This window comes from Daucus carota, chromosome 6 (genome assembly GCF_001625215.2).
Source record: "Daucus carota subsp. sativus chromosome 6, DH1 v3.0, whole genome shotgun sequence".
NCBI classification, from domain to species: Eukaryota; Viridiplantae; Streptophyta; class Magnoliopsida; order Apiales; family Apiaceae; genus Daucus; species Daucus carota.
In genome coordinates this window covers 23681541-23750642 of record NC_030386.2, presented here as the reverse complement: position 1 = coordinate 23750642, position 69102 = coordinate 23681541, and the positions used below count along the sequence as shown (strand labels likewise).

Here is a 69102-nt window from a genome sequence, read left to right as displayed (position 1 = left end):
GCTGACACATGCGGTAACAACTAACACTTGTAACCCTTTTTGCACTCCTGTCATAGCCCAAACGGTACGTGCAAAATCGCAAGTAAATAATACATAAGTGTTAGATTATACAGCTCAGCAACGTCTCAAGAAAATAAGTGTGAAGACACGTCAGTCGACGCATCAGCCATCAAGCCAGCTCAGCAAAGACAACAGTCATAATTATTAGTTTGTTAAATGTTTGTTACACGTGGGGTACATAGAGTAGTGCGTAACATATCTTGCACAATAAGTTTTTCATTCTCCTCATATATGTAGATATTCTCTGTAGCTCAAACATGAAGTTTATCAATGGAGTTTTACATTTTCTCTAGCTAAATATACACATACTTTTTGCATCTTGACTTGTGACATGGTATCAGAGCGAGGTTTGCGGGAGGTCTCGGGTTCGAGCCCCTGCCACCCCCCAATATTCTCACAATTTATAATGGACACGAAGGCAATTTATACCCCAAAGATGGACGCCCGTGATCCACTCCTCAACCCAGAAAATGGGATTTCGAGTGAGGGGGAGTGTTGAAATATAAGTATAAGATCCATAAAGGGCCTCCTCTAACACCTTAAGCTTTTAGAGGGAATGGTTCTCTACAATAAGTATCCGTTGCTATAGCACTTCAACACCATGGACATTGCGCATTTTGAACAACTTTTTTACTTGATAAAGCACATGCAGGTGGTAAGCATCCAGTACATACGCGTCAAAGAAAATGAGTAACTTTACCTGGAGGTTTCAATGACCAGAATTTGTTCCAAAAACTCTTATGAGATCACATTCCCCTTGCAAGTTTATGTACTTATACTTCTCTTTCTTCTTTTACTTCTCTTTCTTCTTTTTCTCTTATCTAAACGGGTGTACAAGTTTATATAGTGATTATGCTGAACAACCGGATTTTTTAATGCCTAGGGAACACTTAGGACTAGTATAATAAGGCCAACTCATTTGAGATGTACAACATGATTGCTGCATTGAATTATTGCCTCTCTAGTTTTCACGTGTATTTAACATAGTATAATGTATGATAAACATGCATAAATGGTAGTGTAAATGTAATAGTGTTTATGGCGCAAGAACATGCAAAAATCCGGTTGAGATTAGTGTGTGTCATGAGTTGCTGAATGAATGCATACCTGTACAGCTCTACTTTCATTGTGTTTTCCTGGTATGTTATCTGTGAACGTTACATATCATCTCCAACATAAATCTTGCGCATCAAAAGACCAATGAGTTGTTATCTAAATGCAGGCATGTATGTTTTCACAGACGTCTATGATATCTAATTTTGTCATGTTACAAATCTTTCCGCCCCACAGGCTCAAATGGTATTTGGTCCTTTGCTCTTATATTCTTTCCTCATATGGTACTTGCCTCGCATACTGGAGCTTGGGCGCGGCTGGTCTTTTCATCATTGCTTCCTTGGTTGGACGCGATGGAGGAGTCGTAACTGGCCTGCAGGCTTCTTGTGGAGTTTTAATGTCTATCCTTTCAACTGCATCTGATCTAATACAACATTTTAACACATTTCAACATTTCAACTAATTGGAACCCCCCTCACATTTTGGTTGTTTTGGAAACCGCCTGAGACTCTTAATATATTTATTCAGCTTCATATATTTATTCAGTGTGTGCATTATGAGTGACACTGAAATCAATTATGAAAAAATCAACAAGTGAGCTTGCTAATCTAATAAGCCGATCATTAATTTCTGCCTCAAACAAATCATATCCAACTCGTGCATGGACTCCCCAACTCGAACAAACTCTCCACCAACTCGGTTGCCGTGACTCACTCACCTCATCACTCGTCGCCCGAGTCATTGACCCGTTGCTCCTCCCCCACCATTCTCTTGCTTATGGCTTCTTCAACTGGGCTTCTCAACAACCCGGCTTTTCTCATTCCTCTATGTCCTATCAATCTATTTTCAAATCACTATATATTTCCCGTCAATTTAATGATGTGGATAAAGTTTTCAGTCAGGTGAAATCGAGAAATGTCGAGCTCGAACCGGGTGTTTATGTCTCGATTATGCACTCGTATATCGTATCGAAGAAGACCCAGAAGGCGTTTTTTATTTTCAAGGAGTTGGGGTGTCAATTTGGGGCGGAGATATGTAATCTGCTGCTGGCTGCATTGTCGTCTGAGGGGAATTTGAGGGATGCGCGGAAGGTGTTTGATGAAATGCTTGTGAGAAGTGTGGAGTTTAGTACCCTTGGGGTTGGCTTGTTTTTGTGGAGGTTTTGTAGGAATGGGGAGTTGAGGGAGATGTTGAGGTTGTTGGATGAGGTTAGGAAGATTGGTTCGGGTTTTAATGGGTCAGTTTTGGCGGTTTTAGTTGTTCATGGTTTGTGTTCGGAGTGTAGGGTGAAAGAGGCGGTTTGTGTGCTTGATGAGTTGAGGGCAAGAAATTGTAAGCCCGATTTTATGGCGTATAGAGTTGTTGCTGAAACGCTAAAAAAGGTGACGGGAGATGTGGTTGATGTGGAGAAGGTGTTGAAGAGGAAGAGAAAATTCGGGGTGGCACCGAGGGCTAATGATTATAAAGAGTTTATATATGCTTTGATTTCAGAGAGAATGATATGTGAAGCAAAGGATTTGGGTGAAATTATTGTTGGTGGTAATTTCTCTGTCGAGGAAGAGGTTCTTAATGCTTTGATCGGATCAGTGTCAAGTATTGATCCTAGTTCTGCAATATACTTTTTAAATTTTATGCTTGAGAAGCAAAGATTACCAGCTATTTCTGCAATGAGCAACTTGAGCAGGAGCTTGTGCAAACATGGGAAAATTGAGGAGTTGCTGGAAGCTTTTGAGATTTTGTCCGCCAGAGAGTACTTCGTTGATTCTGAAACCTACAACTTGAAAGTATCATTCCTGTGCCACGCTGGAAGAGTTAAAGAAGCTTATCAGGCTCTCCAAGAGATGAAAAAGAAAGGTCTGCCTCCTGATATATCACTATATAATTCACTGATGGAAGCATGTTGCCGAGAAGATCTTATTCGTCCTGCAAAACGACTGTGGGATGAGATGTTTGCTAATGGCTGTGAAGGAAACTTAAGAACATACAACACTCTCATCGGAAAGTTTTCAAAGATAGGCCAGGCAGAAGAAGCTCACCGGATTTTTTACAAAATGCTGGATAAAGGGGTAAAGCCTGATAATACCACATACATATCACTCCTTGAAGGACTCTGTGCAGAGAAAGAGATAAAGAAGGCTCTTGAAGTCTTTATAGAGTCCATTAATCGTGATGAGACACTTGCATGGAACGTATTGAATTCATTCGTATTATTCCTATGTAAAGAAGGTACGATTATATACTTTAAGAATAATGTGTTGTTACATGACTTGCAACTAGATACTTATATATTCTCATTGCAGGTTATTTTTCGGATGCTTGTGAATTGCTTCGTGGTCGTTACAATGATGTAAAACATGCCAACACCCATGCAATGATGCTGAAGTGCATGGCTGATGCTGGGGAGCTTGCACCGGCCATTGAACACATGCAGTGGTTTTCTGATAACTCGCCTTCAGTCCTCCATGCAATAGCAGCCGAACTTTTGGCTTCACTTTCAGCTTCAGCAAAACCAGACCTCATCGAACAGATTCTTCGGTCGGTGCAGAGATAAAAGTCGTGAGATGGTGCGTTTCAGCGTATGATACGTGCGAAGCAGAATTTTATATGGCTCCTAGAGGCAATTGTTATGATGCATGCCTTTTCCTTAAAAAGTGAAACAGGAATTTGATGCAGTTTATTTCTGTTTCATATTCTCCGGTTCTCTTTGATTATATTGAAGAAAAACAAGAGCAATATACATATCTAAACGTAACTGTCTATTCTTCAGAAAGCTTTTCTATGTGGAGAGTAACCTAAGCTGTTCTAGTTTAAGTTTAAGGTTCCCAGCAGATATTGCGAGGTATACCACCAAAAGATTGTTCACAGAGATAGGGTGGCAAAACATCTATGGATGTCCGTCATTGTTCTGCTCTCTAAACTTCAAATTGTACTACTATGCATATGTGTACATTCAAAGAATTAAGAACTCTTGGCACTTGTTACTGCAAAATTTTCACATCGAGCAGCATGTAAATTTTGTGGTGGCCAAGAGCATATTAATCCTAAATCATTACAACAATCTGGTCAATGTTACGAAGCATCCATGTCCCTTTAAACAGTTTGAACACCGTTTTTAAGTTGCTCTATTATTCTCATGGTTGAAGCATGAAGTCTAGACTGATAAAAAACAGTTGCCCAAAGTTGTTTCACAAGTTTAACCAACAAGCTATTCTAAACCGAAAAATGACTAATTTTGGGCAAAGACCAATCATCCATTCAAGTCTAAAACAAAAAGGTAACAAACATATCTCGACTCTGCCTTTGAAAAATATTATGTCTTACAGAAAATCTAGATGAAAATTTAAACAATCCAACAGATTGAGGGGAACCATAAAATATAGAAGCATCTTAATTCATCCTCTGAGCAGCTTCCTTAGCAAGGATCCTCTCCTTGGCCCTTGTTTTGGCTTGTGATTTCGAACCCATGATACCACCTCCCCACTTCTTGCGGTACTCCTCGTATTTATCATTGAAATTTGCCTGCAGTCACATAAAAAATATTATTTACTTGTGTCAACATAATCAAACGTTAGATAATAAATCATAAAAAATATTATTTACTTGTGTCAACATAATCAAACGTTAGATAATAAATCAGTCGTCTGTTCAGTGAGAGCTATATTCATTATATATGCACCTTAATAGCTTCCAAGATTTTGCTGAACTCCATCTTGTCCTCATTCTTCACAGTTGTGAGGCACAATACAGATGCAGTTTTCTTGTGAACAATCTAGTAACAATGAGCATATTTAGATCCAAAACAGTTTTGCAATCAACCTTTCTAATACATGTTACGGAAATTGCCACATTGAACTTACTGTTCCCAGTCGTGCTTTGCCCTTCACAATGCAGTAAGGAATTTCCATCTTCCTGCATAGTGCAGGAAGCCAGACAACCAATTCAATTGGATCCACATCATGAGCGATAACTACTAGCTGCGCTTTATTCTGCAAAATCATATAAACAAATGTCAAAGTGAAAATAATTCAATGCAGACTTTAGATGGGAGGCAAGCAAGAGAATTAAGGAAGGAACCTGCTCAATTAGGTAGGTGACATGGTTAAGACCATACTTCACCACAATTGGCTTCTTGGACTCAATAGTTTTGCCTTCGGTCTCAGCCTGCGCTTTTTTCAAAAGTCGCTCTTTCTTTGCTGCCTTGTCTTCAGGGCGATACTTAAGCAGCATCTTGAACAGGTTTGTTGCTGCATTTTAACAGGTCATAAAGCTATAAATTAAGCATCAACACCAAAACTCGCTACTGTCAGGTTTCTCACTACTGAAATATCCATCAACAGACCATCAAAACAACATAATGATAAGCTCTTAGTGCCCAAAATTGACACTTACAGAGGCATGCCTGCACCTATGTTCTACTTTCCTCAAACATGGTTCCATTCAAATCCTCTTCAATAATACTTTCTTCTTCTCTTAAATCTTTAATATAAACACAAATATTTTGCACATACAGATAGCAACAATAACTTGATTCCATCAAGAGCTACTACCCTATTCCCCAATTAACTAAGCAACATCTAGCATAATCTTAGTCATAAACCGCACATAGCATCATACAAACAATACATTCCACTCATCAAGTATATAACTGTAATTAAACAATACAACACGAATTAAAACACAATTATAAGCTTCACTGACCGAGATTCTTGTCCAGGGTCTTAGTAAACTGATTCAAAGCAGGAGGGACCTTCAAGCGCTGCTTGAGGATCATTCTCTTCCTCTGAATCTGAACAACCTTTGGCCATCTAACAAATCTGTGCATATCCCTCTTCGGAGGGATAGCACCTCCAATGCCAAATTGCTTCGGGCGCTTCTCGAATAGCGGATTCATCACCTTATCCTAAAATCACAATTCCAATACATTTAAACATCCCCCTCTATACTTAAACAAATTCACACTAAACACAAATCTACACACATATACTAAAACAACACGCGAAGAGAAAATTCATACCGCCTTCTTCTTCGCTGCAACAGGGGCCTTCACACCTTTCTTTGGAGCCTACATATCAAACAACAAGTAAATTACATACAGTATTAACATATATACACACGTAGATTTGTAAGTGTAGGATACATGTATGTAATTACAAAAATGAAGAATCAACGAGAAATTAAAACTTATTGAAAGATTATTACAACCATTTCTAGGTTACGATTTCCAATTGATCGAGAATAAAGCGAAATGTAAGTGAAGATGATAATAGATGCAGATAGAGATAGATGATAAGAGAAGAGGCTCACCATTGGAGAAGAAGAAGAGTGCTTGAGCTATGTGAAATTAGGGTTTTGCAGCGGCGGGACTCTGAAAGATATATATAACCCTAAAGGATGGACAATACATATGCACGATATTTATAGCGGGCCTGGCATGATGTAGCCCAGCTTAACTACTTGCGAAATTCTTGTTAGGCTAATGAGTCCAGCCCAGTACCATTTTGGTTTGCAAGATGGCCCATTTTGAGGCTTATGAATTTATCATCCCTTTTGACTTGGTTTTATTCTGTTTCAAAAAAAAAAAGGGAGAATTTATTCATAAATGAAAGTAATTTTTTAGATTTTAGATTTAAAGTTCTTTTATTGTTTACAATTTATTAATTATAAAAATTATTAATATAATAATAAAATAAAAATAGAATTTTTAACTTCAGTGAGAAGTTGGACTTATAAATTATATACATAAATGATATGGAAAAACTATTGCTGATTTATAAAATGAGAAATTGGATTTTCAAACTCAAGTCAAATAACGGGCCAGATCAAAATTAAATAATTCAATTTTTGTTTTAGAGGATGTTATTTGTATCCCAACTATACCTGGCGAAAATCTTGTTAGGCTAATGAGTCCAGCCCAGTATCGTTTTGTTTTATAAAATAGCCCATTTTGGGCTTAAGAATTTCTTTTATAACTTTTGTAGAAATATAACAAAACTTAATGTTAATATTATAATTATTATAATATATAATATTTATAATATAATACTCGAGGTAATTAAACCTTGCAAAATATCCTGAAAACTATAAAATAATAGTAAACAATACTCACTATGTTGCATCATTAGTTGTTATCAAATGCGAAGGGACGTTAACTCTGGCAACCCGGGTCAAATCCCGAGCCTTTTGTAAAAAAAACAAATCAAGTTCCGAATTCTGAATCCGAAAATAAGTTGAAATACATTGGTCTAATTGCAACAATTTGGATAATTCACAAGTTCACCACAGGGCCCCAAAATATAATGATTTGTTGGTGCAATTAATAGTAGTACTTATGCTTATAAATTGAACTAAATTTTCCACGCTCGTCAAACTCTTCCTCGTGTCCCTAGCTCCAGACTCTTGTCATTATGAGATAATACCACCAGTCCGTCCCAATTATAACAATTTGGGTAATCCACAAATCCACCTCAGGTTCCAAAACATCATGATTTGTTAGTGGGATTAGTATTAGTACTTATGCAAAGAAGGAAAGTAAAATGAAAGGAAAGGTGAAAATGAAGAATTCTTTGAACATGTTCTCAAACTTTTTGAAAGGATAATTGGAAAGGATTAATTATCAAATTGAGCACTCACTTCACACCGATATATCATTTGGGGCACTTTTGAATTTTCGGTCTCATTTGAAACATCGTTTTCAGAAATTATATTAACTTTAAAAATAAAACGTTGAATTTGAAAATTAATCGACAGTTTAAGTAACTCATAGTGCTTTAACATAGTAGGCTATAGAGATTCTGTAGGTACCAGTATTTAAATTTCCGTGTCCAAAAAATGGGTAAAATGGATGGTGGAAGAGATGTGTTATGAAGAACCCTAATAAATCCATATATAGTCATTTTTTAAACGCCGAATTTCAATTAATCGTACCTACATAATTTCTGTTGTGTTAAAACTCTATGGATAAAATTTGAAACTGTCGATTTGTTTTCAAATTTAACGTTTTATTTTTAAGACTGATACAATTTCTGAAAATAGTGTTTAAATGAGATCAAAAATTTGAGAATGACTCGGATGATATATTACTGTGAAGTGAGTGCTCAATCAGATAACTAACCCTAACTAGAAAATATTGCAATCAGGACCGGGGAAACGCGTACAAATTTTTGAAGTTTCTCTCGTGGTCTTTTCTTTCTCTTCGGATTTCAACTCAAACATACAAGACAGCGCAGAGCATGTGATTACTTTTCATTTTTTTTCCACGTTTGTAGAGATTGATTCAGTGTATGTCTTAGGTGTCATTTGGCAAATCTGAATATAAATATCTGAATGATTAATATTTCTGAATGATTAATAATCTGAATGAGTAATGAATAATATTATTTGATAAAAGAAACTTGTAATATTTTCTGAACATAATATATATTTATTATATAATTTATATTAAAAATATATGTTTAAGTTCTATCATAACTATCACATATATAACAATTAAAATAAATAAATTTTAAATTTTAAATATTTTATATTAAATAACGATCTTTACTTATTTGTTATTATATTTGTTTTCAACTATGAGAATATATAATTTTATATAACAAATATATAAAATAAAGAAATATGTCCAGAAAATAAAAGGAGAAGAAATATTACTACAAAACACGGTAGCACTCCACTGGAATGCACGCAATTAATATGCAGGGGAATGGTTAAGCCAGAATTTTCCACCCGAATCGCTCAGAAGAAAATGAAGCGCTCAGAAGCCAAATTTGCCTCGTTAAGCCCATTAAGCTATAAACAAATGACCCCTTAGAACTGCCGTTTATGGCTTTCCTAATAAAAGTCCAGCTTCTACTTTTCTTAATTTGTTTATATAAAAAATCAAAAATATTTATAAAAAGTTGAGAATGTTAATTTTGTTTTAGGACTTTTACTTCTTTTATAAGTCATAATTATTTTTCAATTTTAGTCTACTCCTTTAATTTAAACAAAAAACATTTATTTTTTTTAAGTTTACCTAAACCGTCCCTTAATGTCCATCAATTGTGACTACTTTCAACGTAAGTTACTGAATTTCTTTATTAAAAAAAAATACTTTCTGAGAAGACATAATTTTTGTAAAAGTTCTAATAACAATTATTTTTTAGATAAGTTCAAATTTTTATTGTTGAAGATTTTATGCATACACTAAGATAATCATAATGAAATTATAGTCGATAGAGATCGACCACCTCTTTTTTATTTTTGAAAGGAAAAATGATTGTTCTTTGAAAGGAAAAACAGTCATTTTTTGATTGTTAATATGTTTTCACGAGCATATATCAAAAAAATCCATATTAAAATATAACCAGAAATTTATGTATATAGACTATTTTGGACGGTTGATAACGAAAATGTTAGAATTAATGTGCTACTGTTTTATGAGTTTCAGCATCGTTTAAGTAGATAAAATGAATTCTAATAAATTATTCTAAATAAATTTACTGCTCATCTGAGAATTATTTTCCAACATGTTATTTCTCCATCTCACTGTAGTAATTTAGGCCACCGACTAGAAACTTGAGACCATTCCATACTGCAAAGTTTGAAGTACATTCCAAAAGTTAGAGTTACATAAAGACTCTCAACTCTTTCGTCGAAGTTGGCAAAGTTGAATATATTCGCCAAAATCCAAATGCGTAACCTCGCATCTGAATTCTCCTCTGTGGAAAATTGCCTACTCGTCACTGTAAGAGAACCCGAAAGTTACGGTTTAGAAAGCACTGCCGTTAAAATTGATTTTTCAGACTTTTCTGTGATTAAATTAAACCAAATTTAGCTAAACAAAAGTTGTTTTTTTTATCGAACTAAACAAAAGTTGTTCTTATATATTTAGAAATTGTGAAAAAATATATTACACAAAAAGTATGCATGACATGCGATAATAAAATTATTTTATTATATATATGTGTGTGTAATTTCATTGAAATTGGGAGTCAGATTGTGGAACTATACAACAATCCAAACACAGATAATAACGTGTGTAGATTGAGGGTAGCAACTGTGTTAATGAGATTTTATTCACCTAGATGTAAGGGAACGAGGACACAATAGAATAAGAAATATAAAAAAAAATTCTAAAGGAAGATAATGTATAAGAAATTAGATGAGAGAAGCTATACTGTATAAGTCTATAAGATATGAAGATTTAAAAAAAAAACATGATGAAAAGAATGAAATATACATTTCTATCAAAACATGTGATTAGACGTTTACAAATAATTTGAAATGGAATGATGGGATATATGAAAATTTTATACATTTTTTCAATCAGTCCCATTTGATGTTGTGTTTGGCTCGGATGAATGAAAATGAAGTGAATGAAATGTGAAATATAATTTAGTTTATTATTTAATAACTTCCTTCCACCATTCTATTCTTGTGAATCTTAGTTAGAGTTCAGACCCTCTACTTTAAATAGAAATGCTTCATTTCTTATAATATCTATTTTCTCACTTATTTTTTCGAGTCCTCATCCTGTTATTTATTTCTTTTTTATTTTCACTCATTCCACTATATTCCCCAACCGAACAATAAATTTCATTTCATTCCATTACATCCATATGGAAATTTTTTCATTCTCAGTTCATTCCTTTACATTGAATGCAAACACAGCCTCAATTATTTTGAAAGAAGCCAAGTTTCTATAAAACATTTTGTCAAGTCTGTGCAGCAAATTCTAGTTTCAAGTATGCGGGGCAATCAATTTTGAGTAATGCTAGGTGCACATAATTGTGTACAGAATTTTTGTATATAATGATGTGACAAGTGATGTGGTGAATTTTAATTGGGGTGGTTGGTGTAAATGCAGGAGGGCCATCCAATTAAAATACACCACATGTCATTATATACATGTTTTTGTACACAATTATATGCACCAAGCATTTTCCATCAATTTTTGACATACGCCAAACAATATCGATCGGTTAATAATTCAGATAAGTCGATTGATTAGAATCGAAATAGTTCTGTACTGTGTAAGATAATAAAATTAAACTGTGACTATTCGTGACTTATTCGAATGTGTCTGAGAGCGTCGCAATTGGCGGCTGGTGGAAATTAAAAACGCGGTGGTTGCACTCATTCGCCATACTATTTGCATTTGCATGGAGCTCACTTAAACTGTATAAATAGCCTATCCTTTCATGCATTTCAATTCATCCAATCTACATACAAAAAATTTTCACTCCATTCAAACAATCAAAAGCACTTGATATTTGATATCCAACACTACTCAATGGCTCCCTCCTTCTCAGATGACTACACACATTTTGCTGTAAAGAAGGGGCATGGTGTTAAGGGCATCTCCGAGCTCGGCCTCAAAGCGTTACCAAAGCAATATATTCAACCTCTCGAGGAGCGAATAGACATGACGAAAGTGTTGGATAAAGAATCCATACCCGTGATCGATATGTCGAATCTGGATGATCCGAATGTGGCTGATCAGATTGCGAATGCTGCGGAGAAGTGGGGATTCTTTCAGATTGTTAATCATGGAGTCCCCATTGAGGTTCTTGAGGATGTGAAGGAAGCCACCCGGAGCTTCTTTCAGTTGCCTGCTGACGAGAAGATCAAGTTTTCGCAAGAAAATTCTCCCACAAAACATGTTCGGTTTGGAACAAGTTTTATTCCGAAAGCAGAAAAAGCCCTTGAGTGGAAAGACTACCTCAGTCTCTTCTATGTTTCTGACGAAGAGTCTTCCACATTTTGGCCAGCCGCATGCAAGTATGTAATTACATTTAAAATTTGGTTGGTCGTTAGTGAAAATATAGCACTCCTCTGTCACTGCAAGTTTTTTACGTTACTACAGTGAACGTAAACAACTTGCTGGAACAGAGGGGCTAGGTCTATGATTTACAAATATACATGCAAATCTGCATGCTGATATGCACACATTATTCTTACTGTATAATTCAATTATTTCAGGAACGAAGCGATAGAATTCATGAAGAAGTCCGAGTTTGTGATCAAGTGGCTGCTACAAGCCCTGATGCAGAAGCTAAATGCGGAGAACATGGACTCAAAAGCACCACTCCTAATGGGTTCCAAGAGAATCAACCTCAACTACTATCCCATCTGCCCAAACCCCGAGCTCACAGTGGGAGTTGGGCGTCACTCCGATGTCTCCACACTCACATTTCTCCTTCAAGACAATATCGGAGGACTCTACGTCCGCAAAATGGAGACCGACGCCTGGATCCACGTGCCTCCGATAAGCGGATCGATAGTAATCAACGTTGGTGATGCTCTTCAAATCATGAGTAATGGAAAATACAAGAGTGTTGAGCATCGTGTCGCTGCTAATGGGAGCAACAACAGAGTTTCGGTGCCTATTTTTGTGAATCCCAGACCAGAAGATATCATTGGGCCGCTACCTGAGGTGCTAAGGAACGGAGAGAAAGCGATGTACAAGCAGGTTTTGTATTCGGATTATGTGAAACATTTCTTCAGGAAAGGGCATGACGGAAAGGAGACCATTGACTTTGCTAAGATATGATCGTGCTGATATTGGAAAAATATCTGTTTCATTTGTCAATTCATATAAGTCACTTGGACATCATTGCAATGGAATTATTTATTGATATTAATATATATTTTTTGATCATTTTCTGTATTCTTTTGACTTGCTTGTTTTATTACCAATTGTTTGACAATGATAAGATAAAACGAGGGAATGAAATCATGTAAGGCGAAAATTTACACCTGCAAATTTCATCTCTTTCATACTAGAAAGGTAACTCATACCACTAGATCGAAACTACAATTTTGAGTTGATTTGCATCTGCTAATAATTACCATTGTTTATTCTTCTCGTCATCTTAATCGTTGGGTGAGTTATTTTATTTTTATAAGTTTCGTCTTAATATAGCTAATTTCATCATTTCCTTATTCAATTGAGGTCACGTTATTGAGCATTGCAGAAGAATTTTGCTAAGATATGATTGTTTCCTGAAACACGCTGGGAATGTTTATACACAAACCAATCAATCATAAGCTTTTGTTCGAAGTGTTACGTATTGGTATTTTGTTAATTTTGGATGTCAGTGTCGAATAATGAAGTGTTCTCTACTTGTACAAGTGATATGATTAATATATTATAATAACAATTTTAATTCAATTATGATTTAAATAGATCGAAGCAAATTCGCAGCGGATGTAGTAGTATGATCTCTTATAATAGTAATAGTAATGCTGCTTAAAATTTTATACAAAATTTTGAAGGAATGACATGATAATGAAGATTGCATGCTTTAATTTGTGCTATTTATATGAATACATCAAATTGTTAGAATTGAAATTTAATACATATCATTTTTGTGAATGATTTTATATTTAATTTTGTGCGTATGAAGTTATAACAAACTATCACTTTTCTATCACTTTTACGAGAAAAGTTAGAGACATAAGAAAAATGCTAATTTTATTTTTATGAAAAATGCTGGAGTTATTTGTTTTCCTATAAGCCGGGGGTAATACAGTTCTAAACTGAAAAGTATTTGTTTGTGTAATAATGTATAAACTTATTTAAAGTAAAATAGCAAGTCAAAAATTGATTTAAAACCAAATAGTTTGAGATATTTTTTTTAATAACTTGATTTTTCAAATATTTTGGATAAAAATTATTTGTAAGTCATAATTTACCTCTATCACTTATTTTTATCATTAAATTTTTAAAAACTCATAAGTTTAATAAATCAAAATTATTTAAATAGGTATGTTAAAATTTTAATTTATCTTATAAAATCATGTTACTATATTATAAATCATAATTTTAAATTTAATTAATCGGACTGATAGACCTTATTTCAAAAAAAAAATCGGACTGATAGACCAACTTTTTCGTCGAGCACCAAATGCATGGACAACCTCACATCTGAATTCTCGCGTGGGGAAATTTGCCTCCTCGCCATAGGAGAACCCGAAAGTTACGGTTCAGAAGGCACTGCCGTGTCAAATTGATTTTTAGACTTTTCTATAATGAAGTTAACTCACATTTAACCGAATATATAAACGTTGTTCTTATGTCATTCAAAAATTATGGAAAAGAATATATTACAATAGAATTATGTATGACTGTAATAATTAAAATTTACTTTTTATTATATAATATAATGGGTTGCACTCAACAAAGAACACCTTAAAAAAAAGAATAACAAAAAAAAATACTATTATGAAACTTTATCTTTCAAAGAAAATGATCGTAATCATACAGTTCTACACCAATTAAACTTAATATATAAAATCTAGCATCTAAATTCATTAAATTTATTAATATGATTTAAATAGAATCTAGAAAAAAAATACATAATGGAACCATATATACATAAAGCCTTACTACAATAGATTCCTCTTTATTCTACAAACTAAAAACTAAACTGGAATATCACTAAATCTAAAAACAAATACCACTAAATTCTTAAACAACCTCATCTCCACCTTCATTTTCACCAACCCCACCTCCAAATCCGCCCCAGCCAACATCTTCGTCGTCGCCTCCTCCATAACCACCGCCATCTCTATGCTGCTCACCCCCTCCATAACCATCACCTCCATCTCCACCTCCATTATTTTTCTAACAACACAATCTTCACCTCCATCTTCACCAACCTCATCTTGGTCGCTGCTTCAACCTCCTTCAATCCCGTTCCTACTTCTTTCTCCACCTCGGCTCAACTTCAAAATATGGCGGAGCTGACACTATTCCGATGACGCTCCAATCCCCTACTTCAAGCCGCCCAGACCTCCGCTACAATCGTCATTCCTCCATCTCCACCTTCACCTCTACCATCATCACCATCATCTGAATTGAAAATGTGAACATATCTGAAGATTCTAAGCAGTTTCAGCAAGTTTTCACTAATTCCTGCAACACAGATCACTAAATCCTGAAGAGAATATCACTAAATTGTACTGAGAATATCACTAAGTTGTATTGGTTTCTATTTTTATTTTAAGAGCCTATGTAAACAATTATTCATATACAGACCAAGAGAAATTGTATTTAAATGACATCACCCAATTTTAAAGGTACATCATCACCCAACTAGGACCCACACTCGCCCCACTGAATCCACCCCATGACCTTACTAGGCCCCACTTATACCCGTCTAGGCCGGGTCCATCCCATCCTAAAACTCTTACTATATATTCCCTCCGTCCCATCAGGTTCTTTACGTTACTTTTTGACACGCATTTTAAGCCTCCTATAAAGTATACTTACATTATATATATTTTTTAAAAAAATTTCTGAAAAATAATTTGACATTTAAACTTTTATTCAGAAAAAGAAAAAATTAAAAATACATCATCAAACTATACTTTACGAGTTACGTAAACAATCGGCAAAATGGATGGAGTATGTTTTACTTAATCGGTAATGTTGAGATAATTAATCCAATCCGAGTCGATGGCAGAAACGGTACGGCAACAGACAAAAATCAATCAACTTCTTGCAGAAGCCAAGTTTGTATACAATTTGTCATCTGTACAACAAATTTTAATTTCAAGTATGCGAGGCAATCAATTCTTATTTGACATAACGCAAACAATACCGATAGGTTATCAATTCAGATAAGGCGATTAATTAGAATAGAAATAGTTCTGGGTAAGACAATAAACTTAAACAGTGAGTGTTCGTTCCTATTTGTATGTGTTTGAGAGCGTTGCACTTGACGGCCGTGGAAATTAATTGTGTGGTTGTTGCACTCATTTGCCATTCGATTTGCATATGCATGGAACTCAAATAAAGTGTATAAATAGCCTCTCCTTCCATGCATTACAATTCATCGTTCATCCTATCTACATACAAATAAATTCACTTACATACAAACAATCAAAGCACTTGTTATTTGATATCCAGCACTACTACAGAATGGCTGCATCCTTCTCAGATGACTACACACATTTTGCAGTGAAAAAGGGGCATGGTGTTAAGGGCATCTCCGAGCTCGGCCAGCGTTACCAAAGCAATATATTCAACCTCTCGAGGAGCGAATAGACATGACGAAAGTTTTGGATAAAGAATCTATACCCGTGATCGACATGTCGAATTTGGATGATCCGAATGTAGCTGATCAGATTGCGAATGCTGCGGAGAAGTGGGGATTCTTTCAGATTGTTAATCATGGAGTCCCCATTGAAGTTCTTGAGGATGTGAGGGAAGCCGCCCGGAGATTCTTTCAGTTGCCTGCTGAGGAGAAAATCAAGTTTTCGCAAGAAAATTCTCCGACAAAAAATGTTCGGTTCGGAACAAGTTTTATCCCGAAAGCAGAAAAAGCCCTTGAGTGGAAAGACTACCTCAGTCTCTTCTATGTCTCTGATGAAGAGTCTTCCGCATTTTGGCCAGCCGCATGCAAGTATGTAATTACACCTCAAATTTTGTTTGCCACTAGTGAAAATATAGTAGCTAGGTCGATCTGCATGCTATATGCACACATTATTCTAGGTACTGCAGGTCGGTGACACATGTATGTCAGGGATTTGTTAACCTAACTTACAGATTCTTGACCGTTGGATGAATAAGCAGCCAGGATAAAAATAAAAGTTAAATACATACAACAGTTGGGGTTAAATACCCTCGTATAACGGTTAAAAAGCGTTAGTACAGACCTTGCACAACGCTTAAAAAGCGTTGAACGTATGTTATAATTTTGACGGCTGGATATTCATCCAGAACATTTTATGTTACTTAACTGGTCCCTATGCCAGGAACTTGGACCCATTCTAACTATATAATTTAATTATTTCAGAAATGAGGCGATCCAATTCATGAAGAAGTCTGAGTTTGTGGTCAAGTGGCTGCTACAAGCCCTGATGCAGAAGCTAAATGTGGACGACATGGACTCAAAACAATCACTTCTCATGGGTTCCAAAAGAATCAACCTCAACTACTATCCTATCTGCCCAAACCCCGAGCTCACAGTTGGAGTTGGGCGTCACTCTGATGTCTCCACACTCACATTTCTCCTTCAGGACAATATCGGAGGACTATTCGTCGGCAAAATGGAGACGGATGCGTGGATCCACGTGCCTCCGATAAGCGGATCGATAGTAATCAACGTGGGTGATGCTCTTCAGATCATGAGTAATGGTAAATACAAGAGTGTTGAGCATCGTGTTGCTGCTAATGGAAGCAACAACAGAGTTTCCGTGCCTATTTTTGTGAATCCCAGACCAGGAGATATCATTGGCCCGCTAGCTGAGGTGCTGAAGAACGGAGAGAAAGCGATATACAAGCAGGTTTTGTATTCGGATTATGTGAAACATTTCTTCAGGAAAGGGCATGATGGGAAGGAGACCATTGACTTTGCTAAGATATGATCATTCTGATATTGGAAATATATATGTTTAATTTGTCAATTCACAGAAGTCACTTGGACATCATTACGATGGAGAAAGTGTAATATCTTTATTACTATTAATTTATATTATTAATTTATATTAGTATTGATATAATATATTTATTGATCTATCATTTTCTGTATACTTTTTGACTTGCTTCGTTTTTATCAATTGTTTAAAGGCTGGAAGTGGAAACCCTTGCACCGGTTCCTTTGCTCAGCTCGATGGTCAGTGTTGATATTTGAACCCATAACTCATAAGAGAATGTTTGACAATAACAATAAAAAGAGGGAATGAGATATTCATGTCAGTTGAATTTTTACACCTGCAATTTACATCTCTTTCATACTAGAAAGATAGTTTGAACTTTGAAGAATAGGCAACTCATGCCACTAGATCCAAACTACAAATTTGAGTTTTTTACTTTTTTCTTTTTTACAAATGCAGGCTGATATTTCTTACAACAAACAAATTGGTATCTATTCTAATAATTCTCGAGATGAGCCGGAGTCGAATTCGAGTGTCTCGAGACAACACACCACTTAGGCTGTCTAATCATGCTAATTTGCTAATTGCCTTTATTTGTTTTTCCTCTCGCGGCAAAAATATTGGGCACTCCATGTAATTTCGAATTAAGGATCCTAATTTTCATATTAATATAAAATTAAATAATCACTTGAAAAAATAAATTTTATATATTATAAATAAAAAACATATTCAGAAAAATAATATTTATATAAGATATCTTCGTCTTAAATATCTGGTCCAAAAATCATTAATTCTTTCAATGTATACGACTAAAATTTTTTTGATGATTTTATCATCGGTTTTTCTATGGTGTGCCCATGGGCACACATTAAGCACCAAAATTTATGAAATTGGAGGGTTTCTATTGGCTTACCTTCTTTAATAATGGTGGACCCCCCCTGCAGTTACAACAACCACACCAATCAAAACCCTCCATTTTTATTAATGTTAGTGCTTAGCATGTGCCCATGGGCACACACTAGCCAAACCGTTTTATCAATATACATGAATTTTCAATTTTAAATTTAAATTTGGAAACCCTTTATTTCCGGGAACATTTAAGATCCCTCGCCCGCGCTCCCTTTTCTCATCATCATCTATCACTAGAGTCGTAAACGAACCGAACTGTTCGGTAAGTTCGTTCCGTTCGGTTCGTGTTCGAGTTCGGTAAGCTCGTCCGGTAAGCTTATCGAACACAAGTTCGAACAGCACTTTCCGTTCGATAAGCTTAACGAACCGAACCGAATTTTTAGGATGATCGGTTCGTGTTCGGTTCGTTAAGCTCGTGTTCGGTTCGAGTTAGAGAAGCTCGTGTTCGTTCGACAATAAATAAAATATTTATAATATTATATATAAATATAATATATAATATTATTAAAAATATACATTGTTCGCGAACATTTCGTGTTCGGTTCATGTTCGGTTCGGTTCGACATGTTCGCGAACAGTTCGTGTTCGGTTCGGTTCGTTACCGAACCGAGTTCGGACAGAAAATTTTGTCCGATAAAATTATCGAACATTGTTCGGTTCGTTAAGATTTTGTTCGAGTTCGATAAGAGTTCGTCCGAGTTCGGTTCGCTTACAGCTCTATTTATCACATTGGATCGCTATTTTATTTTTGCAAGTTTTGACATGATAAAGCTAATTACATCATTCTCATGTTCCATTTTTTATTACTTGTATATTTTATATTAATTTATAAATCACATGTAACGGTAAAATTATCTTAATAAACAATGTTTTACGCTTCATTTTACTTCTCACTTTATATACTCACTCTGTCCCCCTCATTTGTTTACAGTTTTTCACACTACTCGACACGTATTTTAAGGCGTATATAAACATAGTTCTATAGCTTATTTTTAAATTTTTTCTTTTTTTATAAAAATTTAATACATCAAATTTTTATTCAGAAGAAAAAAAGTTCAAAATAATTTATCCAAATACATTTTACGAAAGCATTAGAATGCATACCAGCCCCCGTCCCCCAATGTAAACAAATGAGGGGGACGGGGGAGTATTTAGTTACTCGTCTTAGGCCGTTTGAGTAATTTTAAAAAAAGTGTTTTTTTATTTAACATAAATAAGTGGACTAGAAGTGAGATGTAAATTAAGACTCATAAGTGATTAAATTGTTGGGTAAAAAAGTAAAAGTTCCGAAACAAATTAAAATCACTATTCTCAGTAGGGGTGAGCAAAAATTCTCCAAACCGACCGAAACCGGCCGATCCAATCCGTTCAAACCGAATTTAACGGTTTAATAACGGTTTGGTTTGGTTATGGTTTCAAATTATAAAAACCGAAATAATTCGGTTTGGTTTCGGTTTTTACCTCCAAACCAACCGATAAATCCGAACCGAACCGAATGTGTAAATTTAAACATTAATATACATGTACTAATAATGTATTATTAAAAGTAAAATTATAATCTACAAAAAAAATGTAAAATCTTAAACATATAAAAGGTATTCTAGTAAAGATTTTTTTCACAAATATTATTTATTATATTTTATTATATTAATTTTGATGTATGTATTATGTTTCGATCCATTCTTTTTATTTATATTTTCATAAAAGTATGCGAATCACATTTTTTTTATTTTCTTCCATCTCTTTTTATTTATCAAGCTAATATATTCTTGTATCCTCTTTAAATATGATTAAATAGAATATATAAATTGAATTTTTCATTCCTTATTTTTCAAGTCAAAATTTAATTTTGTTGCTAACTTTGTTTTACATATAAAAAACGGTTTAAACCGAGACCAAACCGAACCAAACCGTTTTAAACGGATTGGTTTGGTTTGGATTTTAAACATAATGGTTTGGTTTTGTATTGAAATTTTGAAAAACCGATTTTTTCGGTTTGGTTTGGTTTAGACCCTCCAAACCACCCAAACCGCCCGATGCTCACCCCTAATTCTCAGTTTCAGTCGGGGGGGGGGGGGGGGGGGCGCTTACTATTTTTGACACTATAGTTAGCTTATTAAATATTGAAGGGAAAAAAAAACATAAGTAGGATATCCTTATTTAGCGGATAATGACATACTCTACAAGAAGGGACCGGCTCAGGAAAAACAGGACACATCACATAGTCTACACTAACACTTTCCTGGAAGAACCGCGCCGTAAGTACAACGTTGAAACTTAGCAATATGCTTGATTTGCACATGTTATTTCTGCAGACCTATCGTCGTCAATCCTAATCTTGTACGTACTATTGTAGAGCGCCTGAAATTCACAACCAGTACTTTCTTACTCAGAATGTATGTACGTTCGATAGTTTCTTTTGGGTGCGTGCGTCTACATAGTCGGCTGCCTCACACATTAGGTATAGCAGGAAAGAAAAAACCGGGCCGCTTGTTGCCAAGGATTTTGTTGATAGAAATACAAAGCTTATAAGTAGCCTCTATTGTTATATCATTTCTAAATAATTAAACACCAAATTATTTGATATTAAATTTTCAGGTGCATTACTTTTCGAATTCGATGGCTCCATATCTTATTCCGATGATTACACACATTTTGCAGTTAAGAAAGGTCATGGAGTGAAGGGAATCTCTGAGGCTTTGCCAAAGCAAGAAAAATTTCTCACGAAAATGTGAGGTTCAGGACAAGTTTTGTTCCGAAAGCTGAGAATTGAAGGCTCTTGAGTGGAAAGATTGTCTCAGTCTCTTCTATGTTTCTGATGACGAGTCTTCGTAATGGCCATCTGCATGCAAAGTTTACTAATATTAATAACTTTGAAAAGAACGACATATTTATAAAACACCTCCTTAATATTTATATCTAAAATATTATAAAAAATGTATATTTTTCAAAAATTAAAATTTTAAATTATAAAAAAGAGTTGCCCCAAACAGGACCGAATATATATTCAATTAAAGTATCATTTTCTGTTTACTTCAGCCTATGAATTGTTTTAGAGTAAAACACCACGAAGCCTCGTCAGTCGTCACTGGTTCTTGCGAAATATATGTCAGTAATCAGAGGAAACGAAAATGGGATCATGATGCAAATATTTATACTTTTTGTTGGTCAAATAAAATATTTCATCTCTGGGTATAAAAGAAAGCTTGTTAGAAGAATAGGTATCGCTCACACCACTGGATCGAAACAAGGATGTGACTTGGAACTTTTTATGGCTGATGTGTATTTATATCTGTTAATAGTCACACGCTTTCATGTTTATTTTAGTGGCTAAGAGAAATATTTCTATAATTCTATATATTTTTCATGTTAGTTTTTAATAAATTACTCCAAATCAAACATATTTGGTATATCTCATTTAAAGTAGGATTTGACAATAGTAAAATGTACGTACACATGTCTCTATCCTTAAATAGAGACGTTGTTTTGGTGAAACCCCCAACTTAGTGCACAATAAATAAAATATCATGTAAAATAATGTTAATATAATATCTTAACTATGACATTCTTCACATGAGACTTATCTAAGACCATCTTAAGATGATGAGAATTGACATAGTGAATTCCGGTGAAGAAACGAATGACAAAATCAAAAACCATCATTTCCACATATTGGAAGATTGAAAGAATGAGAGAAAAGAAATTGATGCAAACTAAATTAGAACATAAAATCTCGAAATATTATTACATTGTGAAATTGAGATATCACTGAATAATAACCGTCACACACTCTCTTAATTTACTTGGTCCGTATAATGCATGATCCATCCATGTTGGCTCACTAAATCTTCTATTCCCCAACTCCGAGAGCATTATCAAACATCGCATAATAGAATCGCCGCACAATCAATCGGTTAAACAACAAGACTCGGTTATTCCTGAGTGATCTTCTTTCCTTTTAGATTCTTTACAATTTCCTTTTTAGATGTCCCCTCATTTCTTACATTACAAAATTTTACTAAAATAGTTAATAGGTCCCATAACTTTCCCACTTTTTCTTCCTTTTCACACTACTTTTATTCCACTATCTTCTTTTTATATATTAAAAATCAATAAGTCTCACCACTTCACCCACTTTTCTTTCTCTTTTCCACTACTTTATACATATTTCTTAACCTCCGTGCCCAAACTCAATGTAAACTATTGAGGGGATGGAAGGAGTAATAATAATTTTAACTTACTTAAAAAATAATAATTAAATTAAGTAGTTCAGCATTTTTTTCATTTTTTTTAATAATAGATTTATATACTTTACAAATAAGTATATGTACAGTCAAACCCAAATTGATCCGATCCAAAATGTTAATTGATTATAAATTTAAACCGGATTGAAGCTAACTTGCACCAGATAAGATAATGTAAATGTAGTATGATCTCTAAAAATAATAAACTATTTCTCCCCAATGAGAGGAAATGGAACAAAAGGCTGATTACAGATCAATTTCTCAAGAATGATGCAGATGCAATTCTGGCATTAAACACCCCACAACGAAGTGGAAGGGACAAGGTTGCATGGATAGGAGCACATAACGGGATTTACAATGCGAAATCCGGCTATCATTATTGGTTTGGGTTGAACTACAGTAATAATACAGTCCATCAGAGTGTTGGGTGGAAAAAAGTCTGGCACTTAAAACTCCCCCACAAGGTAAAGGTATTTATATGGCGGTTCTGTCGCAATGTTATTCCAGTTAGATGGAGGTTGTGTTCTAGAGGTGTTCAAGTTGGAGAAATCAGAAAGTCTGGGAAGGAAAGGTAGTCACCCCCGCGTTTGCTATGGACAGCAGTTTTAGTATGTACAGGGAGTGGTCGGACGCAAAGAAACGGTATGAAACTAAACCCTTACATCCGATTAATTCAGAGAAGAAATTGCAGTGTAAATGGCAACGTCCAGAAGCAGGTTCATTCAAAATTAACGTGGACGCTTCGGTATTCCCAGGTGCGAAAACTTTTTCTGTAGGCATGGTTTTGAGGGACCACTCGGGTTCATTTTTAGCTGCCAAGAACATTTGCTTTCCTGCGGCAGATTCCGTGTTTGAGGCGGAGGTTGTAGGGATTCGAGAGGCGTTGTCTTGGGTTAAAGATCTTCAGCTGCATGAAGATAAAGTCTTGGTGGAATCAGATTCTCTTCTTTCTGTTAAGGCCATCATGGGTGAAGGCCAGAATTTTTTAGAAGTTGGTGACATGATAAATGATTGCAAGCTTCTGCGTAGTAGTATGAATGCATTTGAGGTTTGTTTTGTTCGGAGAAATGCTAACAGGGTAGCTCATGAAGTCGCTAGAATCCCTTGCTTAGCTAATTCCAGTAATTTTTTCACGTCTCCTCCTACGTGTTTGTTGGAGGCTATCTCTTTTGATCTTGCTAAGTGAATACATCTTCCTGTTTCAAAAAAAAAAATAAAATAAAATAAACTATCACTTGTTTCTACGAAAAATGCTAGAGATATAAATGTGTACAAGTTGGATACAAAATAATATGTCATATTTTCTTCATTATTGTTTAAATAAAAGTAATAAAACTCTATTTTAACATCAATGATCTCTCCGCTTAAATTATTTGAAGTTGTCAAATTATCAATATCATATTATTTTATAATAAATTTTGATACCGAATTGATACGTATCATATAATTCGGTATTCGAATTAAATACTCAATATTTTTTAAGATTCAAAATAAATTATTAGAACAACCTCCGAATATACTATCAAAAAGATAGATTCTAAATTTAATGAATTCATGCTAAAAGTAAATAGTTATATTATTGGATTTTAAAGATACTACAACATGCTGTGAATTTAGCTTGTGTATATATATATTAATATGTATTTTTGTATAATCAAATTTCATTTTGATGATATCTTTTATAAATAAGTAGTGTCAATATATAATGTTTGTATGAAGTACTCCCTCCATTTCATAATACATTTCCACTTTTGAACAAATTACGTATATTAAGAAAAGCTAACTTTTGTAGAAAACTTTCATTTATTATTATATTTATTGCATTGACCAAGTATAATATGTGAGAGATATTTGATTTAGCAAATATAATTTAGTGAGATGTGGTATAAACCTCGTCTTGAAAATACAAATATTATTGAGAGTTGAAATGAACAAGTAATTTGAAACGTTTTTTTATTCTCAATAGTGGATATGTAATATGAAACAGAGGGAGTAGTTTTTGTTCCATAAATTTACCTCACAGATATCTTAAAAATATTAATAAAGAAATTTAATATCGGAAAAACATACTTATAAATATGAAATTAGATACCTTCTTTAGTAGATCGATGGATAATAATAATACATTAATACCTACAAGTATTCTAGGAGTTCTCGATTTACTTTTTAAAAATTACCGATTATAGATTTAATTAAGATTTCACGATTTTTCACAAAATATCCAAAAACTTTATGATAAATTATGAATAAGTAAATCAATCAATTAATTTCAATTAAATCTGATTACCGTCCAATAATCTATAATCATACTCCAAATGAAAGATTACTTCCTACCGAATTGAATTGTTCGCAGCCCAATATCATAATACATGCGAAATCTTGTCGAGCCATTAATCCCGCCAACGTCCTTCTTCTTCCCTGCTCAAAATGCTTATGAAAAACCTGTGATTCACACGATCAAAATATAATACGTTTAAGAAAAATATTTAAATAAAAGTTTTGCTACTTATCTGTCTAATTAAGAAGTTTAACGCAAAAAAGTAATTTTACTATCTAATATTCAGATGCACGTCTAATACCGCGCTGGTATAGAGTAGAGTACTCCCTCCGTCCCACCAGGTTCTTTACAGTTACCTCTTTTGGACGTCCCATCCATTTCTTTACATTACAAAACTTTCCCAAAATAGTTAATGGGTCCCACCACTTTATCACTTTTCCTTCCTTTTCACACTACTTTTACTCCACTATCTCTCTTTTATATATTAAAAATCGATGGGTCCCACCACTTCACCCACTTTTCTTCCTCTTTTTCACTACTTTATACATATTTCTTAACCTCCGTGCCCAAACCCAATGTAAACAATTGGGTGGGACGGAGGGAGTATCATTTACAAGTGACTACAGTTTACCCTGGTGGAACAGAATTTTTGCCTTCAAATACTGCTCAAGCACAGACAGCTAAATATATTTTTGTTCAAAGTTTCACAACCTAAATTGCATTTTTTTTCTGTTTAAAGCTTCACAGTAAATCCCATCGCAGATTTTGATCAAATATTCAAATCCTTGTGCGCTAAAATAAAGATTGAATGGTAAAATTACCTCTACCAGCAAAATATTTCATTTCTATTTTTTTAGCTAGGTTATTAGTTATAACGAGAACGGAGAACCTAATGTCCTACAACATGTTTGGAAATGAATGATCTAAATTTAATGCAACAAGCAAGTAAAAACACCCTAGCACAAATTCATCTAATTCTTTTTTATCCAAATCTAATTCATCTATTGTTGTATGCCTGCATCCTACAGGCACAGAAATTTTATATAGTCAAGACTCAATAGCACAGATATATACTTTGAACAACTCTATAAAATTTGATTCTATGTATCCGGGGACATAAATATATAATTTACAAACCCCTATACAACATAATCAATCGATAGTCTGAAGCAGTATATAAGAACGGAGAACAACTAATTTCTTTCCTCGTTTTTGAGCTGTCTAAAAGTACCAGGACATCACCTTCTTACAGTTGCCGAGACACTGGTGTTGCCGGGAAGGACTGTTGGCCATAGAATCTACCAGCATTCTGATAAGGCATCGGTGGAGGAGCTGGAAAGTTTGAACTTCCATTATATTCAGACCCCACAGCAGGGTAGGGAAAGGGTGGCGGCGGCAGCTGTTGGATTAAGCCATAGCTATATGGTGCAGGTGCAGTAGCCATCGACCCTACATTCGGCATGAACTGAGGTACTTGAAATGGATTTGAAGGTGGTAGTGGTGGCATAGGTGGAGGAGATAATGGAAGTGGTGGTTGAACTTGTGGAGCCAACTCGTTGGAGGTGATTGCAACATGATGCTGCAATGAGTCTGGATGCGGATAGGGTGGAACAGGTGGCTGAGGAATCTCAGATTGTAGGTAAACAGAGTGACCACTCTCAAGCTTCAGCTTTTTTTCAAGTGGATAATCATCTGAAGGTCCCTTCACTGTGTTGACAATGACCCCATCTGATGCAACAGCAGGTAGGACATAAGGTAGCACCTGAGCTGCGGATGTGGTTGCAGTCACAGGGGCTGCTGGTCCAGCTACAGCAGATTTAGAATTTTCTGCACTGTGGTAAAGTTTCTCATTATATTGCACTTGTTTTGTGTACATCACCGGAGCAGTTTGTACTTCAATGTCATCCGTTAAACATTGAGATGCCTCTGAGTTATTATGTGAATCTTTCTTTTCAGCCAGAGAATGAACAGTGTTTATAATATGTCTGCAAAGATTTTCGGCCTGCTCTGACTGAGATTCTGCATCCTGCAAAATAACATAAAACCATGCTGTCATGAAAGCTGAATATCTCGACCAATTTCCGGAGACTAAAAATCCAATGTTGCTTCAAAGAACTAATATAAATATCTTAAGAAACCAGATAAGCAAATATCAGCGGTTTCGTGTGGTCATAGCATGCTTGGGTAGAACTGTCTCAATCCAGACAATTTCAAAGAGAAAGCCCTGTTTTTTTTGTTGCAATTCAGAGTTCAGGCCGCAAGCACACAAACTTATACCAAATTTAGTTTCTAAAACATAATAATAATATTCATACATAATGATAAAAGTCTTACATACTAATGTAGGTGTAAACGAACTTCGATAGGGAACAGATTATATTTTGTGAATCATGAATCTAATATTTTGTATGTCTTATCAGTTATCTTAATCAAGTACAGTATGCTCTAACAAGACATTTCATTTACCAGTAAGGGCTTTGGAAGCTGAAATTGTGAAACGACTGTTGTACTGTATCATCTAATTAAGGTCTGCAATTTTTCTTAATTCAATTGGAAATTAATCATATTATTGTATTTTTCTAATTGTTCTGCTCTATTAATAGTCCTTCTAAAATCAAGCACATGAAAAGATAATAATTATAGTTGTTACCTGTAGTTGATGTCGAAGATGACTTAGCTTTACCTCCTGACACGAACAGACAATTATAGCTCTTTGTTAGGGATAAAAGAAAACAATATAAAAGTAAGTACAACCACATGACAAGTCTTGTTCTTTTAAAGTTGATTTGACATGTTAAATAAATATATTTAGCTGTATATATTAAATATATTATATGCTATGTAACGATAATTACAAATTTATTTGTATAAAAATTAAATGAATTGAAATGAATTAAATCTAAAATTGAGTTTGAAATTGGATGATGCACTTTGTTAAAGTAATGAGTTTAGAGAGTAAACAGGCTGCAGATCAAAACCTGTTCGTGAAGAGCCTCTGTAAGATAAGAGACAAGGCTTATCCTGCAAGACTGTACATCCCTAAGCTGTTCAATACAACCCATCAGTATAGCCTGCTGCCCCCTAATCTCCTCCACGGTGCCAGATTGGATGAGTTTCTCTATTTTCACAAGGCAGTGAGAGAAGGTAGAAAATTAAGGATACAACTATGCTATAACGTAACAAAAAAATTTGAGAAGGAAAAAAAAAATTAACTGCATTTAAGAAAAATGGTTTACCAAAGAGAATTAGAGGGATACCTGAGCTTATACCACCGCCAATTTCCTTCTCTACTTTTTCAATGTATCTAATAGAATTCATACAATTATGCAAGATAGTTTCTTCATCTAGTTGACCACCATAAAGAACCTGATAAGCAGATGCTATTTTTTCCAGAGCATTTCCAGCTGCATTTGTCTGTTCACAAAAAGTTGGAAGAAAAAATGTTAATCATAAGATTCCTTGGCAGCTAACATCTTTTTTAAAACCAAGTTCGAAGGACTTGCTTACCAATTTGAATACTGGAGGATTGTTGCTTATGTTTAGGTTCTTCCCTACAAGCTCATCTTTGAGAAGCTGACCTTGAGAGCCAAAGACTTTTCTTTCTTCCCATATGTTAATCTACATTGAAAAGGAAATTATAAACTTACTACAAAGATAACACACAATCTCTACAACCCGAGGCAACTATGAAAGGGCACATTAAGAAAAAGAAAACGTAAAACCACTGGTATTTCAGAGAAGGTAGCAATAAGCTTAATTATGTATTAATATAATGTGTTACAAATTTATGAGAACTACAATCAAAACAAAGTACCTACATTTTTTGATTATCTTGACTCTTAGTAATCCCTTTCGAAAATTAGATTATTTTTCAAGACCACTACCAAAGGTTATAATACTGCTCAATGTCCATATCCGACTATTTAATTTTTCTTTATTATAAGACTCGTATAGTCCATGTCAATACACATTATAATCATTCTTTTCCCCATTTTTATCTTTATTATTATTATTTGCATCCTCCACGCATAATGGAGAGTACTATGCTATCTGTTTTTGACAAAATCACATTCCATTGATTAGTTCATTCTTACCTTAACTGAAGCAAAGACCGTCATTAGTGTACTACTTATTGACATATTTATAAGTCTTAACTAGATTGGAAGGTTCCAACGACTAAGAAACAAGCATAATATATTGAACCTAAGTTACTTTTTATAGAGACGAAGAAGAGTCAATATTTTCCTGCTGAAACATGCCCCTAAAGGTTTTGACTTTAACAAGTAAAACACAGCCTCAATCTTAGGGAAATGAACTCATTGCTCTTGATATCCAAAATATGAAAAACACTTGAATAAGTCCAATCCTTAAGTTTAGACACTATCAAACTGCAAACATTCATTAAAGGGCAGAAGGGAACCAAAAGACGTGCTGGGCCAGAAATGGTACATGATGCAATTAATTAAATTCCTGCTGTCATGCTAGATACTTCTTCAGTGATTAATATATAATAGTAATAAGTTGAAAGATTAGGAGTTAAAATGTAGCAAGAGAAATTGAAAAATTAAATTTGTAGCTGAAAAACTTTTTGGGCTATTTCCTCACACAATCATTTCGGGATACATATATTTCAAATATAATGTTAAATTCACGAATTATTGCATGACAGATCTCTGTAAGCAAAACTAAAAAACAGAATACAACCAGAAGGTGCTAAACAACGTCTATAGTTGAAAGAGAAAATTACCAGCCGCATTGCAGCATTCCTTTCAGACTTGTCTCCGATTTCAAGTACAACACGAAGTGCACCTGGCAGAACCTTCCAAAACTCAGCAACGAACTCCGAACCCTTTCGCCTGCTATTTTGGATAATATCGTTTGCAAGATACAGAAAAGCCAACCGCTGTTCACGCGGTGAGCAATGAAACTGCCTGTCCCACGTTTCAACAACATTCTTTGCTTTGTTCATGTGGAAAATACACCAATGGGACAGAGCTTGATTGCATTAAAGATCACAATGCATTGAGTTGGCAAGGACTTTTACAAAAAGAAACTTAACTTCTAATGTGTGGAATCAATAGAATGGAAAAGCTGTATCTATTGTTGAATATAGTGTTCAATTCAATTGATAATATCAGGAAACCAGAAGTCAATCAGTCGCAGAATAAAAGAGCAGTAGATCTATGAAATGTGTTGCTTTATCAAAGAGTGGAATACGAATGCCAAAGGTCGTGCTCACTTATATTACTTTATGATTTTATTGTATAATGATGTCCACTTTCATATCCATAAATAAATTGAATTAAATCATACAACAAATAATGAAAATCACAAGGGTTTTTCTTTGAAATTTATTTATACGAGAGATTATTACAATCACTTTGGCCAATTAATCTTCATACGGTAATACTTTTTAAAGGATACTTTCAATGCTTTGTTGTGAACTGTTGAGCTTGACCAGCTTCTCCACCAAAATATGCGGTTTAAATGTGCTACCCATTGTATAAGATAGAAGTCCAGTAGAGAAATGGAACACTGGTAGACCTTGAAGCTATTTAAACCTTGACATAAACCAAACTACAAGTAAATATAATCAGAATCTAGCACATTATTTTGTAGTACAAATATCAACCTAAGGAAACTGATCGGTTTGACATAAGCACACTTATCATACAAATGGCGAATGGAAAGTCATAATAATATTGTAGCAAAAAGGTGTTGTAGTTATACTATTCAACAGATACTATCAGGTCAGCTTCAGGTTTCTACGCCGAAAAAGGTCTATGAGCATGAGAAGAAAATTTATATAATATGAAACTACAAGTGTAAAACATTTAAAAGTGCTGCTAAATGTGGAAAGCGTTCGAAGAAAATTTCAAATTAAAAGCTAACTTCGAAAAATATAGTTGTCTTATTAAAGGATCTTCACAAGTTCACTTGCAAAATTTGATATCAAATGAACTTGTTGTCTCCTGTAATAAATAAGGAAACTACATACGCAACTATAAAAACAGTTAAGAGCTGAAAAATCACATTTCAAAATAGAAGGCATAAACCCTGGATATAGTCTAGTTAAGGCGGTGCAAATTCCAATAAATTAGCCAATCAATAAAATTCCATCACAAGTCCAAAACCCTCCGGCGCATAAAATCTCAAATTTCATCTATTCCAATTATAAGCAAATAAAATTTCTCAAGACACAAAACTTAAAAGCACTTGAAAAACACACAGGCAACCAAAAAACAAAAACAAAAACTTTCTGCTAAATTCAAATTAACACGACACGAGTTCTTAAAAATACATAAACATATAACAGAATTAAGCTTTTTTTACCAGGCCTTAATAACCAGCGATATCAAAACAGAAAAAAAATCACAAACCCTAATTCAAGTACATCAACTGTAAGTGAATTTCAAGAATTACGGTATCATCTCAAATATACAAAACACGAATGCATAACACAAGAATTACAAGTTTAATAAGTGAGAAATAAGCGAATTACCAATACTTAAGCTGTTCAAATACAATGCAGTGCCTCTTTGCAGCTTATAATTAATATCTTCACGAACTACACCTGCCAAGAAAATCGAAAAATTCAAAAACTTATAAGTCGAATTCATATAATTGAGAAATAATTTCGATACATATAAACAAAAGTATATAGATACAGTGAACTGTAAGTAATTGAAAGAAGAACAAGAGTGAATTGTGTTCGGTTCGAACCTCTGTTGTCTGTCTGCTGCGAGCGCTGGTTTTGCTGCTGCTGCCGATGATTCACCGCTTTATAAAGCCCTCTTTTTGTCTTCCCAAATTGCCCTTCATTGCTGTACGGCAGTACTGCTGCAAATATTTAATTTAAATTATTTTATTTGTTATATTTGGGGTTGGATTTTAAGGAGAGTAGTCCCTTGTTTCAAAAAAATTAAAAAACATGAGAGTAGCCTCACATATAATATTATGAAAGGGTTTGTACAGGTGAGCACATGCTAAGCACTCAAATATATGAATTTGGATGATTTTGATTGGTGTGGTTGTTATAAATGCAAGGAGGTCCATCATTGTTAAAGAGTATAAGTCAATTAAAATATGAAAAATTTATCAAATTTTGTACTTATTGTGTGTCCACAAGCACACTCTAGAAAAATGTTATAAAAAATAGACAAACACTCTCTCTGTTTTTTTTATATGACACTTTCGACTTGGACACGTAATTTTAGGTGGGTTGACCGGGTAGTAAAAATTATTATTTTTAATTTATTTTTTTTGTGAATTAAAATTTTGATTTCATATTTTTATACAGAAAAAGAAAATTTCAAAAAAAATGTTTTTAACTACTCGGTCAAAACACTTAAAAATATGTGTCAAAAAGTCGAACGTCATATATTAAAAAACAGAGGGAGTATCATGCACCCCATAAATTTTCCTAAATCTTTGTCCACGGCTCAATTAGCAATTTCCAAGGGTGTGTCCATGAATAACAACCACTTGTTAGTTAGAAGATTCATTTTTATTGGCTCTCATCCCATTAATAATGATGACCCCCTTCATGCACAAAAATTATCACCAATCAAAATCTCCCACCTAGATGAAAAGTTGTTGTTAAGGCCCACACTAGAAAAACCCATAAAGTATTCATATATTCAGTTAAAATTAGCCACTAAAACAAACTCCAACAACATTTTAGTATGTGTTCACTTGGATGTAATAGAACGAGGGAAGAATGAAATAAAAAATTATAAAGAAGTTCTGTGGATAAAGAAGAATGTATAAGAAAATAGTGACCAAATATGAATATAATTAAATTTTATATGATGAAGATTGTAACAAAACATGATGGAAAAGTGAAATGAGCATTCCTTCCAAAACATGTGGATTATATTTTTTTGTTTGAATAATTTGGAATGAAATGATTGAATGATTGAAAATTATATACATTTTCTTCTATCAACTCAAATTCAGAGCACAAATTTCATTCAATTTCATCCAAGTGAACGCAGCCTTAGTTCTTTTTTAAAATTTAATATAAAATATTGGATCTTAGTAATTTAGGACGAATAATGCTCTGTACCCCAAATTTTGTTCTCAAATGACGTGGCGGACAAATGGTTGATTTTAATTGGATAATTTATGTGCATATATAGGGTCTCATTATTATTAGTGGGAGCGGAACCAATCATAATTAAATTGCCAACAAAATTTGTTAAAAAAGCTTGGGAACACTTTTTGGGGTACCTAGCATTTCCTTTTTTTTTTATTAACACGGTTCGTACTAATTCAAAAGCAAAGGATAGCTAATATACACGACACCACTATATTAAAACCTTGTATTGCGCTTTCCACAAGTCGTCAATGGTCTGAACTTAGCATTTGATCCAACGCCACTTTAGCAAGCTTAGTCTTCAACTCCAACTTGTTAATATACAGCTGCAACTCTTTAACCAACACATCCTTCCATTCCTTGCCCAAAGCCCTTTTCTTTTCACTTGCATGCAACTTCAAATTTCTCATGCTGAAATATTTCAATGCCTGCGGAAAACTAACATCCGACTCCCATGCCGACTCAAATTCGAATTCAATTCCTTAAATCTCAAACCCTCATTCTCCTCCCCATCCTCGTCATCCTCATCACCGTCCTCATTCACTCCATCCTCATTTATCCCAATGCTCATATCCCTCTCCTTCCTACCGTCCTCATTCACTTCATCCTCCTCATTTATCCCGATGCTCGTATCCGTGTCCTTCCTACCGTCCTCAATCACTCTATTGTCATTGATCTCGATACTCATATCCTTGTCCTTGCTAGCAGCATTACCCTAATTGTCATTCCCTTGGCCACAAACCATATTGGAAAGCCGAAACAATTCATCTTCAACGGGTTTAGCAAAAACAACATCAGAATGGGTTCCTCCTTTGAGAAACTTGTACTTCCCCATCAGCGTCTTAATATTTTCCTTCAACTGAGTAAGAGACACTTTGGCTTGGAGAGATCCTTGACAAACTAAAAAAATGCATCATAATCAGAATGAGGGTCCACATCATACTCCAACTCATTATCAATAAGACCTTGCACAATAACAATTACATCTTCATCGCTCCAAACCCGCTTCCCACCCGGGTTCTTCTCATCCCTAGCCTTCTTCCTCACACCCCCTTGTCATCCTTTTCAGAACCCATCTTCATTCTTCGTTTCAGGTCGGGTTTATGACCCGAATTTCTGCTTCGGATCCAGCGTGACTATGTGTTTGACAGAAGATCTCTTCCACTCAGACGACGTTGCATGCTCTTCAACGACGTCGTTTCGAAGGGGCTATGAAATAGTCGCAGGACGCGATTGCTGCTTGCGAGCCATTGTTATTGCGATCTCTCCAACAACATTTCTTATACGCATTCCTTATGCCATATTTTATTATTAAAAAAAATATCAATATTACAAAAAATTGAATAGAGAGAAAGCGTTGGTTTCTAATATTTATTATTAAATGAAGTCAGAAGAAGAGAAAAGTTACCTTAAGAGAATATTTAGAGATCCACTAGAATATTTTTGTTATAAATTATTGTATCAAAAATAGTGTTTTGAAAAGTCTTAACAAAAATCCTAACGAGAGTCGATCCCCCCCTCCTATTTCTCTCCTCACCCGCCGCCTCTTCTACCCCTCTACTCCTTACCTTCACACATTCAATCTAAATAATCATGGTCACCGCAGGAGACCTATATGCTCCTTTCTCTTGTTTTTTTTTGTTTTTTCTTCAATAATCTTCATTTTTTGGGTGAGATTTTTGATTCTTGCATCCATCTTTTCGGGTGTTTTATGTCTCTCCTTTTGGAGTGGTTTGTATCTCTCCTTTTAGAGTGGTTGGTATGTGTTAATATGTTTTGGTGTGTTTTACTTTGATATTTTGGTCTGTTGATAATGATTTAATTGGTGTATTGGGAGATCTTGAAAGCCCGTTTTAAATCTGAAATGGTGGTGATTATCGCAAAAGCTAACCTAGCACGAGAAAGATTGTTCAATATACGGGGACATCGGTATCTAAGGCCTCAGTTGGCGTAACTGATGGGTATGAACACAGGACTATCACATATTTTTAATGTGTACATATCAATTGTGACGTTACTATTTTCAGGAATGTTATTGACCGGATTGCTTGGGAAACCTTTATAATCATTTTGATTGTCAAGAATACTTATATTTTGTTTGTTAAGCAATTGGAAAATAAAATGACTAGTTATCAAACTCATTTTATTTCTCAATCAGGTTGTATTATCAGTTCCGGGATTTGTCGTAACTGTGTTTCAATGTTTTAATGAATGCATTTTGTAAAAAAAGAAGAAGGAAATCCACTATAATACTGTTGGAGTGGGTTTTCCTCCAAATAACTAAATTATTGGAGTTCCAGTAATCTCCTCTCAGTATAATTATATCTTACACTCTTTTTAAAGTTCTAAAAAGTAAAGTTTGATTATTTAATATCTTAATTGAATATAATTTTATAAAATATATATAATATTTGTATCTAACTTGAATATTCAATCTTTATAAACTTTGAATAAAATCTCTTGAAATCTACTGGTATGGCAAACAAATTTTAGATAATAATTTTATATAAGAAAAAGAAAAAAAGGAAAAGAGAGAGGGAGTAATATAGAAAAGGGCAAAAGGAAGTAATGAACACATCCAGGAGAGCACAATAGAATGCTTTTCCATCCTCTTCTTTTTCCCACACTAGTCTCCAACACCCCCACCCTCTCCTCTCATGGCTTGTCGGCCACTTTCTCTCTAAACCCATTTGCCGGAAAACAAACCCCATTTCGCCGGAACAGCTAAAACCCACCCACTTCATCTCACAATTTTTACACCCACCCACCATTTCTATCGTTTTCGAGAAAGATCTTTAGCTCCATTACACACACAAATATGTACGTGGTGCCTCCTCCTAAGCGCTCGTCGGATCCAATGCCCGGATACTCTGGTGGGTCGTCGGATAATGTGCGGATTTATCAGATATGGAAAGGAAGCAATGTAAGCTTTTTACTCCTTTTTCTTATTTTTCTATTTCTAGGGTTCTGTTTCTTTATTGCTTTTGTATTATTTCTTTTTTTGGCAAATAAAATTATTTGTTTGGCTGATTTTTTTTCGTGTAGTTATACTATTATAGAAGCAAGAGTAATGGATATGTGTGTTAATTTTGTTGATTGTAGTGTTTACGCAGCTAGAGTATTGTAGAAGAAAAAGTAATTGATATGTGTGTGTGTTTGTAAGTGGTTGTTTAAAGATCTTTTCTTGATTGTGTTAGTTGTGTGTTTGAATGGAGTGAAATATCGAGATTGGAGTACATTTCTATAATAGAAATTTAGGGTATGCTAGATGTCACCATTGGCTATAGCTTTTAACTAGTAAGTTTATAATTTTTAAAGTTTTGATGTTAACAATGTTAGTGCCTCCAATTTCGTTTAAATATTTGTTGTGTCGTTTTATTTTATTAAGCTGAGTAGCTAGATTTTTCTTTGTTATAGAAGTTTTTCTGATTTTCTTTCTTCATATAAGCTTAAATTATAATAGTAACTACATTATAAAATTGTACATATTTGTTATCTGATTAAAACATGTCTGTGGTGTTTATATTGCATGGGAATACCTTTGTCTTTTTGTGAAGATGGTTTCTACTTTCTAAATATTGTGTTAGTATTTCTAGTTGATCTTATCCCATGTATTCTTGCAGATTTTTTTCCTTCAAGGAAGATTCATATTTGGACCAGATGTAAGATCACTAGGTGTGACCATACTTCTAATAATAGTTCCCGTTACGGTCTTCTGTGCTTTCGTTGCTAGAAAACTGCTGGATGATTTTTCTTACCACTCAGGAGTATCAATTATGGTTGTAGCCATTCTGTTTACAATTTATGTAAGTTCCTTGCGTCTCTTATTTAGATATGCCTGTCTGTAGAAGTCATTCAAGAAATAATTCGTTTGTAGACTTCCACTTACTAGGAAACATTCGCTAAGTAAAGCAAGCAGTACTTAGCAAGTTAATTGGAAGACTTTGGAATTTGGATTGTCCATAAAGAACTCTCTTTAATTTTATTTCTCAGTTAGTTTATATACTTGGTATTACTTGACCACTGTATGCTAGAGCTATGTATCATGATCTGCTTTTTGCTGAAACTGCATAGTGCTTCAGCTATCTCTAGATGACTGAGTTACTTAGTCATGATCAAACTGCACGGAGCTGTATAAACATTTACAAAATCGAAACCTTTTGTCTGGCAAGTTGTTTTAATTCTGCATCTTACTTATAGAGCATCAGTCCTGATTGGTCAAGCCTTGGGGATCTTGTTAGAGATGGCTACAGCCTATGTGTCTGGTGGCTTTTATCGTTCCTGTGCTTTAGCAGTATATTTCAAAGCATAACCTATCTAATTGTTATTCAACAAAGTTATATAGTCGTCTCCTTGTGGATGACATTTTGTCCAGGTGATCCCCAGGATCTAGTCAGATTATTGACCCGATATAAATGGCTGGAGTAAGTACAAATCTAAGATACTGTCCCCACACAAGTCTTAAGTCACAAAAAATAATGAAAAAATCAAATAAAATGCCAATTTCCTTCAACATGATTCGGTGTTGAAGACATCATTCTGGGAATTTTAACGATTCATATATAGCTGAATATGAGAGAACTAGGCAAAAGCTGCAAAACTGCAGCAGAGATTAGAGCCAAGAGAACGTGATTGCAAAAGTTTAGGGTTGGAGATGTGGTTGGAGATCCCTTCTAATTTTGTTTCTTCATCAAAGGAAACTTGGTCATTCTCATTAACTCAGGTGTTATAGTTTCAGCTCTATTGCCAAATTCTAAACTCATGTTAAATTGTTAATTCTTGATGTGCTTATCTTGTGCCTTACGCCTAAGAGCTCTGCTGAGAACATGCTAAATATTAAATATCAGGCCCCTAATCTTTTTGTTGCAGACTATTTATAATTTATTTGAAAGCGTGCAGAAACCCAATGTTTTAAAAGTCTTGTCCATTCCTGTTATGTATTACATATGTATATGTTCTTGGTTTATGTTCATTTCCCTGGGTGGCTTATATCAATTATCCTGTAATAGATGTGTGTGTATATATATTAGTAAATAGAAACCTTACATGGAAATTAAGAGAAACTACCCATATATGACATCACCCACCTGGGCCTACCCCGGCTCTACTCAATACGCCACGGGCCCATTAGAGTGTCACCAAGGCTCCGAACAGGCCTTGTCTTTAGTTCGGATAGCGCACCGTCTAGAAAATGAACTTTTCATGTCAGACACTATCTTTAATTTTGATAACCTATCTTTATGAGGAAAAGAACAAGAAATAGAGATAAAATTGATGTAAAAGGAGAAACAAAGATAGTCTTCAACTCGTGCCTTGATTTGTGCAATTGTTTACTATGCACTATAATTAGGTTTTCAAATCCCATCAACTTTGCATGTAAAGCACAAATCAACGCACGAGTTGAAGACCTTTTTCTTCTTTTATTTTTTTACATCAATCTCACCTCAATTTTTGTTATAGTTTCTTATCACACAAATCCTACATTTCTTAAATGTCCGCCACTAGTGGAAGAATGTATGTTATATGTAATATATCAGTCTATGTACAAACTTGCTATAGACCCACCTTTAGTAGGATTTTCCGGTCATTTAAGGATTCTTTATGATTTCCTTGCTGAATTATCTTTCGGATTTCAGGTTTTAGGTCTTCTCCTGCTAACATCTGGAAGAGATCCTGGTATCATTCCTCGCAATGCCCACCCCCCAGAACCAGAAGGCTATGATGGGAGTGCAGAAGGTGGTGCTCAAACCCCACAGTTACGTCTACCGCGGATCAAGGAAGTAGAAGTTAATGGTATTACTGTGAAGGTCAAGTATTGTGATACCTGCATGCTTTATAGGCCTCCCCGCTGCTCACATTGTTCTATTTGCAACAATTGCGTTGAGCGATTTGACCACCACTGCCCTTGGGTTGGGCAGTGTATAGGACTGGTGAGATGTAACTTCTGTAAATATTATACTGTCAGTGGCATATGGTCTTTATATTGTGATTTTTTGACTTTGTTCTGAATTTTAAACGAGTGAATGGTATCATTGATAGAAATTGTCGTAATAGTAAAGACTCTACAGGTTTTAACACCTTTTATAATAGTTGTATGTTGGACAAAAAACATAAAAAATATGTGTCTAAAGTACTGATGTCTGCTATCTCACCGTTGGTTCAGTTAACAAATAGTTGTCTCGCCCTTAAAAGAAGCACCTGCCTTTACTTTCTTGGGACGACTGTTGTCTTTTTAATTTTACAGGGTCCCTAGAGCTGACTGCATTTTGTGCTATATTATTTATCTTTAAGTAAGTTATTGTCTCATTATAATCTAGTGTAAGCCTGATTAAACTGTTGCATTACCCTTCTAGGATTGCATTTGAACCCTGGAATTTATTCTATAGTGGCAGTGATTTTTTCCCGAAACCTGTATTAATTGCTTGAGTGATTGGATGGGAATGAAAACTGTCAACCTAAAAGTAACTGTATGCTGGGGGTTGTCTTCTATTTCTTCACAAATATAGCTGTAGTGTTGTACTTGTTTTTATGGTGCACTTTGCTTTGTTATACTGGTCCTCTTATAATACACATATATACTGTCATCTTTTGCACTGCAAGGCTGTACTCGTACCTCAGCTTTCCAGTACTCTAACCATGTTTAGTTATGTATTGTGTACCCTCGCTCGTAAATAAGGGATACACAGCTAAACTTAGCTGAGTTAAATTTAAGTACAAATCTTGGCTGGGTTTTTATCCTACTCATCTTGAGACCGCCCTGAAAAGCATTTTCTGTGAATTGGATTGGCAATATTTGATTGTAAAATGTTGTTACATGAGGTACATTTGTATGAGAATGATAGATTAGAACAGTGAGCTACCTTTCAACAAAGCCTAGTAATTGTCCTTTGTGTTTGTTTCTTTTCAATGCATTTCGGAAATTTAGTCATAGTAGTTGAATTATATATTTTTCCTTTTCTGTGCATATAATCGAAAGTTGTAATGCAGGATAGATTTATATAAATGTAACCTGCCAGGTGCATGACTATGGCTTTTAATATGGCGACTTTCCAAAATTTCCAGCCTATACTACTTATGATCACAACTTGTCTATTACGTTGGAGTATTAATTAGAACTTTTTGATGCTTCTGCTGCAGCGGAATTATCGGTTCTTCTTTATGTTTGTGTCTTCGACAACTCTTCTTTGTGCATATGTCCATGTTTTATGCTGGGTCTACATCAAAAGGATCATGAACTCCGAGGACACAACGATATGGAAAGCAATGATCAAAACTCCCGCATCAATTTGTTTAATAGTTTATACATTCATTGCAGTTTGGTTCGTTGGTGGCCTTACTGCCTTCCATTTGTATCTCATAAGTACAAATCAGGTAACATGTGATCTTCCTTGGGTAGAGCATGCAATAATTTGTCCATGATTTGTGTATCTGTTCAAAAGGAAATGTTGCAATGTATTTTTCTTTAATCCATCTACTTTTGGTTTTGCAGACAACTTATGAGAATTTTCGATATCGTTATGATCGCCGAGCCAACCCCTATAACAAAGGAGTGATGCAAAACTTTGCGGAGATCTTTTACAATAGTATCCCTCCGTCTAAGAACAATTTTAGGGCTGAGGTGCCTAGGGAACCTGGGTTACCACCTCGATCTGTAGGCGGTGGATTTGTTAGCCCAAACATGGGCAAGGCTGTGGATGACATTGAAATGGGCAGGAAAGCCGTATGGGGTGATGTTGGTGATGCTCTAGATCATCGTGAAGGGCAACATCCTTACACTGATAGTGTGAACAAGGATGGTGGATTGGGTCAGATGTCACCGGAGATCAGGACTACTGTGGAGGAGGGTGACCGTGTTGGAATACATCATCCCAGGCGCTCAAGTTGGGGAAGAAAAAGTGGAAACTGGGAAATGTCGCCTGAGGTTCTTGCATTATCATCTAGAGTTGGAGAAGCAAACCGAACGGGAGGGAGCAGTAGTAGCAACTTGACAACCTCCCAGCAAGCACAACCAAAGTAGTATAATATGATAGACAAATAGGTTATTCTGGTGTTGAACAGGTTTGATGGTATGCAAGCTGATTGTTTAAGGTATGATTATGGCGTTGGAGTTGAAAATTGTTGTCTTGCCATTGTTTGGGTCTTGTTTGCAAGAAGTGTTGAATGTTGATTTGCCATTGTGTTCTAGGAAGAATGTTTTATATTCTGAAAGTTGCCGTCTTCATGTCCCATTTTACATTGCCTTGTGGAAAAAATGTTGTAATTAATTGTTTCCTGATGTGTTCCTCTTTCAGTTATGGTAATTAGGCTTGCTTATATATGCATTTAGTATTCCTTCTGAGATTTTGGTTCGGGAACTTCTGTGGTCTTGTAGCAGATTCTTGTACAAAGTCAACACTAGAAGTTAAAAACAACAAAATTCAAGCTATGCATATTGTTTGAAGAAAAATTGCTACTATGAAAAATTCAAGCTCCAATACCACCCTTCATAAAGAAGGGAAGAAGAATATGATAAATCTGTGTTCCAATTGCATGAAGAGGTGTTATGTCTTTAAAAATTAAATTTTATTGGTGATACTTTGTTATCATATTTTTTTCCATTTTCAATTTTTTTATATTTAAAAAATCAATATACTTATATAAAGGAGAAGCGAGAGGCGCGTAGGTGGCGCTGGCGCCTCTCACATTGCTCCGTTCTATTTTTCTAATTTTCTGAAATTTTTGGATAAAAAATATCAAAAATTAGAATTACCTTTTTTAGTTTTGGGTATATTAGAAGCAAGTTTCAGAATCTGATTTTGTTTCAGATTATTTATGGAATATAGTAACTTGAAAATTTTAATCTAATTTTGTTTCTATATAAAGGAGAAGCGAGGAGCGTGTAGGTGGCGTCTCTCACATCAAAAATATCAAAAATTAGAACTACTTTTTTAGTTTCGGATATATTAAAAGCAAGTTTCAGAATCTGATTTTGTTTCAGATTATTTATGGAATATAGCAGCTTGAAAGTTTTAATCTGATTTTGTTTCATATTATTTAATTATGGGAAAGATTAACACACAAGTCTCTCTGCACCTATAAATACCCCTATAGGTTGTAGGGTTTGGATCATCTAAACACAACCTATTCTCTCTCAATACCACAACTCTACCTTCTCTGGTGATAGTTCTCTTGCTCGATTTCTAACTCGATGGTGCCGTGCTTCTGCAACGATAAGTGAAGGTTGTTTATGCGGTATTAAAAAAAAAATAAAGGTTGTTGCAAGAAAAGGTAGTTATAGACTGTTACGTGAGAGTCGACAAATCGAAATACGGGAGAAGAATATAGTCTTAACATGATATTGATGGATGATATCAATAAATTAACTATTAGTGATGTATGTTTGTTGGTTATTCTTTTATAATATTTGTTTTGTTTATCGGACATGTTTGTTGTTAATTTTTACATGATTTATTTTGTACACAGGAAAATATTATTCATGCATTATCTGTTTGCTCCGCTCAAGCAACTTTTAAGTGAAGACTGTTCATACAATATTGAAAAATAAAGGTTATTACAAGTAAGGGTAGTTATATTCCGCTATCTCACGGATTTAAGTTAGATGTTTTTGTGCACAATCAATTCAAAAAAATTGTAGGAAGGCGACAATGCAAAAACATGATTATTTAAAAAAAAAACACACAAATAAAATTAAGATTCGTCGTGTTTTAAATTGTTTATTATGTGTAGAAATTTATTTTCATTTTTTCAACATAAATTATAGTCCAATTTTGCAATTTTATACATTAGTATCGGTATTACATCAAGATTTTTATAATATAAAATTTATTTTATCCTACAAATATTAATTTTTAATTATTAATATACTTTTTAAAAACAACCAAAAAATTATTACATTTTATAAATATTAATATTGAATCATTAATATAATTTTTAAATAGACCGCCGCAACGCGTGGTTTCTGAACTAGTTATTAGAATAGTAAAAACAGTCACTCCTACCATTATATTCACTATAATAAATATTAATGATCTGATCAGTTTCCCATTTTTCTTTTCTATTTTGCTATTTTATATTTTTTTTAATTTTTGGTGTTCAATCCATTTGTAAATAAATGAGAAGTAGGCGAGGGAAAATGTGTTTTGATAAATTAAATAATAAATTAATATGAATTCAAATATTTATGAATAGTGATTGAATAATAATTAAAAAAAATTATGACACACCACACGTGTTATTGTACCTATTTTGCGTAATTTGATCAGTTTAATGACTTACTCCGACAGCGAAGCTGATTGTTATTTAGGGGAATGAATGTTCTAATAAAACGTGTCTTAAACACTAATTAACTCCACTTAAACATATTGACTGCTCTAATGAAACGTGATAAAAAAACAATCACTAATTAGTTCCTACTAGTAGAAATAAAACGCGTTTAATAGACGTATGATCGAGTTAACTTGCACACACGTGACGCAACTAGAGTTGAATACGTATAATTGGACCACATGCTAGTTGACCGCCTACACACGTTCTACTATTACTACTCCAAAGAATCCAACAAAACACACAAGAAATTCTCGAGTCAAACCAAAACCAAGTGCAGCTTTTTCCACTTCCTTTCCTGCTTCACTCCATGTACTCCCAAAACTCCATACATATATATACTCCTTTCTCTCCTCACAATCTCTCCAACACAATCTCTCTCTCTCTCTCTCTCTCTCTCTCCCTCTCTCTTTCTCCTCACAACTCTCCAACACAATCTCTCTCCCAATCTCTCTCTCTCTCACAGACTGTGACCATACATGTTACACAGATTCCAACAACAAAGTGAACGAAACAGCTGTATGAAAGTTCATATATCAAATGGCAGGACAGATACACAGGCTCTAATCTGAAGAAAATAAATAATATCTGAAGAAAAACAAACTTGAAAAGCCAAAGACCAAGCTGAAAGGTGCCATCAATTATTATTTTGATGGAGAAGAACTGTATAGTGGGCAGAAATGGAGAAGAGCTGCAACTCCCCGTTGGATTCAGGTTCCGTCCCACTGATGAAGAGCTCATTCTTTACTACTTGATGCCCAAAGCTCAATCTCTGCCTTTACCTGCAGCCTTCATTCCTCAAATCGATGAGATTTTTCAATCCCACCCCTCTCATTTGCCAGGTACAAATTAATTAATATTTACAAATTAAAATACACATGTTTTTGGAATTTTGAAAAGTTTGGTTCTGATAAGCTACTTATATTTGTGCAGGTGATGTGGAGCAGAGGAGATATTATTTCTGCAAGAGAAGCTGGGATTATTCGAAGACATGCAGGAGCAGAATAAATTATATAAGCAACGAGTCGAGTTACTGGAAGCAAGCGGGGAAAGAGAGAGCTATCAGTGTTGATGTGGCTCATAGGAGGAGTATTGTTGTTGGAACGAAGAAATTATTTGTTCTGTACGAAGAAAAGCAAAAGACTTCTTGGTGCATGCAAGAGTACCGCCTTCTGCCTTCTCAATTCGAGGTATTAAATAAACGGTTTTTCTATGATGTTTCCATGAACACATACTATATTCAATTCATTTTGATTGGTTCTTATTTTTTAATAACAGTGAATCTCGCTGCATATATAATAATCACATCAATCAAAATGAGCTAGAGGAATAGAATTTAATTCTTAGCATGCGTCCATGACACACACCAGACAAACCGTTAAATAAATAAATATATACTCGCCAATTCCTTCTATGATCTATAGTAAAATCTTTAGAAAAAAAAAAGATAAAAAATTCTGATTGAAAATCGAAATTCTTGTGGTGTAGGATTTCGATAACTGGGTCGCGTATCGCGTATATCAGAGAAAAAGAAACGGTAGGGTGAAAAATACGAGGGAGAATACGAAGAAGATGGATGTAGCAGAAGGTGTGGAGATGATGAGTATAAATAACGCTACTGAAGTGGAATCTTCTCCTTTGCCATCCCCGTTATGTTCTAGCAACGATGAGGAGACATTTCTATGAATTTACAGTGTTTACTATTAGGCTTGCTTGTTTCTGGTCAAGATTGATCTACTGTAATACTTTCTTCAATCAAATTTCTTTTTGTTTTGTTCCCAGTGTGAGTAGTTACTGTGTGTAATACTGATGTGTGATAGTTGCTGTCTTCTAGCAAGATATGATGGAATTTGTAATTTACGAACTAAATCAGTCTTTAGCTGTTTTAGTGACTATTTGGTGTTAAGAACGTTCTGAGTAGCGATTTATCGCATTAATAAAATTCATATTGTTCGTCAAAAAAAAAATTATACGACCCAACTTATATACAGAGATACGTGTTGCGACACATTTTGGTGATACAGAAGAAAAATCAACTAAATTAACAATGGTTCAACAGTTGGTTTCAATTTCATTTTCAAGTTGTTGACATAATTCATAGCACTTAAATCATGGGATATATTAGGGTGATTATTCCCCTCTTTTTTAAGTTATCAATTTATAAGTTCGTGAGGGCGTGTATTTATGTCTGAAAAAACCGGTCATCACCATTCACGTGCATCTGTAACCCATGGAGGGGGTCAGTCTAAACAATAGAGCTCAGTCATACTGTAACTGTACTCGGTCATGATAATGGGAAAAGATGGTTTTATCTAGAAAGCGAGTCAAATGACTAACTGCAGGCACTTGGCACTCGACAGAGTTTTCAACAAAATATTGTGCCTGCCCAGGAGAAGCTGAACTTTTCTTTAATAAAAACGTTTTTTTATTTTTCTTTAACTCGTTTTTGAAAAATTAGGAAAGCGTGACAAGAAATTTGACAAAATTGTGTTTGTTTGGAATCATCGAATCACAGCTTTTCTTTTAAAGAAGAAATTTCGTTTTTTATCCGTTTAGAAAAGATAGAAACAATTTTAAAAATTTGGGGAGTGAGGAGGATAAAATTTATTCACGCATTTCGAGAGCTCCTATAAAGTATAGTTCTGTAATATTTTAAAAGAGATTTAAAAACATGTCAAAAATAACGTGTACAATTAAATGAGATATAGAGAATATTATTTAATAAAATTAGAACTAATAAAAATTAAGAGTATCTCCAATGGTGTTGATTATAATTATAGGCTAAATTGAACCTGTAAGATAATATGTAAAATTTGTTTTGGTTGGTTATAATTTAAAAATAGTATGTTATTAATATTTAGATTGTTAGAAATAGAGTATATCAGTTTAATATAGTAACAGATAATGTGTAATCTTTCTACCGATTTTTTACAGACCTGCAGAAGATCGACAAATATAATCATATATAGGAAGTTGGCTATATAATTATAGATTAGAGATTGATGTGATTGGAGTGTCAGTTTTTGAAGAGATTAGCTATAATTTTTATTAATGACACGCCAACTAAGCTTTTAGCTAAAGGCTTTTTATGATTGGAGCTTGGAGATACTCTAACACCTAACTAAAAAGTTATCGTTAGTGTGTGCCACTAGAAAATCGGTATATAAAAGCTCAATCAATAAAACCTTTCATGTAATTAAAACACAGTAATAACTAGTTGAGAAGCCGCGCGTTGCGGGGCTTATAAAAATTATATTAATGATTCAATATTTTTTTTGACAAGCGACTCAATATTAATATTTTTAGAATGCAATAATTTTGTGGCTGTTTATAAAAGGTATTTTAATAATTAAAAATTAATATTTGTAGGATAAAATAAATTTTATATTATAAAAATCTTGATGTAATACCAATACTAATATATAAAATTGCAAAATTGGACTATAATTCATGGTGAAAAATGAAAATAAATTTCTACACATAATTAACATTTCAAAACACGACGGATTTTAATTTTATTTATGTTTTTTTTCCTCCAATTTTTTGGATTGATTGTGCAAAAAACATCTAACTTAAATCCGTGATATAGCGGTCTATAACTACCCTTACTTGTAATATATCTGAAACTAAAAAAGGTAGTTCTAATCTTGATATTTTTCATCCGAAAATTTCAGGAAATTAAAAAATTAGAAAAATAGAACGAAGCGATGTGAGAGGCGCCACCTACACGCCCCTCGATTCTCCTTTAGAAACAAAATCAGATTAAAACTTTCAAGCTACTATATTCCATAAATAATATAAATAATCTGAAACAAAATCAGATTCTGAAACTTGCTTCTAATATATCCGAAACTAAGAAAAATAATTCTGATTTTTGATATTTTTCATCCAAAAATTCCAGGAAATTAGAAAAATAGAACGTAGCGATGTGAGAGCGCCACCTACACGCTCCTCGATTCTCCTTTAGAAACAAAAACAGATTAAAACTTTCAAGTTACTATATTCCATAAATAATATAAATAATCTGAAACAAAATCAGATTCTGAAACTTACTTCTAATATATCCGAAACTAAAAAAGGTAGTTCTAATTTTTGATATTTTTCATCCAAAAATTCTAAAAAATTAAAAAATTAGAACGGAGCGATGTGAATGGCGCCACTTACACGGCCATGCTTCTCCTTTGTATAACTGTACTGATGATTGATGATTGTTAGTCGCTCTCACAACACTGAAAAAGACAACTATATCACTAGGATTATAAAAAAAATTGGTTTCAACCCCTAAACAGCTAAACTTACAAAAATCACGGTTTTCTCCAGCAACATTGTCGGGGACAAACTATACAAATACCTGTCAAATGGTGAAACTACAGTGGCAAAACTTCCCTGACCAATATCCCCCCATATGACTCCTTGTTGCCACTAAATTCCTCTCATTATTTTTATGCACTCCCTTTAATTTTAATTTCTTTTTCTTCACCAATTACATAAAATCTTCTCTTCCACAATACCATTTCCCAGACACCATCTCCTCCGCCAAGATGGGTGTGGGAATGTCAAGGTTGAATGTGGCATCCTGCGGAGCCTTTCACAGAACCACCAGCGAGTTGCAAGATCCCTCCACCTATACGCGCATGATGGTTGATCGTAACGATCATGATAATTCAAAAATTATTCCTGTCCAAGGCCAAAAAAATAACTCATCGTTGCCAAAAGAGGTCGTTAGCTCATCCTTGCCTAAAAAGGACGTCGTTAGCTCAAAGAAGGATGATGAGGAGAAGAACACATATGTTAATAACATCTACCAACAGTTGGATGAAGAATCAGAAAAGAATACCGATTATGACGGTCCAATGTTCATGAAATCGCCTAGTTTCAGAGATTTTATGCGTCCTGTTGAAGGCAGCGTCAAGAATGGCGGTTTGTCTTCTTATTATTCTTCCCCTAATCAAAAAATGGTTGTCAGTTTTTGTCCATGACACACACTAGAAAAATCAATATATTATTATCATCCGTCCATCCCTTTGAATATTGTGTGGATGTGTCAATTTTGAACATGCATGCATTCCATTCTATGAAATTGCAATGCTAATTAAGTAACATTTATGCATGCATCATCTATCATTTCATTATCATAACACGAATAATTCAACAAATGCAGGTAAGAAAAAAGGAGAAATGAAAGAAACCAACAAGACAGAAGCACAATATGATTATATTTGCAACGGAGAGGTAATTTACATCAAACAAAAATTTCCCGTATATTTGTATGTTCGCATTAGTTTGTGCTGGCCTGCTGGGTTTACAGCTAAAGTCTGAGAAAACAGAGTAATTAGGTCAATGTATGTATTTAAGTACTGGAATCAAACTTAAGACATAACTTGTTTAATTTGTAGTAGAGATTTACGGTTGATATGGATAATACAGATATAAGCCTCTGGAATTTGATGGTTAAATTAGAAGAAATTGATATGGATATCTTTCATTGATTGATTTCTGAACTTTTCAAAATGCAGGCATGTGTTAGGGTGGAATCAAAGAACGACGACACACCACCAGTCATGAATAAAGAAGCTGGTCCTCGGAAAGATAAAAAAATAAACAAAATATTTGCACAATATTACAAGCCAAGTGCTGGTGTGAAAAATCTTTTCAACCCCCACCCTAAACACCCTAAGCCATCCAATTCTGATTAGGAGCCCTTGATCCATATTTTTTCTCTTATTATGTTATTTCAACTCTTCTTTGCTAGACAAGTGGGTAACATATTATATATTCTTTCATGTCATGGCCTTGGCTAAGATTTTGCCCTCGCGATGAATTCATATGCTCCCATCAAAATTTGAGGTAATTTGGCACTGCATAATGTGTTTCTTCTCTGTTTCCTGCGTCGTCGCCTCTCAGAACTGTCGATGGCAAACTGGCTGCGCATATAAGGGGTCGTGAGTTGGTTATGAATTGTGCAATCACTTATTTTGTGGTGGGAGTGGACAGAAGTGCTTTTTTCCACCTCTCATATGGGTCATATGGGGCGGTTTTATGAGAATTGGTCACTTTAGTGATATGCTTGTAAAATTCCAGGTGAACCAAAACTGTGTTCTAAATGGTTTCCAAGTACTCTTTAAATTGCGAAAAATTTAAAGAAGGCCCAGCTCAATAAATTCATAACCTTCTTGCCTTGGACTGCCACAATATTAATTCATGTATTGTTTATCGTTATTCGCGTAGATGTACTCATTTTTCTTAGTTAGAGGCCTCTCCAGTGTAGTTTCCATACCGCTTGTGTTTTAAGTTTGCTAGCAAGATTTGTTTTGTTCCAGTCAAGCAATGGAATACAGTACATACGCTGATACGCACCTCCCTCACTGCCGAATCTGAAGTTTAGCAGACTAAAGACAGGGATTAAACGGCTAAAACATCTGTGAACTTTAGACCAGCTTACATATAAGTAATGTACTTGATGGTTGCATAAGACTACGAGGGTGGGTTCATTTGGATAAAATTGAATTGGGAAGAATTAAATGAAATTATTATTCCAAATTATTCTCCCCAATTGAGGGCATTCATTAGATCATTTCATTTCAAACTATTTGAACTACAAATTTTAACCGGCCGGAAAGAAATACTTATTTTAATTCTTCGTCATGTTTCATAACAATTTGTCATAAAAAATTGAGACTCATTCCTATTTAATCATATCTTTTTGTTGCAGGAGCAGAATTTGGTAACAGATCTAAAAATGCTTTGCTGCAGATTTTCGATGCAAATTACTCCAATTGCTTTGGTTAATTGAATCATATGCTCAGGAATAGAGCTATAATTCGAGTCGGGCGGCTCGCGAGCTCGCTCGGCTCGTTAAACGAGCCGGGTTTTGGCAAAAGTTTCAGCTTGTTTAATTAAACGAGCTGACTGGACTGGACTCGACTCGTGAAATTAAACGAGTCGAGTTCGGATAGAGGTTTGGTCTTGATTAAGTATAAAATTATACGAGCTCACTCGCTCGACTCGTGAAAACCGACTCGTTTAGCTAAATGAGCCGGCTCGACTCGACTCGTAAAAATAACCGAGTCGAGTTCGGGCAAAGATTTAGACTCGATTAATTAACCGTGCCAGCTTGACTCGACTCGATTAAACTGGGCCCAAATTAGGCTCGGCTCGGCTCAAATTACAGCCCTACTCAGGAAATAATTTGAAGCAGCCGGCCTTGTTTAGTTGTCCGTGGCATGTTTTAATATACTTATTTTAGAGAAAGTAGCTTAATTGGTGTTTTGAAAATAAATATTTATTTTAATAATTCATATGATATATGAATATTTTAAAATTAAATATTTGTATTAGTAATTATAAAATATTTTATTGTCTAGCTTATTCTATGAAATAACTTACTCACTTATCTGCGGATTCAAAAGTTGATCACAAGGTGCAAATTATTATTTAGTTTGATTTATAAATTATTCTAACGTAAGGAGGTATTTCATTTTTAAAAGCTTTAAATGGGAAACTTATATCTGGTTACGCAATTCCTTAATGTATTTACGATTATATCAGAGATTTTAATGAATAAAATAAGAAATATATATGAAATAAAAATAACCAGGGTTTGATGTGTCAAAATTGGATTGGCCCAAACACGATTCCACCCCTGTTCAGTACGGTCAACAACTTAACCAAACTCTACACATAGAGTTGCAACTAGTTGTGTGTATTTCTTGTGTGCAGTACAGATCATCGATCCCTACCATCTCATCCAAGGTAATAACGAACCCTAAAAACCTTGATTTTCACTGTTACCAGATCAATTCCACGCATATCTCATTTATTTCTGTATCTGTTTCAGCAAATTAAGGAGCTCAAATGGCGAATCTGATGAACAAGTACTTGATATTAATAGCTGTTGTTGTGCTGTCAACGAGCCTGGCGAGCTGCGCTGAAGGACCTTTCATCGTTGCGCACAAGAAAGCTTCTCTTAATCGCCTCAAATCTGGCGCTGAACGAGTCTCTGTATCTATCGATATCTATAATCAAGGATCTGCGTATGTTAATTCTTCTTCAATATATCCGCTTTATCATCGTTTATATATGTGTAGATTTGTATGTATTTTGCTGTAATTTTTTAGATCTGTTATTTTTTCCGTGATCTAGTTTGTTGTGTATGTGTATTTAGATTTATAGTTCTATCTACAAGCGGTATACTTTTCTGTGAGTGTATATGTGATTGTAATTCTTAGTTGTGTTGATAATGTTGGGAATTTTCGGGGGATTGAAAGTAATTGAATTAATTTTGGGAAGAAAATTAGTTTTGATATATGAAAAGGAGGGTGTTAATTATATATTGACTGATGGATGAGATGAGCAGTGTTAGATCAGTGGTTTTAGTTGTAAACCGAAGGATTTGTAGATCTGCTACATCTTTTGTTTGATGTTTGTATGCTCTTACTCTAATTGAACAACTCACGCCTGTTTGCCTTTGACAAGGCTGAACCTTCAATCTCTTTTGAAGGGATGAGGGTGATAACATTAGAGCAAGAGCAGCTTGGTGTTGTCTGTTCTTTTACCTTCATATGTCTAATTGATTGATATATAGGCCTTGTTGGAAGTTAGAGGTTTGGGGGGAAAAAATTAGAGAAAAAAATTTAGAGGATTGACAATGTGAACCATGTGAATCATCTAATATTGGTGTTTCATAGTTAGTTGATTGAAATAGTTGTTTGGACTAAAAAAGCTAATTTTCAAAAAGTTACTTGGAGCTATTTACCAAACATTTTCATACCAAACAATTAATTCGATCCGCTAGTCAAAACATCTATCTCAATTACCTAGTCAAAACAACTAATTTAGTCAGCTAACTGCTAATTGCCAAACAGGGTCATACTGTGTTGTGTTTCAATTCAAATGTTGTTTGCTCTTTTGTTGTTTAAAGTTGCATCATTTGCAAAATAAATGATATTTAATGGAAGTTTAAAGTTGTGATGGATTGTTTTGGATGATTAATGCACGATGTTCAATCTCCTGTGAATTTCAAAATTTTCTTCTGTAGATATTTAATCTGTAGTACAGGATAATGGAAGAGGATTTTTTTTTAATAAATCTTAATTGCTACTACTATGGTAGAATGCTGTGCCTGCATATAACTTTATTATAGCTAGATCTGCTGGTGGATGTACGTGAGAATGAAATTGGAAAAAAAATTAAAATACCAAGTTCTAAAGATGGTCATACTTAGCATTCTTTATATTCATCAGTGTAGCCTACAGTACATTTCTTTTTTCCAGTGTTGGTTAAGCATCCAATGCCAATTGGGATTTTGTATTAATGATGGCCCAAGGACTCAATCTTCATTTCAGCAAGCTGTTCTGTCTTGGTAACTGTTGAAGAATTGCTTTATTACACGATCCATAATGTAAAAGCAACTACTTTAATCATAATATTGCTGAATGTTACCCAAATGTCTCGAGTTCTGAGTTCTGCATTAGTGTTTAGCATGAAGAAGTCTGTGGGGCCATATATTCTATCATTAAGGCTTCATTTTAGGAGGTTGACTACCTGTATGTAAATCTCAGGACCTGAAAGCCATTTAAAATCGCATGAATCACTTTTTTAACATCATCATCATCATCTGCATGCGTGTTAGTTTCTAGATGCTATAACTCTTGCTTTCCTCTGAATGAAGCTATTCAGCTGTGTCATATCTATACTTATTACAATGATTAGGAAATACCAAAGAGAAACCACGAATTGCTTAATATTCTGCTTGGATCGAATAATGAAGTTGTTTTTATTGGCAATGCAGTAATGTTGATGTGATTTTTTTTGCTGTGTCCTACTTATCTTTGGGATAAGTACTCACATATATCTAAATTACTCTGTTCAGGACTGCTTATGATGTTAGTTTGAATGATGATAGCTGGTCCAGTGACTATTTCAATATAGTCAGTGGTAATACTTCAACGTCATGGGAAAGGCTTGATGCGTAAGTACTGATTTCTCCTTGCTCATTGGCAGCAATATACTGATGCAAATTCTTGAGCTATTTTTTTGAACTCATTTATTTACCAAGCTAACTTTTTTTGTATCCAGTGGTGCTCTTCTATCACACACTTTTGAATTGGAGTCCAAACTACAGACAGTGTTCTATGCTACACCAGCAATTATCAGATTCCGTGTTCCAACAAAAACTGCTCTACAGGTTTGTTATTTCTTGACCCAGATATCCCAAAAAACATATACAATAGGTAATCTAATGTGCAATTTGTTGTCTAATTAGGAGGCATTTTCAACTCCACTTCTACCTCTGAACCTCCTAGCTGATAGGCCTGTTGAGAAGAAGTTTGACCTGGTAAGTTTCTTAAGTTTATTTATATGGCAAATCTAAGACATCAGTTTGACTAAGAAGTGTTCTGTTTCTGCATGTGCTCCTGTATGGTGCTGCCCATTCTTTCCAGGCCAAGGTATCATCTCACTATTTAGTTGCTGATATTCTTCTTTCTTTTTTTCCCCTACTGCATGTGTATTTATTGTTGTGTTTGCACAACAATGTATGTTTGAATGTCGAGGTGTCATATATCTTAATATTTTCATCATATTTGCGGGTTTTGTTGCATTTAAATATTTGTGTGATGACTCGTACAAAGTTTCTTTAAATGTTGCTATTTTATTTATTCGGTGTGTGGGAAAGGTGTGGCTTTTGTTGTGGTTGAGGACTTTGGGTTTTATGTTGGATTGACTATGTAGGTTCCAAGTGTGTCAGGAACAATTGCTGGATGTTAGTAGAGTAACTTTGAATGTTCAATGTGATAGACTAATAGTTATGGGATGGGATATCAGATTTCTCCTCATGTTGTGCTAAAAAAGTTCGTGTAATTCTTTTTTGGGTGGGGGTGGAAATTGATATGAACCTACTAACATTCTAGTTGTTAAAAAACAGTTGGTTCATTTTAATAATCTTCAGCCTGGCTTCTTAACTGAGTGTTAAACATCATAAAGTATTTACAAAATCTGTTTATCCGCTCTTACAATGTATTTTTCAATAATTTGCAGAGGTTGTTGGCAAAATATGGGTCACTAGTATCTGTGATCTCTATTGTGGTATTGTTCATCTACTTGGTTGCAAGCCCATCCAAGTCCAGTGCTGCAAAGGGAGGCAAGAAGAAACGCTAATCTAGAGATTGTACAAGCTTCTTACCATCCATTTCCTAGTCGACAACTATACTACCAAATTGCATCACTGTGGCTTCCTCTGTGAAAGCTGCTCCACCTTGTGTTCTTCTCTAGGGGGAAATTTCACCTTTTAAAAGAAAATCTACTGGTGAAGTTGTAACTTACTTTTAGTTTTTTGCTGGACAGGCACATAATAGTATGAGGATTATGCTGGACATCTTTGAGGAAAAAGTGTAGTATTAAAGAAATTTAATTTAGTTGAAGTGACTGCTTCGTAGTTATGAACATTAGTTGCCTTTGTAATTTTCCCTTTGGTGGGTACATTTCCTGGGAATTTTTTATTTACTCCATTTTAACTTTGATTAACTCCTGGTTTCTTGGGAAGTATATCTGGGCTGTTTAGTTTCTGATGAAATTTGGTGGTTACATCAGTCACTATCATTCACCTACAGAGTCTATTTACTCAAGTGATTGATTTGTGTTTGAGGGGTTGATAGAACAAAATAAGTCAAATTTCAGTTTCTATTTTTTTTTTTGAAGAGTCATTTTTCATAGCTAAGATTCGAGTCTGAGCTTGTTAATTTCAGCTCAGTTTTTTTTGTTAAGCTTCATCCATAAAATCCGTAGTTCCGTAGTAGCTATTTTCTTACCGCGACTCCATTCTTTCAATTTAAGTTCACAATCAGGTATGGATCAGAGGTAGGGATCAGATATGGGATAAACTCAAATGGATGAAGATTGATTCAAAAAATATGGATCAAATATGAGATAACTCAAATGGATGAAGACTCAAATGGATGAAGATTTTTTTTTGACAATGCAGGCTTATATGTCTTACAACTTAGTATCTGTTCTAATAATTCTCGAGGTGAGCCAGAGTCGAACCCGGGTGCCCCGGGTCAACAGAGGATAAACCCACCACTGGGCTATCCAATCGTGCTCAGATTGATTCAAACAATTATGGATCAAATACGAGATAACCATGAGATAACCAAACTCAAACAAATAATTGGATTAGGATTAAATACGAAACAAGATCAAACATGAGATAATGTTTGTTTAGTTTTTTTTAATAAAATAATTAGTTTGAGAGCAAAACGTTAGAATAATTGATTCGAAAATTTAAGTTTATCACATTCTTATAAAAAAATAAATCTTGAAATATAACCCTCAGTTTAATAATTGATTTATAATTCAGAAATAAAAATAATGAAATCAATGAGAAAAATTATTGTATATATAATTAATAAAGTAATACTCCCTCCGTCCCCTTTTACATGTCCATTTTGCTTTTCGAGAAGTCAAATTAACCAATTTTTGACTAAACATTACGAGTTATCTACCCAATATTTCTAAAATCTAAAAGTTGCGTATTGAAATAGACTCAATATACTTTCTAATGATATAATTTTTATTATTTTTGTCAATTATCTGATATATGTAAAGTCCAGTCAAAATAAAGTCAATTTGACTGGTCAAAAGTCAAAATGGACATGTAAAAAGGGACGGAGGGAGTATTAAATTAAATTTCAAATAACAAATAACCATTACCTTTAATAATGATAGTAATAAATATAAAAAGAATGAAATAATGAGTTGTTGGTTTGACCACGCTGAGAAGACACTCGAGTTCATAACAACGTTCTTATAATCTTAACAACATCATCGTCATCGTCCAGAGCAGGTATTCGATAATCAAGGTGAAGGCATGAGTGGTTACCAGAATTCTCCTCCAGATCCCTACCGTCATTACCCACCTCCAGGTTTCCATATCCACATATATCTTCTCTCATCTCTTTCCTTTTCTGTCTTCAGTTGCTGTATTTCAGATCATCATTTTGTACATACTCTTCTTACTGTATAAATCTCGATATAAATCACCCGGTTATTATAATTTAAAATGAAATGAAAGAATGGTTCTAATTGTGATAGTGTTGAGATTTCATTCTAGGTTTATTTAATTTGATTTGTGGGTTTACTTCAGGGTATGGTCCACCACCAGGATACCCATCTGCACCACCACCTCCTCCGTCACCATACGATGCCTACCCGCCTCAGGCGCCACCTGGCTACCCGTATGCTGCACCGCAGACTCAAGGTTATCAGGGCTACTTCAATGGAGGTGGGTATCCTCCTCCTCCACCTCAGCAACTTCCTCCTTACCAGGTCTACCAGTATGATGAGCACCATCATCACTGTCATGATCATCACGATGATGGTTCCTCCTTTTTACGGGGATGGTATGGACTACTTTCCCTCTTTTTGTATGTGCTAATTAGGTTATATGCGCAACTGTTGTTTTTTTTACTAATTTATAATCTATTTGTGGGTTTTATTAACTGTAGTGGAAATGTATCTAGTTAATATCTGAATTTCTCGAGTTCTACATTTAGGTAGCTTAGCAATTACAGAGTTTGGAGATGCTTTCGTGTTCATTGTCAAATTTTTCTTGAACTTACCCTGAATAAGTTATTTCCTTATTTCCGGACTTCTAGTCATATTCAGCCATTCAGGTATTTGTAATTTTGGGGTTTTGTCATCTTTTCTGTTTTGAGTCCAACTTTATTTGTGAATTCCCACATGAGCTTGCTATTAATACTTGTAATTTCAGTGTGCAACTCTGTGTACTCTATGTCTATATATGTATAATTTGGTGTTTGATACCCATTTTTAGGCGAAGATAAAAGCTGAACTGGAGAAATTTAGATTTGAGAGTAATAGAATATCCACTGATCCACGACCATATTAGGGCACGAGAATAAGCTAATGCATTAACTATATATAAGCAGTAGATATGTGTGTTGTACTTATAGGGTAGATAGTTACTTACTGAGAAAATTAGTTATTAGAATCCTACGGGCTTGTATCCTCGTACTGAATACAAACTCCCAATAAAGTGAATTATGAATCATGATTACCATTACCAAGTAAAAACAGACCAAGGGGTGATGGACATATGGCTTTTGAGGAAAAAAAGACAGTGTTGGATGAAATTCATTTGGCCCATGAGTTTATATATCTAGCCTGTTAAATCATATTCTAGTGTTTTTGAAATCAATTTCATTTATGAGGAAAATACAATAAATTTGTAGAATAGACGACAGAGTATAATAGACTCGTTACCCCAGTGATGACTCAAGCTTATTGAATAATTTCTGGCATTCACATGACTGGTGGACCCAAGCTTGATGAAGGACCATGGTATTATAATTTAGTTACATATATATACATAATGGTGAATGAAAGTGAAAGTGAAGTTCTATGGAGACCACTATTTCATCGGAGACCGTGGAGACCATTTATGTTCTGTGTGTAAAACATTGGCCCTGTTTGGGAATTAACGGTTAGTGGTTAGCTTTTAGCGGATTGAATTAGATGTTTTGACCAGTTGATTGAAATAGATGTGTTGACTAGCGGATTGAATTAGCTGTTTATTGTAAAACTGTTTGGTAAATAGCTGTTTGATTAGATTTTTGTGACACATTTCAAAACCTCTGATCCAAAAAGCTCCTCAAAGTAGTTTTTTGAAAATTAGCTTTTTGAGGCAAATCTCTACTTCAATCCGCTAACTATCAAACACTAGCATTAGCGGATTGAAATGGTCAAACCTCTAAAACATCCCAAACCTCTAATTTTATCCAAAACCTCTGACTTCCAAACACGGCCATTATGAAATGTATTATCTTATGAAACATATGCTAGTAGACCTACTATTTCATGAAATATCTCTGAAAATTATGTAAGTTTTGGAAACAAAATATTGCTAAACATATTGTTCTGCACAATATGTTTTGCAAAATACAGAACATGTTCTGCTCAAAGAGCATACAAGATTTTAATGATTTTCAATAAAACAATGATCTTTCGATAATATCTTTTGTGAAAGGATACTTTTTTCAATATTTTAATCAAAAATTTGAATGATCTCTACAGTCTCCGATGAAACAACGGTCTCCATAGAACTTTTGTCATGAAAGTGAATATATAAGTTTTAAAATCCATTGTTAAATACTTCAACTAGATATCTATAGGAAATTGATTTAGTGATACATGTGGGGATTGGCTGTATAATATTTGAGAATTTTTCATCTATAATTTGTTTGAGGGTACTATTGATTTGGATAATGTTGATTCTTATATATTTTACCTCCTGCAAATCACCCTTTCAGTTGACAAGTAGAAAGTGCAATTCCATTAGTGGTTCTGATTATGCCTCGCCTAGCTACATATGTGAAACTAATTTATTTGTTAGCTTTCTCCTATTACGTGATTTATTAATTATTAATGGTACCAGTCTGTCAGTAATTCATATGCAACTGGGTATTTATATCTACTTTAAAAACCACAACTCCTAATATTTTTACTCAGCTAGGACCTATTTCTGAAATGCTAGTAGGGATGCATCTCTAAATGTGATAGACCCCAGAGTCCAGTTGACAAAATCTAGCACCTCCGTTTGATTTTTAATAAACTTTAATGTTTGTTCCTCGCTCCAAAGCTCTCACAAATACTCGAGAATTGCGATATGTTGGCCCAAGCATCGATTTACTAATGAGACCCTCTTCCGTTGTTGAGTTAATCATGTTTATACTGATGTTAAGAGAATATTATTAAGACTTTATCATCGATCAACAATAATAGTCGGGTGATTGACAGCACTGTTTGAGTGTAAATTATATGATATGCAATTGTATGATATGCTGATTCAGGTTATGCGTTGCACTTCACAAAGTGGACACTATGTTTTTCTGTTTCATTCAGTTGTCTTTCTAGTTCCTACCAGGCCTTGGGATTACGCTGTTATATGAGTTTGTCTTTAAGGCTTATATAGGCAATTATCGCCGAGGACCTCGATCAAATTATTGAGTTGCATGTATCACGTTTGTGAGAATTGCAAAAAACTGGAGTTCGTTTCATCTATATGTTTAAGTTAATTAGAGGAGAAAATTTTCATAGCACTAATTCTTCAATTCTTCTTATAGTAGTGCAAGGTATCTATCCATGAGCTGTTGTACGTACACCTATCCTGACATAAACCATCAAGAACATATTATGTATTCAAAGTTAACAGATGTAGCTTGATTTAAGTTTTGGCCATGGACTGGAGTAATTGTAATTGTTGTCTATGCCATAAAGTTTAGGTCGCTATAGTGTGGCTAAGTTAGAAATAAATAATCTATTGGACACTTTCAATTTAACTTTTATCAATCAAGGGTGCCGGTATGGGGACATTTGGGTGCGGCATCTTGCACGTGGGAATATATGAAATTTATAAGAATTGACGGTTTGGAAATTCATATGCCGCCAATTAAGCTTCCATTTGTAGTTTATTAATAACTCATTCATTGAAGTTCCATCTATTTTTATAACTAAAACATGTATATCTTCTTTCATAGTTTCATGTATATTAGAATTTTATTTTGCCTGTTTGGCGATCACTTATTTGAAAAATAAGCCCTTATTATTTTATTTTTTTTAAAATGCATTTTACTATAATTTTATTAGATATAAATGTTAAAGAGGTGTTTCATATTCGTTCTTCGACAAAACATTAAGGGCTTATTTCAGAAAAAGTAGAGCTTTATGTACTTTTCTCCAGAAATAAGCCCTTATTTCTGGAAAATAAGATTAGCCAAACAGCCCCTTGTGGCATGGAGAGGGCAGCAGTATATGCTGCCAAGTGCCAATCATAGGTTAAATTAAATGCTACTTAACCTGCTTTTTGATGACGTGGCATGAATTAAGCTTCCATTTGTAGTTAACTAATAACTCATTCATTGAAGTTCCATCTATTTTTATAACTGAAACATGTATGTCTTCTTTCTTGTATATTAGAATTTTATTTTGCCTGTCTGACGACCACTTATTTGAAAAATAAGCCCTTATTTCTGAAAAATAAGATTAGCCAAACAGCCCCTTGTGGCATGGAGAGGGCACACCCCAGGTATCCATTGCGTAGTGGCACACGAAATGTGAGAGCAATTGTTTGTGTGGTTTCATTTGCTAAACGCTAAGTATAGCTAATTTGGTTTGGACTGTTGGATTAAGTTATTATCTTGATTTATTGTGAACTAAATAAGACACAGGAATATTTTCCTGTTTCTTATTATTCCTATTTGTTTGAAAGGTTGGTTATTGTATCATGAGCCAGATCGATAAGTTACAATGTTATACTATCACCAGAGCTTGCTGGAATGACGCTGGGACTTGATTATAAATTATCTTTTAGTGATCCTATGCATTTTTTCTAGAGTTAAATTTTTAAAAACAAAAATAAGACACTAACAGAAGTTCGGATTTTCATTATATGAAGATTGTTGCAATTTTGCACGCTCTTATAATTAGTTTTGGTATTCATATACATGTGTACCTTTGTTATTAGAGTGACATATCATTTTATCTTATTATTAATTTGAATGCATCTAGGATCTTTGGTGACTGGCTGAAAATCTGAGAATTAAATTAAATGAATTATGAGCTTGCAGGGTGACAAATTGAGAAAATTTCAAGTTCAGTCAATCAAGTTACTTGAAATTAGTAATAAATTTTCTAAACACAAGAATGTCTAGTTGATTATGGAGATTGTAGTTGTGGTACCTGCAGCATCATATTCAATGCAGCACGATTCAGTTTGTGTGTAGCAGCTATTAAATATATGTGATTTGTTTAATTCATTATGAATTGTCAGATGGAATTAATTACCAAAGAACACAACACCTAGGCTATTAGAACATCATTTTTGTGTTGATTTACGTTCTAAAACTTAGAACCACCATACTCTTAAGATTAATATGCTATTGTTTTAACTATTTTACTGCATGACTCCGAGTTATCTGTATTGTTTTACGGTTTACGGATTAATCTACGTATGGTATAAAGTATTTGGCGAAGGCTCTATAACTATGTTCTTTCTTTTATGTGATGTGTAGTTTGGCTGCCCTCTGCTGCTGCTGTCTGTTTGAAGAATGCTGCTTCTAAACTACAATGGATATCTTGCTTAAACTTGTGGGATCATGTCATTCTTTCTGGTGTGCTGGGTATATAGCCTTAAATTTATGGATTATTTGTGCCTGTATATGTGTCATTATCTGCTTGATATGTTCGATTTATGTGAATAGCTTATTACATGAGTTGATTTTGAGGACCATTTATAATGATGAACGGGTGTGCAACTGTGCGTACATCAAGCTGCAGATGTCTTTATTTGATAGCTGTGGCCCTTTTGGGTGTTGCATGAGAAGCTTTTATGAGTCGTTTTGAATGGATAATTATGGTTATGAGCAGGTGTTCATCCAAGTCCGAGTATCGACGTGATATTTAGAAGTTGGAACCTTTTGCTGATTTAAAGAAATGGGTAATGGAAAGGCAACTTCCAATAATCTTTCATTGCAAGTTAATTTTTTTAAATAAATTTTGAATATTTTTCTTAAAAGTATGTTAAATTTTTCAAAAAAATATGTAAAAGAGGACGGAGTGAATTTTTGAAAAATGATACTCCCTCTGTCCATCTCATTTCTTTACACTTTTTTGCATTACTCGACACGCATTTTAAGGCGTATATAAAAAATAGTTTTATAACTTTTTTTCCAAAATTTTCTTTTTTTATAAAAATTTAGATATTAAATTTTCATTTAGAAGAAAAAATAATTTAAAATAATATATCAAATTATATTTTATGAGTGTATTATAATGCGTGTCGAGTTCCCGTCCCATGTAAATAATTGAGGGGACGGAGGGAGTACTTGAAAGGAGAGAAAGTGTTACAAAAAGAAGAAAGTGTTACAAAAAGAAGAAAGGGACGGATAGTATCACAAAAATTGACTTTTTGCTCCGTCCGTGGAGCGTATGAATTTCTTGGAAGAGCTTTCTTGCTTGAGTAATGCTAGGGACACAGAAACGGCTACAGAAAATTTTCACAGAATGACGTGTCTTTGCTGAGATGTACCAGCATTAAATAGGTGGTCGGCCACTGTGACATTTACTTATACTTTCTGCACTGTTATACTTATATTTATCTCACAACCCTTTCCACATAATTTGACGATATATATATTTATTATCTGATTTTATTTTGTTTCATTATAATTTTTTTCTAACACACTTACTAATATATTTATATATATTTAATTATTATTTCCAATTCATGTTACCACATTCAACACATGTTATCATTTTTTGTTATATTATTTTAAATTTAAATCTTTTCTACTCTTTATGTCCCAAAATAATATAGTCGTTTTGACTTTTTACACGTAGGTTGAGGTGTAAAAAAATATGCGTTCATATACTATTTTTCCAATTTTCTTTTTCTAATTAAAAATATAAATGTTAAAAATTTATTTAAAAAAAGAAAGTTTTTAAAATAACGAATAGAAGTATATTTTTTTTACATGCGAAAAGTGGAAGCAACATTTTGGGACAGAGGAGTATTACGTTGTATTCAAAGTATATAAATATAATTACTTATTTTCATTCTTTTGTGAGAGAAGAGACATACCACGCCATCACAAACTACATCAAATTACGTAAAAGAATATTATCTGTTTATATTTTTGTTTTTTATAATTATATGTTTGACATACTTATTAATATATATTTATATTTGGCTCGTGTTTTATAATTTTGAAATCTTATGTCAAGAATAAATCGATTCAAATAAAATAAAGTGGAGTATATTTAAATAAAACTTTGTTGATTTAAATAATTTGAATTGTTGTTTAATATATATTCAATTCTAATTTAGTAGTGAACAAGTTTTAATTTGTATACTAGTCACATTATTTTATTAAAATATTATAACAAAAAATGATAATATGTGTTGAATGTGGTAACATGAATTGGAAATAATAATTAAGTATATATAAATATATTAGTAAGTGTGTTAGAAAAAGTTATAATGAAACAAAATAAAATTAGATAATAAATATATATATCGTCAAATTATGTAGAAAGGGTGTGTGAGATAAATATAAGTATAACAGTGCAGGAAGTATAAGTAAATGTCAAGTGGCCGACCACCTATTTAATGCTGGTACATCTCAGCAAAGACACGTCATTATGTGAAAATTTTCTGTAGCGGTTTCTGTGTCCCTAGCATTACTCTTCTTGCTTAGAGCATCTTCTAACAGTATTAAATGATTTTAACTAAAATTTTTATGATCAAATTAATCAGATTTTAACTAAAATTTACATATATTAAATGATTGAAAAAGTTTATAAAAAATATATTACTAAAATCTATATTTATTCTACTTTAAGATGTATGTTTCGGATTTTGAAAATCATATAAGAATAATTAGTTATTCCCGATCAAAATTTGGTCAATTTGACCATAAAAAATCAAACAAGCCAAAAGAATTGGGACGGAGGGAGTATTAAAAAGGTCCGACAAAAATAGGGATGCTTATATGTAAAATTCCTGATTTATAAAATACATCGAATATGCTCAATAATTATAACCGAAATAAGAAATGAAATAAATCTGTTTATTTTTAAAATGGAATTAATATTTCGGTTAGAAATGATTTTTTTTATTCAAAGAGTATAGCTCTAAACAAAACACGGCTTTTCCAAGGAATTAGTGGAGAAACCGTCACTTTGAAAATTTGTTCAATACTTTTGATGCTTGACTTTTTATACGTAAATATTAAACCATAAAAAAATATTATATATATTTATTTTGTAGTTTTCTAAATAAAAATTTAATATTTGTATTTTTATCAAGGAAATAAACGGTTGTTGGTTGTTTAAAATTTGAGAAAGATGAAGACTTTTGAAATTTAGTATTGTATTTAAAATAATAAGTATTTTGTACTTATTACATCCAAATTATGTCAACTTATCAACAAGCACACAACTTAAGATGAATTGAAGGAATACATGTTAACAATCGAATACACTTTAAATTATGCACAAATTACGAATCACGGGTCTAACCTCTAAGATTCTTCACAGAATTTAATAATTTATGTATTCCAAGCTAACTGGTTAATTTTATTAAATTAAATTAAGATACTACATTTCTCAATATTGTTATACTAATATTATTTCAAACAATATTGCAAGCGCTGTAGTAAAAAATATAAGATCGCGGAGATTTACGGGATCGTACTTGGATTCTGATAAGAGAATAACCAAATTCGCACTGAGATTGAGTTATAATGTTCAGTAGTCGGTACAACCAAGCACAAATAAGATCAGTATTCTTCGTAATTAGAGTTGAATCGGGTATTCATCATTATTAAAGTCGCTTTTTCACTTTATAAGAATGGAATATGACGGCAACGGAATACATACTGCTAGAACGAACTTGGACATGAATGAAATAGTTTGCAAATAAAATATCATTTCATTCATTTGATTGTTCATGTATAAATTAATAAAAATTCTTTTCCAGAAATTTTGGAAAAATATTCTCGGAAAACAATTTCCCAAAGACAGGATTTTTCGGATGAATATTCTTTTGATAAATTTTCCCGATACATAATTTTTCTGAAAATATTTTTCTTAGAAAATATTTTCGAAGAAATATTCACGAGAAATATCGGTTTTTTTGATTTAAAATTTAATTTATTTTCTAATAATTTTGTCCCTCAAAATTTGAATTGAATGAGATTCAAAACTGTGATGAAATAATATCACGGTGGGAATGATCAATTCCAACCAAAACTTCATTCTGAATTTTTGGGGCCGGTTGAGTTTAAAATAAGTGGTTCTTTCTTCAAGTAAAAAAAATGAAATAAAATTAGAATTGTTAGAATTTAGTTAAGAGTTATAAGTGATTAATTTATTTGGGAAAAAAGTGGAAGTTATAAAACAAAAGTTATGAATCCTAACTTTTTAGGAGACATGAGCCTCGACTTTTTACACAAAAAGTACGAATTAATTATTTTATTCTTGCTCTAAAAAAAAAAAAAATTTATTCTAGTCAAGTGAACGGACCAGAGCTTGTTTGCTAACAATACAGCAGACCACGTCTCCTGCCTACGTGCAGGCCCGGCCCACAGGACGACCGCCCAGGGCCCAAAATGTTTAGGGGCCCAAAATTTGTATAATTTATGTATTGTTATTAGTATATATAAGCCTATTCTATCCTAAGTGACTACGTTCGTAACTAAACTAATGGTACTATCAATCATGCACTAACTGATAAATGTCATCAAACATTTGTTTAATTTTCTTTTTTCACATCCAGTACACTTATTTTCTTACGGAAGTTAACTAAAATTTGAGTTTGCATTGCTACAAGGTCATATATTATCAAATTTAGTGAAGTAAAAAAAATTAGGGCCCATTTTCTTCTTTCGTCCCAGGGCCCTCAAAAGGTATGGAACGGCCCTGCCTACGTGCCTACTCTCTCCCCATGACAGCTTTCGGATATCATCATCCCTATCGTAAGCTGCATCAAGAAGGCTATTGTAACGCTCAATGCAATTGAATGCAGACTATGCAGTACACTGCATGCCTATTTTTGTAAAAAGCTAGAAGACAGGATAATCGATATTTCAGGCCACTGATTTTCACCAAACTTCATAACGGCCACCTTCAAGATTTCAATTAATTTTTTTAAGGGAAAAACAGAGAAGAAAGTCCAGTAATATATTTGTTTCAGCCGTTTCTATATGTTTCAGTATACAGTATATATGAACAATGTTCATAAAGTAATTTTGAATAATGTTCATAGTTGAATTATAATCCAATGCAAGTCGTTCCATTTCCAATTCCGATTAGTTCAGTATCCTCCTCTTTCCGAGAGATTTGATATCTCATCATTAAATATAAATGATTGGTGATAAAATTATATTAAAGACATATGTATTTTAAATTAAATAAAATTTTAAATAAATTAATAAACATATTTGGTCTAATATTTTTTTATCGAATATATAATTTGACATATATAATAATGTTTTTTATAATTAAGCACGCCAATAAGCTAGATAAAAATTTACACGAAGATACATGATTGGACGAAAATATTTAAAAGTATTTTAATTATAACAAAAACTTTGTTAAAGCATGTTATAAATCAAGGTCGGTAGACCGGGATCCGACTAACGGATTTAACTTTATGACTTTAATATTATGGTATAGATCTAATATTTTGAATATTTAAATTATTCTAAAGGTCTAATTTTCAAATTCTTTTAGCACACTGTAATTTAGTTCTCAAAATTAATGGATTTTTGATATAGTTTAAGTATAAAGATAATGTATGAAAATTTGATTATAAAATTATTAATAAAATTTTAGAATATATATATATTATAGTGTTGAAAAAGTTTTGTTTAAATTTGGTAAAAAGTAAAATAATAAGGATTAGTTATATTATACTATCACCACAATAATAATTTGCCATAACTTTTTTAATCCAACTGACATGTTTAGTAATATAAACTAATATAATCCAACTTGTATATCTTTATAATCATTAATGACGAATTTAAATGAATATAACATCGTAATATAAATGAAAAGTAATATGTAAATTCAATATTTTTCAATTTTTTTATCATTCTTCTAATATTATTTTTTGAGTGAAATTATCAAATTTAATATACATCTAATTTGTTCTCCAATTTTTAATTGGTGATAAAAATCAATAAAACATTTTTCTCTTAATTACGGAAAAAAGGTGGGTGAAGGGCCTAAAGAATTTTTCCAGCCCTAAAAGAATGTGGGCTTTGCAAGGTATAGAATGGGAAGGGTCTGGAAGTAGAGGGAGAGAAATGAGATTGAGATTAGGAGAAAGATGGAAGCAAGCATACGCCATTTGAGTCGAGTTTGGTCAGTTTCTTCAGAACTTTTTCAACACCTGTAATCACTCTCCGCTTCCCAACCCCCTTTCCATTCGTCACATCTCTCCCCCAGAGAGAGAGGATTTTGTTATTTTATACTTTTCACACGGAGAGAAAGAGAGAAAGAGATAGCGATGAAGACATTGCTTCGTGCATATCCTCCAACCACCACAAAATTCAAAGACCACAACATCATCACCAGTCCACCGAGTTAAATTAATTATATTTCTTAACCCTGGTTAAACTTCCCGGCCAAACACTCGGTTCCGAGTGTCCTCTGTGGCTACATTAGAGTATGCATGCAGCTCCACGTAGCAGACGTTGAAGCTTCTTGAACGGATGCCCCGAAAATGAGTCCCAAATTTAGTAAATTTCACACTCTCAGCCTGCACCTGCCCCAGTCGTTCTCATTTTCCCTTCCTCTTTTATCTACACATTTACTCCTCTCTCAGCTACTATATATACCACATCTCTCTCCCACTAAAACACACAAGCAAGAAAGAGAGAAGTGAGAGAGAAATGAGAGAGAGTGAGAGAGAATAAGAAAAAGAAAGAGAGAGGTTCATAGATCAGTGTGCCTAAACTCATTTCAGTCAAGCAAGCTCAACCCACCAAAACCCTAATGGAGAAAAACGAGGCCTATGGAAACAACACAGGTGTGCCAAGCTCTTTTGGGGGTTTCAATTACTCCTCCATGAATAATTTGAGTGCCACTCCTTATAATACTAATAATTACACTAATTTACTTGTGGGAAACCCCAACCACATTAACCCTTACCATAACTTTCCACCATATAATACTACTCCCACTCTTACTCCTACTCCCCCCACTACTCTCTCTCCAAATAATAATTTCCCGTTGTGCCCAAACATCACCGACACCAACGCCATTGCTCCTTTTCCGGGCGCACTCAACAACCACACTGTTCAAAACTATGAAAATACTTATAATACTATGCAGCTCGTGAACAGTGCGCCGCAGCCTTTTGCGATCGGGGTGAATCAGCAGACTCATGATGCAGTGCAGATTAATATGGGGGTGAATGCTGCGGACCATCTGGGATCTCTGGTGTTTTCCGACGGCGAGAACACGATCAATGGTCATCTCAGCAAGAAGAAGAGGAATGTAATTAGTCGACACAAGCGGAGCTCGTTTCGTCCCTTTGATCAGTTCGATTTTACCCAGCACGTGCAGCCTCCTCCTCAACCTCAAGTGCAGGCTCAGGCACGACTTCGACGTGTGCGGGTATGTTACTCGGACTCTTCATTTGATTTATATATGTTATTTTTGTATTTGTGTGTGTTTTCATTCTTGCAGGAAACTAATTAGGGGAAAAGGGAGGGTTTTTTTGTTTTTTTAGTTTGATTATCCATACTCATTAATTAGGTATATTTAGGGATGCTAATCATACCAAATTTTCCTGTTCACAACACTCTTGTCTTAATTGATGGATCCAACAGAAGTTACATAATAATAGTAATAAATCTATTATTGAGATATATTTTTTCTACATATGCTTTGGAAACTTTCTGCAGATTAATTTTGTTCTGATATGAAATTTGACATGTGTGATACTCTTTAATTCAGATTTAGTTCTAGTACTATAAAACTTAGTAGACACAATACCCGGTAATAATTTTCTTTATTTGAAAAATTAGTTCTACTAAATATGAGTTCTGCATTTTTTTTATCCATGTCCTATATATATCAGCTAGGTTCACGTGTATATGTTGTTATCCATGCCTAAGTTGTCTGCGGTTTGATCAGTTAGGTTAATATAGAGTTACCAATAATAGCCCCTTGACAATGATTATATGCGG

At 34.0% G+C, this 69102-nt stretch overlaps 11 protein-coding genes across 12 annotated transcripts; 8 read left to right on the top strand and 3 right to left on the bottom strand.

The window, feature by feature from the left end:
- Positions 1-1587: 1587 nt before the first annotated feature.
- Positions 1588-3808, top strand: LOC108227925 (pentatricopeptide repeat-containing protein At5g14080). The gene is made up of 2 exons (XM_017403323.2): positions 1588-3339; positions 3414-3808. The coding sequence occupies exons 1-2, from the start codon at positions 1692-1694 to the stop codon at positions 3662-3664; spliced, it is 1899 nt and encodes a 632-aa protein (XP_017258812.1). The 5' UTR covers positions 1588-1691; the 3' UTR covers positions 3665-3808.
- A 580-nt stretch (positions 3809-4388) lies between these two features.
- Positions 4389-6535, bottom strand: LOC108227927 (large ribosomal subunit protein eL8y). The gene is made up of 7 exons (XM_017403327.2): positions 6418-6535; positions 6128-6175; positions 5812-6013; positions 5188-5357; positions 4971-5099; positions 4790-4882; positions 4389-4632 (listed from the first exon to the last, which is right to left on the bottom strand). Exons 1-7 carry the CDS (start codon positions 6418-6420, stop codon positions 4501-4503), a joined length of 777 nt encoding a protein of 258 aa, XP_017258816.1. The 5' UTR covers positions 6421-6535; the 3' UTR covers positions 4389-4500.
- A 4763-nt stretch (positions 6536-11298) lies between these two features.
- Positions 11299-12751, top strand: LOC108226415 (feruloyl CoA ortho-hydroxylase F6H1-3). Its single transcript, XM_017401370.2, has 2 exons — positions 11299-11871; positions 12073-12751. Exons 1-2 carry the CDS (start codon positions 11384-11386, stop codon positions 12641-12643), a joined length of 1059 nt encoding a protein of 352 aa, XP_017256859.1. The 5' UTR covers positions 11299-11383; the 3' UTR covers positions 12644-12751.
- Positions 12752-14563: 1812 nt separating this feature from the next.
- Positions 14564-15309, bottom strand: LOC135147253 (glycine-rich protein DOT1-like). The gene is made up of 3 exons (XM_064080144.1): positions 15187-15309; positions 14889-15032; positions 14564-14719 (listed from the first exon to the last, which is right to left on the bottom strand). Exons 1-3 carry the CDS (start codon positions 15307-15309, stop codon positions 14564-14566), a joined length of 423 nt encoding a protein of 140 aa, XP_063936214.1.
- A 694-nt stretch (positions 15310-16003) lies between these two features.
- On the top strand, positions 16004-17603 carry LOC108226888 (feruloyl CoA ortho-hydroxylase F6H1-3-like). Its single transcript, XM_064079072.1, is given in 3 exon segments — positions 16004-16097; positions 16100-16502; positions 16896-17603. Coding segments are annotated over 3 exon segments (1053 nt in total). The 5' UTR covers positions 16004-16018; the 3' UTR covers positions 17467-17603.
- Positions 17604-25971: 8368 nt separating this feature from the next.
- Positions 25972-31741, bottom strand: LOC108224812 (uncharacterized). Of its 2 annotated transcripts, none has more exons than XM_017399541.2 (9): positions 31630-31741; positions 31409-31480; positions 30331-30483; positions 29654-29901; positions 28414-28524; positions 28164-28320; positions 27885-28024; positions 27557-27592; positions 25972-26932 (listed from the first exon to the last, which is right to left on the bottom strand). In XM_017399541.2, exons 3-9 carry the CDS (start codon positions 30404-30406, stop codon positions 26153-26155), a joined length of 1548 nt encoding a protein of 515 aa, XP_017255030.2. In that variant the 5' UTR covers positions 30407-30483; positions 31409-31480; positions 31630-31741; the 3' UTR covers positions 25972-26152. The 2 variants fall into 2 exon arrangements, with proteins under 2 accessions (XP_017255030.2, XP_017255031.2); XM_017399542.2 differs by having other exon boundaries at positions 30331-30467.
- Positions 31742-35540: 3799 nt separating this feature from the next.
- On the top strand, positions 35541-41294 carry LOC108192827 (probable protein S-acyltransferase 7). The gene is made up of 5 exons (XM_017359324.2): positions 35541-35927; positions 36628-36810; positions 38641-38934; positions 40142-40375; positions 40494-41294. The coding sequence occupies exons 1-5, from the start codon at positions 35823-35825 to the stop codon at positions 41019-41021; spliced, it is 1344 nt and encodes a 447-aa protein (XP_017214813.1). The 5' UTR covers positions 35541-35822; the 3' UTR covers positions 41022-41294.
- Positions 41295-43693: 2399 nt separating this feature from the next.
- On the top strand, positions 43694-45108 carry LOC108225257 (NAC domain-containing protein 41). Its single transcript, XM_017400085.2, has 3 exons — positions 43694-44169; positions 44261-44517; positions 44816-45108. Exons 1-3 carry the CDS (start codon positions 43980-43982, stop codon positions 45011-45013), a joined length of 645 nt encoding a protein of 214 aa, XP_017255574.1. The 5' UTR covers positions 43694-43979; the 3' UTR covers positions 45014-45108.
- A 2591-nt stretch (positions 45109-47699) lies between these two features.
- LOC108227078 (uncharacterized) lies at positions 47700-49152 on the top strand. Its single transcript, XM_017402073.2, has 3 exons — positions 47700-48247; positions 48489-48559; positions 48844-49152. The coding sequence occupies exons 1-3, from the start codon at positions 47869-47871 to the stop codon at positions 49021-49023; spliced, it is 630 nt and encodes a 209-aa protein (XP_017257562.1). The 5' UTR covers positions 47700-47868; the 3' UTR covers positions 49024-49152.
- A 1787-nt stretch (positions 49153-50939) lies between these two features.
- Positions 50940-54688, top strand: LOC108224419 (uncharacterized). Its single transcript, XM_017399040.2, has 7 exons — positions 50940-51079; positions 51165-51360; positions 53199-53297; positions 53405-53513; positions 53592-53663; positions 53770-53775; positions 54365-54688. Exons 2-7 carry the CDS (start codon positions 51182-51184, stop codon positions 54482-54484), a joined length of 585 nt encoding a protein of 194 aa, XP_017254529.1. The 5' UTR covers positions 50940-51079; positions 51165-51181; the 3' UTR covers positions 54485-54688.
- Positions 54689-56048: 1360 nt separating this feature from the next.
- LOC108225125 (cysteine-rich and transmembrane domain-containing protein WIH2) lies at positions 56049-61767 on the top strand. The gene is made up of 3 exons (XM_017399941.2): positions 56049-56247; positions 56469-56724; positions 61414-61767. Exons 1-3 carry the CDS (start codon positions 56193-56195, stop codon positions 61460-61462), a joined length of 360 nt encoding a protein of 119 aa, XP_017255430.1. The 5' UTR covers positions 56049-56192; the 3' UTR covers positions 61463-61767.
- The last annotated feature ends 7335 nt before the right edge of the window (positions 61768-69102 follow it).

What these genes read in the sequence shown, in the direction of transcription:
- LOC135147253 (XM_064080144.1), bottom strand. Translation starts at nt 15,309, where the DNA reads ATGGGACGGAGGGAATATATAGTAAGAGTTTTAGGATGGGATGGACCC. An exon ending in CGAGTGTGGGTCCTAGTTGG is followed by an intron (nt 15,033 to 15,186) that starts GTGATGATGTAC and finishes TATTCTCTTCAG; the next exon opens with GATTTAGTGATCTGTGTTGC. An exon ending in GAATGACGATTGTAGCGGAG is followed by an intron (nt 14,720 to 14,888) that starts GTCTGGGCGGCT and finishes TTGTGTTGTTAG; the next exon opens with AAAAATAATGGAGGTGGAGA.
- LOC108227078 (XM_017402073.2), top strand. Translation starts at nt 47,869, where the DNA reads ATGGGTGTGGGAATGTCAAGGTTGAATGTGGCATCCTGCGGAGCCTTT. An exon ending in AGGCAGCGTCAAGAATGGCG is followed by an intron (nt 48,248 to 48,488) that starts GTTTGTCTTCTT and finishes CAACAAATGCAG; the next exon opens with GTAAGAAAAAAGGAGAAATG. An exon ending in ATTATATTTGCAACGGAGAG is followed by an intron (nt 48,560 to 48,843) that starts GTAATTTACATC and finishes TTCAAAATGCAG; the next exon opens with GCATGTGTTAGGGTGGAATC.
- LOC108225257 (XM_017400085.2), top strand. Translation starts at nt 43,980, where the DNA reads ATGGAGAAGAACTGTATAGTGGGCAGAAATGGAGAAGAGCTGCAACTC. An exon ending in CCACCCCTCTCATTTGCCAG is followed by an intron (nt 44,170 to 44,260) that starts GTACAAATTAAT and finishes ATATTTGTGCAG; the next exon opens with GTGATGTGGAGCAGAGGAGA. An exon ending in TTCTGCCTTCTCAATTCGAG is followed by an intron (nt 44,518 to 44,815) that starts GTATTAAATAAA and finishes CTTGTGGTGTAG; the next exon opens with GATTTCGATAACTGGGTCGC.
- LOC108225125 (XM_017399941.2), top strand. Translation starts at nt 56,193, where the DNA reads ATGAGTGGTTACCAGAATTCTCCTCCAGATCCCTACCGTCATTACCCA. An exon ending in CCGTCATTACCCACCTCCAG is followed by an intron (nt 56,248 to 56,468) that starts GTTTCCATATCC and finishes GGTTTACTTCAG; the next exon opens with GGTATGGTCCACCACCAGGA. An exon ending in TCCTCCTTTTTACGGGGATG is followed by an intron (nt 56,725 to 61,413) that starts GTATGGACTACT and finishes TGTGATGTGTAG; the next exon opens with TTTGGCTGCCCTCTGCTGCT.
- LOC108227925 (XM_017403323.2), top strand. Translation starts at nt 1,692, where the DNA reads ATGAAAAAATCAACAAGTGAGCTTGCTAATCTAATAAGCCGATCATTA. An exon ending in ATTATTCCTATGTAAAGAAG is followed by an intron (nt 3,340 to 3,413) that starts GTACGATTATAT and finishes TTCTCATTGCAG; the next exon opens with GTTATTTTTCGGATGCTTGT.
- LOC108224419 (XM_017399040.2), top strand. Translation starts at nt 51,182, where the DNA reads ATGGCGAATCTGATGAACAAGTACTTGATATTAATAGCTGTTGTTGTG. An exon ending in ATCTATAATCAAGGATCTGC is followed by an intron (nt 51,361 to 53,198) that starts GTATGTTAATTC and finishes TACTCTGTTCAG; the next exon opens with GACTGCTTATGATGTTAGTT. An exon ending in TCATGGGAAAGGCTTGATGC is followed by an intron (nt 53,298 to 53,404) that starts GTAAGTACTGAT and finishes TTTTGTATCCAG; the next exon opens with TGGTGCTCTTCTATCACACA.
- LOC108192827 (XM_017359324.2), top strand. Translation starts at nt 35,823, where the DNA reads ATGTACGTGGTGCCTCCTCCTAAGCGCTCGTCGGATCCAATGCCCGGA. An exon ending in AGATATGGAAAGGAAGCAAT is followed by an intron (nt 35,928 to 36,627) that starts GTAAGCTTTTTA and finishes GTATTCTTGCAG; the next exon opens with ATTTTTTTCCTTCAAGGAAG. An exon ending in TTGGGCAGTGTATAGGACTG is followed by an intron (nt 38,935 to 40,141) that starts GTGAGATGTAAC and finishes CTTCTGCTGCAG; the next exon opens with CGGAATTATCGGTTCTTCTT.
- LOC108227927 (XM_017403327.2), bottom strand. An exon ending in GCAAAGCACGACTGGGAACA is followed by an intron (nt 4,883 to 4,970) that starts GTAAGTTCAATG and finishes CATTGTTACTAG; the next exon opens with ATTGTTCACAAGAAAACTGC. An exon ending in AAATCTTGGAAGCTATTAAG is followed by an intron (nt 4,633 to 4,789) that starts GTGCATATATAA and finishes ATGTGACTGCAG; the next exon opens with GCAAATTTCAATGATAAATA.
- LOC108224812 (XM_017399541.2), bottom strand. Translation starts at nt 30,406, where the DNA reads ATGGGTAGCACATTTAAACCGCATATTTTGGTGGAGAAGCTGGTCAAG. An exon ending in GGAATGCTGCAATGCGGCTG is followed by an intron (nt 28,525 to 29,653) that starts GTAATTTTCTCT and finishes TTTTCAATGTAG; the next exon opens with ATTAACATATGGGAAGAAAG. An exon ending in ATCTTCGACATCAACTACAG is followed by an intron (nt 26,933 to 27,556) that starts GTAACAACTATA and finishes GTTATTTTGCAG; the next exon opens with GATGCAGAATCTCAGTCAGA.
- LOC108226415 (XM_017401370.2), top strand. Translation starts at nt 11,384, where the DNA reads ATGGCTCCCTCCTTCTCAGATGACTACACACATTTTGCTGTAAAGAAG. An exon ending in TTTTGGCCAGCCGCATGCAA is followed by an intron (nt 11,872 to 12,072) that starts GTATGTAATTAC and finishes CAATTATTTCAG; the next exon opens with GAACGAAGCGATAGAATTCA.